Source organism: Myodes glareolus, chromosome X (genome assembly GCF_982192425.1).
Source record: "Myodes glareolus chromosome X, mMyoGla1.1, whole genome shotgun sequence".
NCBI classification, from domain to species: Eukaryota; Metazoa; Chordata; class Mammalia; order Rodentia; family Cricetidae; genus Myodes; species Myodes glareolus.
This window is the reverse complement of record NC_142053.1, coordinates 28,258,251-28,329,981: the sequence shown is the minus strand read 5'-3', so window position 1 is coordinate 28,329,981 and position 71,731 is coordinate 28,258,251. Positions and strand designations below refer to the sequence as shown.

The 71,731-nt window shown below is 41.8% G+C and overlaps 2 protein-coding genes across 8 annotated transcripts; one reads left to right on the top strand and one right to left on the bottom strand.

Annotated features, from left to right (window-relative positions):
- Nucleotides 1-17,847: 17,847 nt before the first annotated feature.
- Nucleotides 17,848-66,870, top strand: LOC125410709 (A-kinase anchor protein 17B-like). 7 transcript variants are annotated; one of them, XR_015736902.1, is made up of 9 exons: nt 17,848-18,236; nt 23,970-24,040; nt 26,432-26,533; nt 38,402-39,170; nt 43,780-43,910; nt 47,295-47,529; nt 47,911-47,979; nt 49,384-51,448; nt 66,703-66,870. XR_015736902.1 is itself a non-coding variant. In XM_048450398.3 (8 exons), the coding sequence occupies exons 4-8, from the start codon at nt 38,418-38,420 to the stop codon at nt 51,019-51,021; spliced, it is 2,826 nt and encodes a 941-aa protein (XP_048306355.3). In that variant the 5' UTR covers nt 17,848-18,212; nt 23,970-24,040; nt 26,432-26,533; nt 38,402-38,417; the 3' UTR covers nt 51,022-53,777. The 7 variants fall into 7 exon arrangements, 6 of the variants coding, with proteins under 6 accessions (XP_048306355.3, XP_048306354.3, XP_048306356.3 ...); XM_048450398.3 differs by lacking the exon at nt 66,703-66,870 and having other exon boundaries at nt 17,848-18,212; nt 49,384-53,777; XM_048450397.3 differs by lacking the exon at nt 66,703-66,870 and having other exon boundaries at nt 49,384-53,777.
- Pgrmc1 (progesterone receptor membrane component 1) lies at nt 55,959-63,378 on the bottom strand. The gene is made up of 3 exons (XM_087902492.1): nt 62,963-63,378; nt 59,478-59,633; nt 55,959-57,258 (listed from the first exon to the last, which is right to left on the bottom strand). Exons 1-3 carry the CDS (start codon nt 63,285-63,287, stop codon nt 57,155-57,157), a joined length of 585 nt encoding a protein of 194 aa, XP_087758618.1. The 5' UTR covers nt 63,288-63,378; the 3' UTR covers nt 55,959-57,154.
- Nucleotides 66,871-71,731: the final 4,861 nt, after the last annotated feature.

The following is a 71,731-nucleotide window of genomic DNA, read 5'->3' as shown; positions in this document are numbered from 1 at the left end:
CAAAGCCACAGCTCCTAATCGTTTCAAATCATCCCACTCCGTAAGCATTTGAATATATGAGTCTATGGGGGCCATTCTTATTCTAGCCACTACAGTGCTACTAGAAGGGATTGCAGCATATACTTCAGGATGTCCCCATATCATTTGACAAATCATATTCATCAAGGAAGTATATCTTCATAAAAAAGAAAAATGATATATAAGAAGATGGATTCACTGGGGTTTCTCTTTCAGATTTTCTACCTTGGATTTCCCTCTGGGCAGGCAAGTTGATCTCAGCTGCATGCCTTTACCCACAGTGGGAGCAATACACCTACTGTAGCAAAGAGGCATACCGTTCCAATATGGCAGGGAGAAGGGCAGGCATATTGGGATTGCCTCCATGGTTTACTTCCAGCTGCACATCTTATCACCACCAGCAGAAATGGTGTAACTTCCTCCAAACTCGGCTTTGGTTCTGCTTTGTTCCTATTTGGAAACTGAATGTTGCATGACTTTTCCTGGGGTTAGATGAAAAGCTCTCAAGAATGATATACCAGAAGATTGCTGCCCCACCCCCTAAATTGAGGGGTTTCCAGGTATTCTAACTTGAAAGTTATCCTTTGTGTTGGTTTAAGGGCTAAATGGACCCACATAGAAAGTTGGCAGCTGTGTGTACAACTCTGAGGCCAAGTTTCCTCTCTGTGAGTGAGACATGTAATCATAGGGTTGGTAGAACCAAAAGCAGGAATGCATTTCTTATGCCAAGCTCAGTTACTTGTTTGAAGATGGTATCAAACAATATGCATTGTTTTATAACTTACTATTTGGGCAAAAATCAGTTTTGTACACATAATCTTAGACAACTGGTCCCTTATATTCTATAACATAGATTCATTCCCCTTTTCACTTACAAAGTTGAGCATCTTTCCCCATGTATATTGTCTTAGTTAGGATTCCTATTGCTGTGGAGAGACACCATGACCACAGCAACTCTTATAAAGGAAAACATTTAATTGTGGTGGCTTGCTTACAGTACAGAGGTTTAGTCCATTATCATCATGGCAGGCAGCAAGGCAGCTTGCAGGCAGACACTGTGCTAGAGAAGGAGCTGAGAGCTCTTACATCTTCACTCACGGGCAGCAGGAAGTGGTCTGTCTCACTGGGTGTGGCTTGAACATACATGAGACCTCAAAACCCACCTCCACAGTGGCACAGTTTCTCTAACAAGGACATACCCACTCTGCCATGCCCTTTGGAGGCCATTTTCTTTCAAAGTACCCCATCTACTAATTCGTATGTCTTCTTTGTGAGTTGCTTTCCCTTTTTCTAATCTTTTGAGTCTTTCTTTTTTTTTTTTTTTAAAAAAAATGAATCTGTTACTTTTGATCATGAGGAGTGACCATTATCAGGCTCAGCTGGGTTCAAATTCTCTTTTGGGAGACTGAGAGTGTTTTTAGATTGGATTATAATGTGTTTGAGTGTTCGTGTGTAAGACGTATGGTTAGTTGGTGATGTGCAAGGTGTAGAATCTTTAAGAGGCCAGGCTTGGTGGGAGGTTCTTTCCGGATTTTATTTTTATTATATTTAATTATGAGAGGATGTACATGTGTGCCCATGGAAGTTAGAGGCATTGGATTACCCTGGTACTAGAGTCACATACAGTTGCAGCCTGCCCATTGGGTGCTAGGAAATGAACTCCTGTTTCCTGGCAAAGCAGAAAGTCCTCTTAACCACTGAGCCATCCCTCCACCTCCCTTGTAGGAGATTATTGGATCAAGGTCGTTCTTTTGAGATCCTGAGTTAGTTGTTACCATAGGCTTGTTATATAAGCAGTAAGCCTGATTCCATCCAGGTTCTTGTTTTCCCGTTTAAAGATATGGTCTCCTCCATACATGTGGTCTCCTCCATACATGTACACATACATGTACACATTGTGATATGGTTCTTTGTTAGGTCCTCTCCCGGTTCCAAATCAATGGTGCTGTCTACTTTTGGACATTTAGCCTCCAAATCCTTTTGAGCTACAAAATACACTTTTTGTCACAAGAAGCCTGCCTCATTACAGTGCAAAATTGACCAACATGTCAGGATAGTTTTCTGATGCTGAAAATGCATGAAAAATCTTTTGGAGTTTTCCAGCTTAAAAACAAACTTTATGGGATTTAAGTAAGTCATATCCCAGGGAACCCCCAAATACAAAACAGCAGCAACAACAAAAACAAACAAATAAAACTCTTGTAAAGTGATTCTTCATGTCTATATAAAATTCCCTTTTGTGGACTGTCATATTTTTTGTAATCCTCCCAATTGTTTCTAATTATTACCAATTTTTTTTTCTCTTTGAAAAACGGGACAAATAGGGCCTGGGGATATAGCTCAGTGGCTAAGAGCACTGACTGCTCTTCCAGGGGTGCCAGGTTTGATTCCCAGCCACCACATGGCAGCTCACAACTGTCTGTAAGTCCAGTTCCATGGATCTGACTCCCTCTTCTGGCTTCTGTGGACACCAGGTACACATGTGTACCAGGCAATACACATTTAGACATAAAAAAATAATAGTAAATGACTATTTCCTGGGTGGTGGTGGCACATGCCTTTAATCCCAGCTCAGGGAGGCAGAGGCAGATGGATCTGTGAGTTCAAGGCCAGCCTGGTCTACAGAGTGAGTTCCAGGACAGCCAGGGCTATATAGAGAGCCCCTGTGTCCAAAAAAGTGACAAATTGTTTGGCCATGATTTTCTGTCTTTTTAGAGGAAGTTTTCTTACACGGAAAATGACTGAAAAATACCTAGCATTTTAAAGTTAGGTGGTATAATAGCTAATAAAAATATGAAAATAGTTGACAGAGATTCCACATCATTCTGAATATTTGGGGATTTTTATATTTAGTTCAGAATATCATGCTTAGCACTGAAAAACTCTCTCTGACCTGCTCCTTCTGCCTCTGATGACACCAAGTGCCACTATAGGTGATGGCAGAGACCACTTTTTGGTATCATCACAGAGACACATAAAGTGCTTTCTCTTTGTCATCAACTGTTTAATGGTTACATACTGATTGCTAGAAAAACAAGATGAGAACTTAAATTGCTTTTGCTGGCTCAAATCCTTGGGGAACAGGGCTAATTTTAGTGCAATTTTTTTTTTGTCAAAAGCAGGAAGCAGTGCCTATATGGTTCCATCTGCTACAATTTGTGACACCTTCCCTTCTTGCTAACATACGCTAGAATAGTACAATAATAAAGGTAATGCTAATGATGTGCACTATTGACTGGTAACCTGAAGTCCTTCTAAGGATAGAGAGAAATCTATCTTCTTGGTTAATTGTACTAAAATCTAAGAAATAAATGTAGAGGAAAGAGTTCATGTTTCCTAGCTGACATCCAGACTCACTTTCATACCAAGGCCACATCCTGTTATCAGGTGTAGCTGGGTAAATTGGTTGATGGATGTTGATTGACTGATTTCCAGGACACCAGTAATACTTGAGAGCAGAGGCTCTGTGATTGTGTGTGTGTGTGTGTGTGTGTGTGTGTGTGTGTGTGTGTGTGTGTGTGTGTATGTGTGTTTGGTTTTAGACAGGTGTGGTGGCTCTTGTCTATACTCTCAGCATTCTGGGTGTCCAAGGCAGAAGAATTGCTATGAATTCTAGGCCAATCAACCTAGGCTATGGAATGAGAGCCCTTTTCAAAACAACAAGGAAAAAAGGAGAAGAAAACTTTCTTGCAAGTCTTAAAGGGGCTCTTAGAAGTCAGCTAGAGGTGAGGAACCAATTGAGCTAGGGCATACGACTTATACAATTTGTACAAGCTATGAAACAGGTGAATGGCAGAGGCAGAGGTAAAACCCAGGATTATTTATTTTTATTTATTTATTTATTTATTTTGTCCAGGATTATTTTATTTTTTTGTGGAAGGATCTCACTAACTAGTCTAGACTGGCCTTGAACTCCTGATCCTCCTGCTTACGCCTCCCAAATGCTAGATTACAGGTATGTGCCACCATCCCTGGCTCAGGCTATTATGGTTCTAGAGACTCTAGAATGCTTCCATTAGTGAGTAGAGTATGGAACACTTTGAAATTGAGATCAGAGGAGAGAAGCTGAGTGGAGTCAGAAATATATTATGATGTCAGATATTTGGACATTTTAAATTATGTTCTTAAGATCAACACAAGCACATACATTTGAGCTTGTATAACTTTTTATTTACTGTAAGTGACAGAACCATGCTTAGTAGATTTTGTGGTATGTAGAGTATACCTTGATAAAACCATTAAAATATACACCCAGCTATCATTCTGTCTCCAAATACTCCTAGTTTGACTACATAAAATTATGTGCATTGAGAATCTGATGGTGTATACTCACACATTAAGGTGAGAACAAATACACATGTTCACCATCTCGGGAGTTTTCTTGGCTCAGAGAAGCCACTGGGCTCTGGGGAGATTGACGGAGCTAAAATGTCATTGTCACAAGGGAGGCAACTATTGATTTCACTGACAAACCCTGTAATTATGGGAACACAATGCCTAGTTACATTAATTAGAAGGGAGAGAGAGTGGAGCTGGAGGCTCTGCTGCCAGGGAGAGAGAGAAAGAAGAGATTGATCTTCTGTAAGGTGTGGCTCGGGCTTGCAGGGAGTGGAGAGGCAGAGTGGGAGCCGAAAAGGAGATTGGCGGTTGGAAGCAGTTTGAAGATCTCCTTAAAACTGGCATAAGATGTACCACCTTGGGTTGCATGTGTGTTTCATAAATGCTTATGTGGCATGCATTTTCTAAAGACTGCCAAGCACTCTACAACTGAAATATTGTAACAGAAAATAGCAGCACATTGAAATTCAGAGGCTATCAAGAAATGATGAAAAAGAATAGTTGGTGGAAAGTAACTCTCCTCACCTTTGCCATCCACTTGCTCCACAGAAGCATCCACTATTTCCGTGTTTTGTGTATCCCCCCACAGAGATAGCCCACTACCCTATGCAATAAAACATTAATGCAATTGTGCATATATGTGTGCTTTTCACAAATGATAGATACTGCTCACAGCGCTCCTCAAATCTCTATTTGTATTTTTGTTGTTGTTTCTCAAGACAAGGTTTCTCTGTAGTTTTGGTGCCCGTCCTGGACTAGTTCTTGTAGACCAGGCTGGCCTCAAACTCACAGAAATCCACCTGCCTCTGCCTCCCTAGTGCTGGGATTAAAGGCGTGCGCCACCATCACCCGGCTTCTATTTGTGTGTGTTTTTTTAAATAATATTGCTTTGAAGATATTCATCAGCACGTATTGATTTGCTTCGTGTCTTTAAAAAGTGAACACATATTTTGTTTGCTAGTACTGCAATTTATTTAAGCAATCCTTTTTGAAGCGCATTTAATTTGTTTCCGTGGTATCTAGTTTATCTTTTTAGAGGTCAGCAAACAGGAAACTCATTAGTCAAAACAGTGCCACTGTAAAGATCACAGATATGATGTTTTCTTTCGATGAGCATGCCAGTTTATTTCCATTTTTATCCTAGTAAGCATGCCTGTCTTTGTATTTCCCCAGACATTTTTTTTAAAGACTGTATTTTGATGACACAATAAAGAGCTGTATGGAAATCCAAGTGCAAATCACTCTTAAAGGGCTGGTTTGGTCTGGACAAAGATAGCTTGCCAGGCAGACTGGGACAGAGGTTTCTCGGCATTACCCTAAGGGACTGAAACAAAAGGCCAGAGTGCCCAGAGCGGCAGGTGGAGTAAACACACTCTCAAGCACAGATTGTAACTTGCAAACTAGATGATGGGCTGAGAAACTGCGAACTCGTTCTAGGTCAGGTTGTTAGTCATCCAGACTGCCACACAGGGCAAGAGAACTCTTTTTGAAAAGAGTTCCTGTAGTTATACAATTCAAACATTCATCACTAACTCTATGATAGCACATTGATGATGGTCGTTTCTGAACAAATACCCCCTTTCCCTTTTAATAAACATTTATTTTTATTTATTTTATTTAATGTGCATTGGTATTTTGCCTGCATGTATGTCTGTGTGAGGATGCTGGATACCCTGGAACTGGATTTACAGGCAGTTGTGAGCTACCATATAGATGCTGGGAATTGAACCTGGGTCATCTGGAAGAGCAGCCAGTGCTCTTAACTGCTGAGCCATCTCTCCAGTCCCTGCCCCTTTCCTTTTTATACTTCTCTATATTACAATTTCCAGAGCAAGAATATAAACTCTCTGACTATCAGTGAATATGTAAGATATTTGCATTTTAAGGGAGGGAATGTTCCTTATTTAGATATACTAATAAAGCTCAGACGGTATGTTTTAGAAAGGTATGACATTTCCTTTGGAATAGACCTAGGAACAATACTAGAAAGGAAAATCCATCAGTTCCCTAGAGAGAAGACAATGGGAGGGTGAGAGTCACGAGTGTTAACAGATGTTAAAGTCCTCAGAGAGTCTTACATATCACATATACCAAAGCTCTAAGCACACCCACCCTGCCAATGTCCCATTCTTTCTTTCTTGGGTAATTCAGTCCTAAAGCCATTATGTGAGGGAGAGCAAGTAAGCCATCTGCAGTGGATGGTGGTGGGAGTAGGGAGAGGCGGCTGGATTAGAATGTCAGAGACCAAGCAGAGAGAAGGGTGTTTCTGTTGAGGGTGCTGTCAGGAGGAGTTAGAGTCAAGCTGGTGGACGAAGGCATCCCTGTGCAGTGACTGTCTAGTGAGGAGACTGGCAAAGACAGCCCATGGCCTGGGTTCTCAGAGTCGAAGGGGGATAGGGAAGGCATTCATATGTGGGAGTGGTGATGTTGGGGGTTAAAGTCCAAGTAGGCTACGGAGGGAGTCCATGTAGGGGAGCCGTTGTTAGACAGAATCGGAGACTTCAAACAGGATGAAGTGGTAATGGAGATGGAAGATTGACTGCTGCACTAGGTATTTATATCTCAAAATTCAGCATCTTTAAACAAGACATTATGTCACACGTATGTGTGTGTGTGCGCATGTGTATGTGTGCGCTTGCGCTTATGTGTGTGAAGAACCTGTGTACAGTTTATCAAAGGGTGTCATGAAGTTACAGTCTGAAAGTTCAACTGAGGGAGACTCTTTTTTTTTTAAGTGTGTTTCTACAGAAAGTAAGATTTAAATAAAGAGCTATTGATGGAAGACCTCAGTTCCTCAATGGCTATTGGCTAGAACCCTCATGCAGATCTTTACACATGGGTAGCGGAGGGGATGAGGAAGTGAGGAAATGTAGAGAGGGAAGAAGAAGAGGAAGAAAGAGTAGGAAGAGTAGAAGAAGGAGAGAGACCAACTAGATAAAGGTCAATTGTCTTACAACCTAATTTGGAAAGGAATGGCCCACATGATTTTCCTGCATCCTATGACTGAAATTGGGCCAATAGATTCTGCTCACACTTAGAAGGAGGTGATTATACTAATGGACAAATAGTAGGAAACAGATGTCACTGGAGGCCATCTTTTTAAAATTAGTTCTTTGAGAGTTTTGTACTATGCATATTGATATTTTTATTTTCACCTCTTCCCCACCTCTTCCCATATAAACCCCTTCCCTACCTATAGAAGTTTGTGTCTCTTAAAAAACTTTTCAGATCAATTAATTTTCTTGAATGTATAATTTTCTACTGGAGCATTGTTGATTTACCAGGGGCTATACTCTTAGAGAAATCTCTTTCTCTCTTGAGCAGCTAGGAACTGTTAATAGCTCCACAGTTAGGGATGGGTTATATACCCAACTTCCCCTCTCTATGCTGGAATTTGGTCTGGTTTGGGTTTGTAAAGGTTTTGTACGTGCTGCTGCAAATACTGTAAGATCATACGTGCAACTGCCCTAGCTGTGTCCAGGAGACACTGTTTCCTTGGAGTCATCCACCACTTCTGGCTCTTATACTCTTTCTTCCTCTCTTCCACAAGGATTCCTGAACCTTGGTGTGTGGGGTGTTATATACATAGTTCCTTTAGGGCTGAACATTCTGCAGTCTCTTTTTTTTAAACTTTATTTATTTACTTATTATGTATACAATATTCTGTCTGCAGACCAGAAGAGGGCACCAGACCTCATTACAGATGGTTGTGAGCCACCATGTGGTTGCTGGGAATTGAACTCAGGACCTTTGTAAGAACAGGCAATGCTCTTAACCGCTGAGCTATCTCTCCAGCCCCCTGCAGTCTCTTTTTTATACTCTGCACCTTGTTTAGTTACAGGTCTTTGTGCTCATCACTATCTACTGCAAATAGAAACTTTCTGATGAGAGTTGAGAGATGATAAGTTATTAGAAATCAGTTTAATATTATATTAATTTAGCAGCATAATAGTGGTAGGTTCTTCCCAAGGGCTTATGACTTGTTTAGCCATAATTACTTCACCCAATAATGGTGCTAGGTGTGGATTTTATCTTGTGGAGTGGGACTTAAACCCAATTAGAAATTGGATTTATAGTGGTTGGTTTCTTCCATGATGCTCATGCCATTATTGCACCAGTGGGCATTTATTGCCAGACTATCCTTTAGTGTTTCTTGAAGGGCTCACCGCTGGATATAACTGATAATTACTTTTCTCCTGCAGTTGCTTGCACTATAAAAGCTCACCAGTAGGGATGAAGCTTCCAGGTCTGTACCGCCTTTATTTCTGTATGTTCTATGACTCAGGTATGTGATGTCTTCAGCAATAGGGTCTTACTGTCATGTTCTAGAGTGTAACCAGAAGCAGTGGTAATAGTCAGTGATGATTGGGGACCACTCTACTTCATTTTCCTAAATACAAATACACATTTACTTAGTATTTTAAATAAAGATATATCAATATAAACATGATATATGTGTGTGCGTTCTGATTATTAAAATATGTCCATCACTTTTTGTTTTACTTATCTGGTTATTAGTGATAGGATCTTTTGGTTTTGCTCAGGCTGGCTTCAAATCCCTCTCCTCACTTGATTCTCCCATCTCAGCTTCTTGAGTAACTGGAACCATAGGTGCTCACTACTAGTTTCCATTAAAGTATTTCAAATACTAAAGTGAAAGGGGGAAGTCTACTACCTAGATACCAGCACTGTTGACATTTTAGTCTATAGTTATTCCATTTTTGGTATATTGTATTTTTAGCTTCCTTTAAATTGCATTTTTCTTTCTATCCTATATAATGTAATTTTCTTAAAAAAAAAACACCTTTCCAGTCTTCTTATAAATAGTCATAGTGTTTCTGTAGCTGGTAGTGAGGATTTCTGACCCATTTTAGGGAAGAGACATATTAATGATATCCCTGGAAAACAAAAGCACAGAAAAGATGGATGGGAAGGAGGAAGTGTGGACCTGCCCTGCAACAGGACCTTCTGTTTCCTTGGTGATGAACCTAAGTCTAGACACCATGCTTTGCCTTCTCTTTGTATCTTCACGACACTGAGTTCTGGTCTCTGTAATTTTTTGAGGGATGGGGATGAGAATAGTGTTATTATCTTTCTGACACTCATCCTTGCTGTGTAGTTCAAACTGGGATCAAACACTTGATCCTCTCGTCTCAGCCTCCTGAGTATTACCACCACACCCAACTTGTTGTTTGTACTCGGTTCTCAATTTGACAGTTTGGCTGAGGTCAGTATGTTCAACTGACTGTGTCTAGAGATGACAAGACATTTTGGAAAAATTTTCAGGAATCCCAGTTTGGGGCCCTAGAAAAGATTCTTGTAGTTTTCAGCTGCTGAAAAGTACACGATGATGGTGAGTTCCAGAGTATTAGAATGCTAGGCTCAAAAGTAAAGACCCAATTCTCCCTCATTTTAAAATTGGAGAAACCAAGCCCAGAGAAGTTAAATGAATCACTGTAGGTCACACAGTCTCTGTCGGCAGAACCTGGCTAAAACTTGACTCTCTAGGTTTCTAAGGCTACTGTTATAGAAGACTTGTGAAACCTTTAATATTAATTAAGCAATTCTTGTAAAAACTCAGTGAAGTAGGTTAGTGTTATTTGTTCTGACTTTAGCGCCATTTACTGCAAAGTGATTAAATGTGTATAAGCCAGAACTGATTCCACTATAATTAAACATGTTTTTAATCACTCTCAAAAGAACAGACTATTAAGTAGGGTTATTATTTTAGGAATTAGCTTTCAGTTTCTGGTCCAACCAGTTTGAAAATCACTTCTCACCTGGTATCATGGATTTCTTTTATATTCAGCATAAAGCCTGTATTTTCTTAGTAAGATTAAGTAGATATGTTGTGCTTATTTAGCTGCATCTTAAGGCTCCTACAACCTTCTTAGTAAATGAATGAATGTGAAGGAGGAAGTGCCTATCACCTGGTCACTTATATAAAATAACATTGACCTACTGATATTCCTTCCAAATGAAGACTTTAGGGAACAGTGTCAATATTTTTTTAACTTTTTCCTGTGTGTGTGTGTATGCGTGTGTGTGTGTGTGTGTGTGTGTGTGTGTGTGTGTGTGTGTGTGCATGCGCGCATGTAAGTCAAATGACAACTTGTGGAAGTCAATTCTGTCCTTCCACCCTTCCACCATGTGAGTCCTGTGATGGGACTCGGGTATTCAGGCTTGAGGCCACAGGCATCTTAACCCACTGAACCATCTCACCAGCCCCTTAGACTTTGATTTCTTATCTGTCCTCATTGCTACACAGAATAAGCAGGAGATGCTCAATAGATAGCTAAATATAATTTATTTTGATTACTAATGTCTGGAGAGGATCAGATAGTTTGCCAAAGCACTCTTTAATTCAAGTTTGTTTAGAAGCTTCTTAGGTCAGTAAAGCAAAGGAGTTATATTTTTGGATCAGATCTGAAGTGGGACAGGTGGGTTTTGAGTTCAGAGCTTCTTGTCTGAGATCCCTATTTCTCTTCTTCTGGTTTTCAATGCTTCTGTAATGTTTGTATTGGCATTCTACCAGTGCATGTCCTGTCTAGAAGTACCGCTGATACCAGAATGACTTCCTGTCCCATTGAAGTGTCTAATTATCCCCACATGACACTATCTCTAGCTTGGTAAGTGGGGGGGAACAGATTATAGACAAACCTGAAATGATTCTTGGAGAGACATTGAATCCTAAAATAGCATGGTCACGTTTCCCAAGGTTAATGACAGAACAATAGTTCAAATACTCTAAATAATGGTAGCGTTTTCCTCTATAAAATGAAAAGCAAGACATTTATCTAGGTTATTATGTAGATAAAATATGCTAAAAGAAGTGAAAACACCTTGAAAACTGTGATTTAGTACAAGTACCTTGAAAATTTTCCCATAAAGTCTTATTCCTTTCCGTATACAAATGTTAATAATTAGCTAATGTTACTATGTGATTCTTATAAGTGGCATTTGAATTTGGGAAATAGACATTCCAAGCTATGAAGAAGAAAAGAATGGGCAGAATAATGTAGATGGACGCTATAAAGTAGTCCCACAATAGCTCAGAATTGAGTATTATAAAAGGCTCTTTATTTAAGGGTAGACTCACAGATCACAATCATCTGCACAAGCGGGGAACAGGAACTGAATCCAGCAGTCGGAAGAGAGAGAGTCTATGCAAGCTTTCCATCTACATTTATAGTACAAGAGACCATGCCCAAGTGGGCTGGTATCTTAATACTATATTGGTTGAAGGATTTCCCACAGCTCCTTCCCCTTTTGTCTAAATAAGAGAGTTCTAAGCCTGATCTAAAACTATATGCAATAAGAACAAATATCAAGTATAAAAAATAGAATTACAACCTGTATAAACAATATCAAGCAAGAAACATATGCTAAATGTTTTAATAATTACCCTATCCTAAGGAGTTTAAGTCTTGTATTAGAAATGCCTTGGCTAAGTCATGAGAGGAACGTAACTATGACTATCTAGTCTTCATCCCCATCGAAGGCCTGAGAAAGGAAGTAATGTTACTGGAGTAAACAGGAAGTGCAATCAAGCAACTTCTAAAATATGCAACAAATAGTAGAGACAACTGGTTACCTGGGCAATCACCCAAAGTCTCATTTGCAATGTTGGAGCAACCAACTTTGGCTAAGGCCTAGAGTAACTGACAGACTATTCTCAGAGGCAGGAAAATTTTCAAAACCATCTTACCCTGTCTTGGTAAGGTTTGGTAGACTTTTTTTCTTGTATCCTGCTTGTCCTATCAGGACACCATGCATTTTGTCAGTGGTCGAGGCATAGGCTGTTCTTTGCCTAAAGGCCAGGTTTGCCAAGATGAAAACAAGCTCCAAGTGGAGTGTCTTTAGTGCCCAACATTGTTTAGGGAATAAATCAGTGCTGCCAGGAGCAGTTGTGTCTCACATCAACAGATCCCTAAGTTATTTAAATGCCATATTTTATAGTTCTTTGAAGTGGTTGAAGATTATCTATCTATGTGGAATACAATCTCTATGTATCTAAAGAACCTGATTAGTCTAACCTCTAAACTGTAAGCCACCCAATTAAATGTTTTCCTTTATAAGAAAAAAATAAGACTGCATATTAGAATATTAAACAATCTTTAAACAACTGTGCAACAAATGAGAACAATGACCTCAAAATGTAAACAATGCATGAGTATCTTGATCAGAGGTAGAAATGTATAGCACAATATGATAAATATATCCTAAAATTGTATCAATATACAAAATATTTTAAACAGAGGTAGAAGCACGCATCTATGTAATATGACAAAATAACTTTGCACAGGTGTACAAATATTGTAAACAGAAATAGGAGCATATTCAATATAATAAATGTAATTTGAATTTGTATCAATATACAAGAATCTATACCATGTAAATTGTCTATAAATAATAGCTCACAAGTATTCACGCTATTACTCACTATTAGTATTAGTGAGTATTAGCAAGCTCACACTAATCTACCTATTATCCCTTCCAATTTTTCTTTTTATTCAAAGAGATCCCTGAGCCTACATAATTTCCATCTCAATCCCCAACTCTATACCAGTTATAACTAACCTCTAATTGATGTCCCTAATCCTGAGGACAAACTTTGTTGGGTGAGGAGACATCATCTTCTAGAATTACTTCCAGCTGTTATGGGGGCAATGTTCTTTCTATGGGATCCTGTAAAACAAAAATGATGGTTAAGTTTCAAGATTATTGTCTAGTATAATTGCGAATTGTCTCTGAGTAGCCTATAGGGTTTTTCTGAAGTTCTTATTTGAAGTTCTGGCCAGAGCATTGTAGGAAGATGCTTCATTTCAGCTAACCAAGTTGGAATCATTTTGAGTAGCTGGTACCCAAAACCGATCTTAAAGTAGCACTATCAACATCATGATGTTGTATCAACCAGGTGGAATCATTGTTGTGGGGCCCCTTCTTCTTCCTGAAAACTTAAAAGATTACTGCAGTAAAATTTATTGATCATTGTGGAAAACTTAAAGATTATTCATATAGACATATATTCAATGAAAGGTATGATAGAGACAACAGAAAAGGTATGGAGAGAAGTAAAATTTTCCTATTTTTTTCTTCTTTCTGTCCTATACCAGATGGCTCCTGACATGAGACAGAAGCGCTGAATTTTTCTATAAACAACATTTTTGGATTTAGAGAAGAATAGTCATTGTCCAACTCCAAAGCCAGCTTTAATTTTTAAGTAAAGATATACACATGTTCAGGTAATGAAATTTTTACCCTGCAGATGACCTGTCCTCATAAGTCAGATTTCTGTTTGCTTGGTGATTCTTTCTGGATCTTTTTTATTTTAGGCATCTAGATACCAAGGTCTCTCGATATTTTTAAGATGTGTATTTTCCTGCAAAGACAAGAACATAACCCTGCCCAACCCTTATGAGGTTTCCTTACCACCTGTATGATTGTCATCTCCATGGATGAGCTGTCATTTCTATCTCAAGAGGTTTCTCCTTTTCAAACTTAATCTTTATTAATTTTGATGGTATCCATAGCATCTGGGGCAATCTACAAACTACCCCAGATGTGGTGAACTCAGCTGTGTAGACTCTATTTGTTTTAACAGTAACAATAAAGCATGCTTTTAGAGGCCAAAGAACTAAGAACTTTGTAAGGAACATGAAAATCTACCACACAATGGTAGTTCAAGCATCTGAGTTTTGATAAAATTAATGTTAAAATCCTATTTAATAGCAAAGCTCTGTAATTTCAAGATTGCAATTGGTTCATTTTGTCAACATACACTCCTGTTCATGTGCTTCTTATTTGGACTATTAACAGCTACAGCATGCTATCAATTTCTTATTTGATATGATACACAAAAAGAGAAAAAAAGCAACACACAGCCTTTTAATAAGTTGAGTTTTAAAATTTAAACTGAGAGAGAGAGAACCTTCATCCGGCGACGGATGGAGATAGAGACAGAGACCCACATCAGAACACTGGACTGAGCTCCCAAGGTCCAGTTGAAGAGCAGAAGGAGGGAAAAGATGAACAAAGAAGTCAGGACCGTGCGTGAGGGGTTTGTCCACCCACTGAGACAGTGTGCCTGAGCTAATGGGAGCTCACCAAGGCCAGCTGGACTGGGACTGAACGAGCATGGGATCAAACTGGACCCTGTGAATATGGCTGACATTTGGGGCAGACTGAGAAGCCAAGGATAATGGCACTGAGATTTGTCTGTACTGCATGTGCTGACTTTTTGGAATCCTGTTCATTTGGATGCATACCTTCCTAAGCCTGGATGGAGAGGGGAGGGCCTTGGACTTCCCACAGGGCAGGTTACCCTGCCCTCTCTTAGGACTGGAGGGGGAGGGAGGAGGGTGAGTTGGGGAGCAGGAGGGAAATGGGAGGAAGAGAGGAAGTGGAAATTTTGATTGGTATTATTTAAAAGTAATAAAAATAATAAAATAGCCATATCAGACAGAAAAAAAATAAAATTTAAACTGATTATAAAAGAAAAAGGTCATAATCTCCATCTAACCTTCGAACTGCCAAACTTAGTGAGATGAGTTTAAATATCATTCAGTGGCATTCAACAAGGGAGAAAGAAAAGTTGTTTCGCTTTACTCACCCTTTCACCCATTTGGTCACATCTGAAGTTCAAAGGAACTGGGCTGTGTGTGTGTGTGTGTGTGTGTGTGTGTGTGTGTGTGTGTGTGTGTGTTGTTGGGTGATTGGTGGACATATTGAAGTCCTGAGTAGTTTAATTTCCAGCCCCCAACAACCAAAGCCAATCAGCAGCCTTGATGTCTGCTTGCCAATGCTAAGGAAGCAGGGTTATTACTCACAGCCTACTCAGGAGCTCCCGGTGGAAGCCTCCACTCTTACACATTTGTATTTGTTTGTATGTTATAAGAAAAGCTACACACAAAATGTACTACATGCTTAACACAGGGGGATATTCAACTCTAGATCTTACATGTTATTTACACATTATCTTACACATTTTATACCCCTGAGTATTTGACACATGGTGAGTGTGCATGACATATTTACACAGTGAATAAGACATTAGATCCGTGAGTTGTAGGTCAGGCAGAGGAGGATGGGGATCAAGTTTGTCTAGATTTCGTATAAAAGACGAGAGAGAATATAGCTCACGAGAGACACAACAGGAATTTCGGTTTAGCTGAAGTATACAGTGTTCTGAGATAGTAGAATGGGTAGGGATGAGGCTGGGCACGTGAGCCCAGGTTACCCAGGCTTTTACTTGCAGCACAGTGGGGTGGGACCTCAGAGAAGCGGGGGCAAGAGGGGAGTGGGAAAACATTAGCAACTGTGGTGGGCTGTAATGATATTTTGGTTTGTTTGTTCATTTGTTTGTTTTGATTTTTTGAGAGACAGGGTTTCTCTCTGTAGCTTTGGATCCTGTCCCGGAACTCACTCTGTAGATCAGGCTGGCCTTGAACACACAGTGATCTGCTAGCTTCTTCCTCCCAGAGTGCTGGGATCAAGGTGTGCGCCACCACTGCCCAGCCTGATATTTTATTTATAATCTAACAAAGTTTACATGAAGATCAGAGTGTAGAGATAATGGTGTCACACACCTTTAATCCCAGCAACCAGGAGACAGAGGCAGATGGATCTCTGTGAGTTCAATGCCACTCTGGGCTACACAAGATTGAATCTGTCTAAAAGAGAAACAGTTCACACAAAGGCCATCCCAGAATTTAGGATTACATCCTTTTAATCCCAGCACTAGGGAGGTGGAGACAGGAGTGGTATGGCTGGGCAGAGAGAGGAATATAAGGCGGGAGGAGACAGGAGCTGAGATGCAGTCTGAGAATTCAGTCTGAGGTTTTGTAAAGACAGCATTCAGTCTGAGGATTCGTAGAGACAGGATCGCCCCTTTGGTCTGAGCATTGGAAGAGGTATGAACTCTTTAGAGCTGACTGCTTCTCTGATCCTTCAGCTTTCACCTCCTGATAGCTGACTCTGAGTTTTTATTATTAAGACCGATTAGAAATCATGCAACATTAGAATTGCCTTCCATCTGAGTAATTAGGATTGCATTACAGTGGGCCTTTAAGTTGGGATGCAGTGGGGGACCCTATTACAATTTAGAGTCATAGGTATGGCATCTTCTGTGAAACAGACAAGGAAAAGGAGGTGTTAGGAGCCTTCCCAGCTGAAAGCATACAAATTTAGAGGCAAATTGGCTAGTTCATGGGCTCTGTGGTAATTGTGTAGAGAGGAAGGGGTTCTAAACATCAAGCAGAGGTGAAAATTTATTTAGGACAGAATGAGCAGCAGGGGTCTTGACAGAAGAGAGTAAAATTAACATCACCCCCCCACACACACACACGCACACACAGCCACACACAAACCAGATAATCAAGTAGAAAACTGTCCGGTAACAGCTGCAGCAGCGAGAACCTCCCCCAGGGAAGGAGTTGACAGGAAATCTACTAAGTGTCAGCTTTGTGACTTGTCACTCATGAAAGTGAATGCCAACTTGGAGAACTTGAAGAAAGGCCCTCTAGGCAAGGGTTGTGACCACCCTGGCCTTCTCTGGGCATAGAGCTAAGGAGGGAGGGCACATCAGCTCTTGGTGTCTGCTCTCCAAAGATGTATAGCAATTGGCTTACATTCAGAGAAGACCCTTAATTTGTGCCTTTGAACAACAGAGCCTGGAAGAGTGGGCCAGGAGAGTAGTCTTCAAATTGTTAGATCACCGTGGAGAAGGCCATTATTTATTTTTAAGCCAGAAGGCCAGAGACCCAACTGGCCATCACAGAGCCACAGGCCGAGTCTTGGTCCTTGGAAGTTTCCCAGCTTATAAGGGATGGACTCCTGTACTAGGACAATGGGCAGCAAGAAGAAGACAAGCACACAACCAGCGCGTATTCTTTCAGGTCCTTGCTGACTTTTGGATGGGGACAATCTGGTCAAGTGAGTGGCTGGTTCTCAGCTATAATGGTGGGTAACACTCTCTCCAGGCTGTTTTCTCTGTCTCTGTCTCTCTTAAATTGTGTGTACGTGTGCAAGTGTGTGGAGGCCAGAAGTCAGTGTTGGGTGTCTTCCTCATTGCTTTGCACCTTATTTTGTGAGCCAAGGTCTCTTGCTGAACCTGAAAGTCACCAATTGGCTACACTGGCTGGCCAGCAAGGTCCAGGAAGTTACCTATCTCCACCTCCTGCCCTATTCCTATTTCCCGGGCGAAGGGCTCACGGGTTCACCTTGCCACATCCCAACTTTTACAACTGTGCCAGGGATCTGATGTGGTGGTGGTTATAGTCTCTAAATCTCGTCATGGAGGGAGGTGAGTAAACCTGGACAAAACCTTGGGCTGGTCAGACCCTCGCAATGGTATTAACTTTGTTTCCAGCTTCGCTGCCCCGGAGGGGCGGGGTTACTAGAATGTTTGCTTAGGAGAAGGCGATTGGCCCTGGGGAAATCCAAGGGGCGGATCTAGTCGGTGGTTGCTATTGGTTCTGCCGGCAAGTTGAGGGATGGCAGCGAAGGGGGCGGAGCGCACGAGGAGAGATTCTGTACAAGAGCCCACCGAGGGGAGCGAGCTGGCAGGCTTGTGAGCCCGCACCCCGGCAGCCCCCCGCCAGGATCCAGGAAGCATCCACCAGGAAGCTCCCGGGACTTGCAGCGGGGCGTTGGCACGGGCACGCGCACTTGCGTCGCCGGCTCGGATGCGGCGAGGACGCCTCGGTGTCGCGACCTGAGCCATTCAACAGCTGGCCTCGCCCGCAGCAGTCCCAGAGAGCAACCGGGAGCGTTGATGGTTAACACTGCGGCGGCTGGAGGGAGTCGGCGACCGGAGCTGTGGCGGTTCCGCTATCCCAGCGGAGCCGAGCGCGAAGGTAGAGCGGCTGCCCAGGCGTCCGGTAAATGCACCCAGCTCTGCTTATCGACTAAGCGGCCGCGTCCTTCTGCGTCCCGGTTGGCCGGCCGCCCTGGCTTACCAGGGTCGTGGGTGCCTGGCGGGCAGGGCCGCGCGGGACTCTGAATGAACTGTGGGGTCCCAGGGGCCACACCTGGGACCGGGTGGCCAGGCCAGCACTAGCCGGAGTCTGGTTTTCTAGAGACGCCCCTGGGCTTTCCCCCTTGGATCCGTCAAGCTGCTCGCTCGGGTCTCGGTGTCGCACTAGGGGGCGCTGTGGCCGTTGCTGCAGCCGAGGTCACTGGAAGCTTTCCCTTAGGGTGCACTAGATTGCTTAAGGAAAGCCAAAGGATGTCCTCCCCGATGGATGCCTGAGCCAAGGGCTCTGGTTCTCAACCCGTTCCCGTTAACGGGTTAACTAACCACTAGCAAGGGCCAGTGGCCTCTGCCCTCTGTTGACGACTTCAGGAGCCTGAATCTAAACTTGAGGTTCCTAGTGTGGGTGGAATTAAACTGCTTCTAATTTGATCAAGAAAGCAGGGTCACCCTCAAAGCCTTTGGAGTGCAGTCTTGAGCTTGGGTGGATGGGCAGGAGGGTCGGGGACACTCATGCTGTGGCTACTGGTAAGCCTGAGCGTGTTGGTCACTGGGACTGGGTGCCTCCTTTACATTTATCAGCCACTTGTGATTTTATTTGAAGCCAATTACTCCTTGAGCACTTTTGAATGCCACTAACTCTAAGGGGTGACTTGGGTTGATTGGAACCCTGGAATCCAGCATGGGGGCCACCTGGGACTTATTATTTGCCCCAGGGTCTCAAAGATGGTACCCATTTTGCCCTATGTTCCTCCTGCCTCAGCCCTGATTTTGAAACCTCATACTGTTGAAAGAATGTAAGGTTGTGCAGTATAATTGGTAGTGATGACCTTTTCATTTGTGAAAATGTAGTTGTGATCTCTCAAATTCGGTTCTTTTGAAAGAGGAAATTTTAAGCATGTGAGATGCTAGTAGCCACATTTTCTGTGCTCTGTTTTTTGTATTCCTATGTGTGGAATGTGTTCTCTCAAAAGGGTGTTCTCTTCAAAACTTGAAGCATGGGGTAACTTACATGAAAGTATTTCTTACTTCAGTTCTTATGAAGCACACAGAACGGTGGAATAAGCCTCCAGGCACCGGTGCCCAGGGAATGCCAGCTGCTACACGCATGAGAGATGCATGGGGCTGACTTGACGAGGAATCATAAGGTAGAGGATAGGGCATGCAGAGACCCTCTTCTGCAGTAGGTGGACACCAGGATCACACCTGGAGTGTGCCCCTTTTGTCTATTTTTTGCTATCACACATTCAGGTAAAGTGTAGCCTTTTACTGGCTTCGTGTGTCATCTCCAGCATTAGAAAAATGGCTAGACTCGGAGCTTAGGGAATGTGGATTTGAAGATCAGGCAATACAAAATGGTGGTGGTGGTGGTGGTGTGTGTGTGTGTGTGTGAGAGAGAGAGAGAGAGAGAGAGAGAGAGAGAGAGAGAGAGAGAGAGACTGAAGCAGCGTTCTGCTGAGACTAGCTATGCATTTGTTTTCCAAGTAACTACCCCTGCTTTTGCCAGAGAAAGGAACTTTTGATTTTCAGAATGGAAAAACAATCTTACTTTAATTATAATTATAGAATTCTTTAAAATAAACAACATTTTTGTTAATCCTTTGGGAATTTCATACATACATGCAAAGTGTTTTCATCTTATCTACCCCCGTTCTTCCCCCTAATTCTTCTCAGATCTTCCCAATATCAAGTCCTTTAAAAAAATACCCTATATAGTGTTGCCTGTATATTCACGGTGGGGAATCATCCACTGGAGCAGGGTAGGCCCTTATAGAAAATGGACACTTCCTCCCTCCGAAGCCATTAACTGTCAGCAGCTGAGAGAAGAGTCTTTGCTGACTTTTTTTCAAGGTAGTAGTTTAAGAATTCAGGTCGACAGAGTTTTTTGTTGTTGCTTCCAGCATATTCATGGCCTTTAAAGAGGCTTTGAAGCTCACTTGCAGATGGAGGCAGGCTAATACCTGGGCCACAGTGGGAGCCATCATGGACTGTGTGGAATTCAGGAGGTTATTTCTCAGAAGAGGCAGTGTAAGAACTGGGGCATATAAAGAAGGAAAGCCAGTGACTATTGAGTAGCTGTAATAATAATAAGGCTCACATTAATTGAGTGCTTGGGGTTAAGTACTTGATTTGCATCATTTCATGTGATTCTTCAAAACTCATATATATGTATGCGTGTGTGTATGTATGTATGTATATGAGGAAAAAGTGGGCATGGTGGCTCATGCCTATTATTCTAGCACTCAGAAGGTGGAAACAGAAGAATTAAGGTCATCCTTGACTAGATAGAGAGTTGGAGGCTACCCTGAGGCACGTGACAGCCTGCCTTATACACATGTAAAATATAAAAAGAAGGAAAATCCTTGTAAAGTAAGCGTTAGTCACTATTAGGGGTTTGAGTAACTAGAATCCGAAAATTGGAAGTTTCAAACACTCCAAAATCTGTAACGTTTTGAATATTGTCATGATCTACAAGTGGGAAAGTCCACATATGCCCTCATATGATAAGGCGGCTGTAGACTGAAGCTGCAGTAAAAATATTGCATAAAATTACCTTGAGGCTACACAGAAAACCTGCACGGGAAACATAATTGAGCTCTGTGTTTCCACCCTCAAGATCCTTGTGATCGCAAACATTTTGGATAAGGGATACTCCACAGGGATCTTCTACAGTTCACAGAATTTAGGTAACAACCCAAGAAAACCACCTAGCTATTTGGCGCCAGAGGTGGGATTTAAACTCAGGACTACTTACTCTTGAAGGTAGTTTTGGCTGTTGTTATTTTTTTTAATAATTTTTGTTTCTACTTCATAACTGTAATTTTTTTATATTTATTTATTATGTATACAACATTCTGCCTCGTATGCCCACACGCCAGAAGAGGACATCAGATCTCATTACAGATGGTTGTGAGCCATCATGTGGTTGCTGGGAATTGAACCCAGGACCTCTGAAAGAGCAACCAGTGCTCTTAACCACTGAGCCATCTCTCCAGCCCCCTGTTGTTATTTTTTTTTTCTGTCACAGTTTTGTGAAGAGGACTTTGAAGGCTGGGTAAAATTTGTATTGGGAGGGGATAATTGGTGAGAGGCTGTGCATCTTTTAAAGACCTCAGGGAAGACTGGCTCTACTAGAATGGGCAAGTGCAGCTAGGGGTAAGATGCAGGCTAGGGGTGCTGAGGTAGAGAGGGTCTTGTTTTTAGTGCCTTGAGGGGAGTTTGGAATTTGATACAGTAATAAATCGAGGATGCTGAGAAATTCTTTATCTTGTGTGTGAGCATGTGTACATGTCACAGCAAAAGTGTGGAGCTCAGAAGACAGCCTCAGTTACCTTCCCTCACCTCTACCTTGTTTCACAGAATCTTTTTGTTCAGCCCTGGGCATGGCAGGCTAGCTAGCCTGGGAGCTTCCAGGGATTTGCTCACTACAGGGACACCAGCACTACCGACATGTTGACCACACCTATCTTTAGTAGGTTCTGGAGATCTGAACACAGGCCCTCCACTCTTGCATGGTAAATGTTTTACCCACTCACTGAGACATCTCTCCTCAGCCTGGCATGTTGAGACTCTTTGAACAAGGAAAAATGTGACAAAAGTAGAGCCAGTCATGTGGTGTGACCTACCAGGGTCCCTCCTGAACCTAGTTCTCTCTCCTTTTTTTTTTGAGAGTCTTGTTCAGGTGTGTGAGTATACTTAATAATTGTCTTTGTTATATTCCTAAATTCTTAGGGAGTACCAAATGTGTACAGTTGAGCAAATTCTTGCCTTAATGTGTAGGCTCTAACCTATGCTACTTGATTTTTGTTTTGTTTCATTTTTGATACGGGGCATTAACTTGTAGTCCAGGGTGGACTTGAACTGACAAAGATCCACCTGCCTCTGCCTTCTAAGTGTTGGGATTAAGGGTGCGTGTGAGCCACCATGCCCACTAGCCTATACTGTTTGAAAAAGCAATTAAATTTGGGGAAAGCCCACATTGAAAAGCTGCAGATCTCAGTAGAAATCAAGATCTTTAGCTTATCTTGAAATTCTAGAAGGTCTGGGTTGTTTCACCCACAAAAGTCAGAGCTTTCCAGATTGGACTCCTGTAGCTGGGGGGAGCTGAGTGATGTTCTGTCCGGTCTTTGCATTTCATTCCTGGTAGCCCTGTAGTCCCTGGACTCCTGCCCAAGGGAAACAAGCCCCACCTAGGAAGATTCCAATTGAAGATTATCTTCTTGCCTTACCATGTAATCAGGAAATTGTCAGCCGACCTCCCACAGCACTGTCTATGTGAAATGAACATAATCGTAGCATACAGGGATGCTGCAGACATTGTTCTTAGGAACTGAGCATCATCCATGGGCAGCTTCTTTTCCTCAGGCCTGGTTTATATTATGATACATTTTGCTGAATCTTTATTTTCTATTCTTTTCTTAGACTCCGGTTTTCTTTCTATTGCATACCGAATGAATGTAGGATCTGGGTCAAAATGTTATTTAAAAAAACCAGTTCAGGGTAAAAACAGAAGAAAAACAATTAAAAATAGCATGCTAGTTTGGAGGGAGAAAAGGGAAGGAGAAATGATGTAATTATATTACCTCAGAAATCAAGAAGTATTTGAAAGACTAGCATGCTAAAATTATTAATCTAGATCTCTGAAAAATTTAAATCTTTTGTGTATATATTTGTATGATGTATGTGTTTGTTCATGTGTGAGAGGAGTGTACATGCATGCTACAACACATGTGTGGCGTTAAAAGGCAACCTTGGATATCAGTCCTTCACTTCTACCTTGTTTTTAAGACAGCGTCTCATGCTATTTCCTATTGCATTTGTCAGACTAGCTGCCCCTTGAGCTTCTGAGGAGTCTCTGGCCTCTATCCCTCATCTCACCAGAGGAACACTGGGGTTATAGACACATGGTACTTGCCCAGATATGCATGAATTATGGGCATCTGAACTCACATCCACACACTTGTGTGGTCGCTGCTTGTATACTTTACCCACTCAACTATCTTGCTAGCCCTGAAAGCACTCTATGTTCTAGAAAGGTATACGCCACTTTGTGTTTGCACTAGACAACACTATGCCACTCTGTCCGGGAACTGCAGAGCATTTAGCATTAGTGGCCCACTGCTTACCAAATAATGTTGATGCTCCTTCCTAGGACAATTGTTATGACAACTAAAATTGTTCTTTTTTAAAAAAAATTATTAGATTTTTAAAAAATATTTTTTAAGAGCCATGCATAGTGGTACACCTATTATTTTTTTTGTTTGTTTGTTTGTTTTGGTTTCTCGAGACAGGGTTTCTCTGTAGCTTTGGAGCCTGTCCTGGAAGTAGCTCTTGTAGACCAGGCTGGCCTCGAATGCACAGAGATCTACCTGCCTCTGCCTCCTGAGTCCTGGGATTAAAGGTGTGCGCCATCACCACCTGGCAATCTAAAATTGTTCTTATGCACATACCATTCCTCTTGAAGGGAGCAACTGTGGCACATTTAAAACCTACAAAGCACATTCTCGAGTCTGACATTCATTTCTTATGAACAAATGTTGATAGTATCCTTGCTATTCTGTGGCACGGAGTGTTCTAGCCCTCTTCTGGCATTTTCTGCATCACATTCGAGTCATTTGTCCTAATTTCTCTCTCTTTTTAGACTCAGGTCTTTGAGAGTGAACTCATTACGACTCATCACTCCAGCTCCCAGTGTGTCTGAGTAGGTGATTGGTAGGTACACCTCCATTACTCTCGGTGTCCATTAGTGGTAGCAGCTCTAGTCTAAAAGGGCATGCTAGCCCACATTACCATTGTACCCTTGGCTTCGAGATACTGGTATCCGTATTCTAAATCCAGAAGTAATACCTTTGAAAAGGAGTTGTCGGGCAAAGTTTCTGTTTAACTCGGCTTTAGCCTTATTGAGTTTCTCCTGTCTTCTAATTGTCCTAGGCTCTGAGGTGATACTGGGAAAGCAGACATGCAATTCTTGCTCTCACAAAACTTACAGTTGAGGGAAGAAAGGAAAGGAGATGCAAACCCAAACACATTATGATTGGGTAGCACTGATGTGAGATCAGCGCTCTTTTGGTTGTTCAGGGATAGCATCTCTGAGGAGACTAGACTTTTGAGTCAAATCCTCCTCCCCCCAAAAAGGAGTCAGGCATGAACAGATCTCGGTTGGGGCAAACATGTTCTATAGAAGAGACACAGTGCGAAAGCCTTAAGTGTTATAGCTAATGAATGTATGTCCAGTAAAGAGGCCAATAGAACTAAGATGGAGAATTCAGGAGGGGACAAGGAAGTGAAATGAATTGAAGGAAGCAGGCTGAGGCCATATTTCAAAGGTGAGAAGTTGAGATTTCCTTTAAAGCCACTAGAGGGTTTCGAGCAGATATCTGACATGATTTGGCATAGGGTGTTTTAAGTCAGGCATGGTGGCACATACACAAGACACATTACGGTGAGCAGGAGGATTGCTGTGAGGTCAGCCTGGGTTATATTTTGAAGTTTAGGCCAGTCTGGGCTACAGAGTGCATGCCTGGCCCCAAAAATATGCAAAAGTTTTGATTTTAAATCATGTCGGCACTTACCTAGGGATGGAAGCAGAGAGGCTAGTTAGGAAGGAAAATGATTCAGGTTAGGGCGATGAGGCACTAGACCTAGGAGGTAGCAGCAATGGGGAAATGGGTTTGGAATATGTATTAGTGGTAAAGGGATTGAAGTGGAGAGGAAGGGAGGATAACTGGAAGGTTTTCAGCCTGATCCTCTGGGTGGAGGTGCCTATACTCAGGAAAGTGATAATTACTGGGTGGGAAGGAGCTAGTGTGAAGTGGAGGGCAGGTTTGGGGTTGGGAATTAAGAGTTCGGGTGCACTTGTTTGGCTGAGATACCAAGGAAAAATTCCACTGGAGACAATGAATAGGCAGTTGAATATGAATCTCAGGTTGGCAGAGCTTCAGCCCACATAAAATTAAATGCAAATTAAAGGTGCTTCGGGGTGCCAAAATATACTAGCATAGGCATCATAGCTAAAATGATAATGATTCAGTGTGAGCAGGGCTGGAAAGGAATCAGGCTTAGTAATTCTGTTGATGGCCTGATTCCTTGGCTTGATGTTCCAGGAGAGCAATTTGACAATAGGTAATGAAGCTGTAGACGATTATTCCTGACCTTTGTCATAGTGTATTTTGAAGAAATAATTTTAAAAAGCTTTGTACAGAGCTTTTTATGCTAAGTGCTCATTCTTATAATAATAGTCTAGAGTAATGCTCTTTTTAAAAGGGTAGTGCTCTTTCAGGGGGAAAAAAAAGAAGCCAGGCATGATGACTCCGGCCTGTAATTCTAATAGTAAGAGGGTGAGGCAGGAAGATGGTGAGCTCAAAGCCAGCCTGGGCTGCACCATGAATTCCAGGCTAACCAGGGCTGCATCGGGAAACTCTATCAGGGGAAAAGGAAAACACAGATCCCTAAAGGGAAGGGAGAGCTAACTGTTCTGGTTTCATTCTGTGACTGTGATAAGACACTATGACAGAAAGCAATTTAAGGGAGGAAGGCGCTTATTTGGCTTCCTGCCAAGTCCCAGTCTATTCTTGAGAGACGTTAAGGTAGGATCCCAAGACCGGAATCGGAAGCAGAGACCATCAAGGAGGATCGCTTGCTAACTCACTCACAAGCTCGTGCTTAGCTAGCTGTCTTCCATAACCCAAGACCCATTGCCTAGGGATGGTGCTGCCTGTAGTGGGCTGGACCCTCCTACATTAATTGATAATCAAAACAAGTCCCCACAGACACACCCCATAGGTCGTTCTGATCTAGGAAACTCCTCAATTGAGGATTTCCTCTCAGGCAACTGTAGATTATAACAAGTGGGCAGTCAAAGCTAAGTAGGGCACTAACTAAAGCTCCGGTCACCCCATATAGAATCTCTCTGTATATGATTTTTGCATATCAATCTCTGGGATTGTTAGGCAGGCAGGTGCAAAGCTTGCAGAGTGGCAGTGTGTGGGTGCAACAGCGTAAACCTCACAAGCTGTCCGTGGTGAGCATGATAAACATTTGTGTTACTTAAATTTGTGAATTACTTTATTCACTTTTGACTTTGTACCTGTTTCTCTTTGACAGTGTCCCCGCCTTAGGATGCTACAGCACAGTGCTCATCATGAAGAGTTCCCATGAAGCGTGGCCTTTGTGATATTCCCTTCTTTGACACATTTCCCACATAAGGTATTGGGTAATATATCCTATTTCATGGGACTTGGATTCAAATAATTGCATCTTGGCATTTTAGAAAGGTTGGGAGCCATGCACTCAGAAACCCGAGTACACGCTGGTGTAAAGGTTACTTTCGGCCCCTAGGTGGCGACTGATGAGCAGGAATTTTGCCGGTAATTTCAGACTGAAGGTCGAAGCTGCAAAACACTGACAGTGTCGTGATAAGCATTTCCCACAAATATTACTCAGATTATTCAAGAAGTGAAGCAGGAGCCTGGCAGATATTCAGCCACATTCCTTTCAGTCCCCTCTGGCCTCCCCCGCCCGTGTGAATAAGAGAAAGCAGTTAGTCTGCAGGCAGCATCGTGGTAAATTAATCCAGGTAGAAAGCAGCTTTCTTGGCTGGAGGCGTTTGGGAAAAGGTGTTTCCCAATAAAGAAGGGGGAAAAAACTAAAGGACTTGTCAGACAGGTCTGCTAGCTGCCTTGTGCATATAGTTTTTTTTAACTAGCTTCCTCCTTTACTATCATGGGCTCACTCTTATATCACAGCAGGACACAGAATCATATAAATACAGAATTCATTTTTTCTTTGCTTACTTATTTATTTACGTATTTGTTGGTTGTTTTTTGAGACACGGTGTCGTATATCCCAGGCTGGCCTCAAATGGCCTCAGATTCCCTACATATTCAAGGATGTTCTTGAACTTCTGGACCCTCCTGTCTTTCTCTCCCGAGTGCTGGGATTACAGGCTTATGGCCACGATGCCTGGTATATGTGATGCTGGGAATGGGGCCCACGGCTTTGCGCATAAGGAAATCAGGAAATTAATTTGCATTGAAACAAATTAACGAGTCTGATTTTCTCCTTTCCTGGGTTCCCTCCCGTCTCCTTCACATCCCCTCCGGTTCCCTTTTGTTTGGGTTTTTGTTTTGAGACAGGATCCTCTTATATATCCTAGGCTGGTCTTGAACTAGAGATCCTTCTGTGTCTACCTCCAGATCACTGAGATGACAAGGCCTGTACCACCATGCCTGACCCGTTTTCTTTGTTCAAAGATTCTAATTCCCCACACTGAACTCTGCCTTGTAGCTGGATCAAAGTCATGGTAGAAGAGAAACGATTCTTTTTTAGAATTTCATTGTTGCAAATCTGTCATTCCTGAATGCTACAGGTCTCTAAAATCCCCTTCTTTTCTGTCCAGAAAGCCCCATTGTCTTATATGAGTTCTTTCAAGCCACCAGAATCTGGGCATTCCACAGAAGGACATAAATTGGCTATTATTGTAATACTGAGTGCTGCTAAGTTTAATGATGTGATTTTGACATTATTCAAAGATCAGAGCACATGGTCAGTCTCAGTTTTTGAAATGATGTTTAGGTTAATGATGTGCTGGATATGTGAGCATCTTGACTAAAGAGCTGTGGAATATTTATATTTGATCAAGGTTTACTGGGGATTCTGTATTTGCCAGAAGATTGGAGATGGAGTTAGGTTGACTTGACTCAAATAAGCGTTGGGTGTCCTGCTGATTTCCATAATGTGTTTATAGAATTTTGTATGTCTTAGTTGCCTTCAAAATGACATCCTTAAGGTTCAAATGCCTGGAGAATAAAGGCAACAAAGAACTACTTTGAGAGAGACTTTGAGTTGTGTAGATTGTCCCATTTTTTTCCTGCTGCTGCTTTTTGCATGTCCTTCATTCAAATGGCCTTGCTGATATTCTGACTGCAAATGACTGAGAATGGGAAAAAAACAAGGAGTGGCTTTTGACGTATATTTTTCCTATGACACAAGTGCTTTTAATCAAAGCCAACTTCACTAAAATTATATATATAAATATATATTTATACATGAAACTATATATATAAAGTTTATACATATATATAAAATTATTATATATACATACACACACATACATACATACATATATATTCCATGAAGTATCAGATAAATTTCTCTAATCTGTCCTGAAATAAAAGTACTGGAGTGGCTTTGGATGCTGACTCCAGAATTTGTGGAGTTGGCCTTGTGCTGTGAGCATCTCTAGTCTTGTACCCTCATCCCTAAACTCACAGTCGGCTGTTACCTAGCCAGCTTTGCTACTACATAGAAGCAGGGAAGAGCAGACGGTGGAGGATCAGATGGCTTGATGGGTAGAGAAAGCAGTCGTGTTTCCTGGAACTCTCCCAGAAATGTTCTGTTTTTGGAAGCATGCGTGTGAAATATTCTAATAAAGTTCTGGCTGCAAAATAATACTGGTAAAACTGGGTGTGGTGGCGCACACCTTTAATCCCAGTACTCAGGAGGCAGAGGCAGGCGGATCTCTGTGAGTTCCAGGACAGCCAAGGACACACAGAGAAACCCTGTCTTGAAAAGCCAAAGCAAACAAACAACAACAAAAAGATAGTGGTGTAAGCATTATTGCGCAATTGGAATGTTTTTATTTTAATGAATGAAGCCACTTCATTTTAACTAGCTTGCAAATGAAAACATCACACAGCTGGTTTAACTTTCTGCCCTGGCTTTGCTCAATGATGGATTGTGACCTGGAAGTGGAAGCTGGAAGGAAACCCTTTCCTCCACAAGTTGGTTTTAGTTTTTGGGCAGTGTTTCATCACAGCAACAAGAATGCAAACTAAACATACATTGGCACCAGGAGTGGTGTTGCGGCTGCTATGGACCTGACTGGCTGGCTTTTTTATGCCTTTGGACTATTTTGTTGGAGGATTGAGGAGGATTTTGGCACTTTAAACTGAAAAAAAAAAACATTGAGTGCTCAGAGCTTGGTCTAGTGGGAACTTGGAAGATAAGACCATGAGACAATGGAGGCTTGGATTGTGAAGTTTCAGAAAGAAGCAAATACTATTGAGGCCATTTGTGTGATATTTTGGATAAAGAATCTGGGATTGCTGGTCAGCTGGGGCTGAGGAATCAGTTGTGATTAACAAGAGACCAACATCACTAAGGTGAAACCTGTTTCACAGAGACAATGGCCGCTAGTCAGCTGGGGCTGAAGACTCAGTCGTGATTAATAAGAGATCAGCGTAATTGACGTGGAATCTTCTGGCAAGTATTTTCTCACAGTCAGAACACAAAAGCTGTGATTCAGGGGATCCAAGTTGGCATCTCAAGGTGACAGCTGAACTTGTCAGAGTGTAAAAGTTGCCTGTATGGTACTGGTTTGAAGGCATGAATGGGGCCTGTCGGGCAGCTGAGGCTTGGTGCCTTCTGGCAGGTTTGGAGTTACTCCAGGAAGGCTCTGAGAGGCCACTGGTGAAGGGTAAGCCGCAGATGCAGGGGAGACCCCAGAATGTTAAAGATTCCAGGATTCTGGACAGGCCACCAAGGGCAGTGGAAAGTGTGAAGTGGAACCTGGCTAAGCCTACCGGACAAGGTGTGCGTTCTACAGAGAACAGAGATTAAGCGGGTCTACCCACACCCTTTGAAGCTCAGGAGATCGTAAGTGAGTTCCAGATGTCAGACTTTGAGCTCTGCTGTGGATTTTGGTCTTGCTTAAGTGTGATTTCTCTTATGCTCTGGTTCTTCCTTTTTGGGATAAGTTTTTAAACTTGTTTTTTATTTTGTAAGAGCCCACGGAAAAGTGGCCTTGAATTTTTAAAGCACTGAAAACTTTAAAGACTAGAGGATTTTTAAAGTCCTACCGTATTTTCTATTATGATATTAACATGAGACCTTGGAGACAAGAAAGAAAATGTTATGATGTAACAGCGATGTGTTCATGTGCCAAGTCGATAAGGAATAGAGTGTCCTGGGTAATTATGATTGCCAAATCAACACAACCCAGAGTCACCCAGGAAGAATGGAACAGCCCATTAAGGAATTGGCTTGATCAGACTGGCTGTGGACATGTATGTGGGGCATTGTCTTGATGACTAATTAATGTAGGAGGGCCCAGCCATCTGTGCATCCTATCAATCCCCAGGCAGGTAGTCCTGAGCTTTGTAAAAAAAAAAAAATACTGGCTGGGTGTACGCAGTGAGCAGACCAGTGAGCAGCATTATTCCATGGTTTCTGCTTGAGTTTCCCCTACAGTTTCATGATGGACCATGACAGGGAAGTGGGGCCCAAACAAACCTTTCCACCTGGGCATCGTATTTTATCCTAACAACAGAAAAACAAATTAAGACAATGAGACAAGTTTAAGTTTTTTTTTTTTAATTTCAACCTTTTTAAATTTCATGGAGATGCTAATCACAACATTGTTTGCGTGAGGATGTGGTTTGTACTAGACTCTTAAACCTCGTATGAGTAACCGGTCTATGAGTATGACAGAGATTGAGGAAACCGATGAGAAGAGTTCATTAATTCTACTGTTACTGTCAATTGAAGTAAGGCTTCTTTTCTGTTCAACAAATTTATTTTTAAATTTCATTTTTCTGTCTTAAAAAAGTAAATCATCAAATTCACCCCATTCCTTTCCCCTCTGATTCCTTCCTCAAAGGCTCCCACCAATATTCCCTCCCAACTGAGTCTGCTTAGAGCTGTCAGTATGTGCGTGGACCATCTCCTGGGGCACGAGTAGCCTCTCAGGGGCCACACCCCTTAAGGAAATGGACTCACCATCTCCCAGCAGCTCTCAGTTGCTTTTAGCTCCTCAGCTAAGGGAGCTAATGATGGCTTGCTGACTGACTGCCTCTGCACTCCAAACTGGGAGTTTTGTCTGGCTTGATCTTGTGCAGATTTTATGTGTGTTGTCACGATGGCTGTGACTTCATGTATGTTTAAAAAATTATTTCACTGCAGATATCCACGATGTCTAGCTCTTACAATCTTTTCACTCCTTTTCTATGATGGTTCCTGAGTCGTGGGAGAAGAGGGCATAATACAGATATACCTTTTAGATCTGAGCACACCATTCTCTTCCCTGCATGTTAACTACTTGTATGTCTCTGCATTAATACCCATCTACTGCAATAAGAAGCTTCTCTGCTGAAGGTTGAGAAGTGAACTCATCTATGGGCATAAATATAAGAACTTAGGAGGCAGTTTATTGTTGTTGACTTAGCCAACAGTAGTAAGTTCTCCCCCAGCTACAGTTTCTTGGCCCAGTTAACAGTACCAAGCATGGATTTAATCTTACTGAGCTGACTTAAATGCAATTGGGAAGTGGTGGGTTAATCCTATCATGTTTAGAATCACAAGCTTCTTTAAACAAAAAGCTGGAATGCAAATTTTCCTTTTAGAGTCAGTTTTAGGTATTATAAAGTTTTAAGTAATGTAAGTAGCCTAATAACTTGATTAAAGACATTCCACTTGTCTCAGTATCTGTATTTTGATAAATATATAACCAACTCTCTCTCTCTCTCTCTGTGTACATATAAAGAACATTAAGATGGACGCTTACTGACATTTGATCTCAGCACTCAGGAGGCAAACAGAGGCAGATCTCTGTGTTCAAGGACAGCCTAGTCTACAGGGTGAGTTCCAGGATAGCCAGGGCTGCACAGAGAAACCCCGTCTAAACACACACACACACACACACACACACACACACACACCACACACACACACACACAGCTAGAGATCATTAAAAAAGACAGAGTATGTGGGAAGAAAATTAAAAAGTATTTTTAGACCAATTTTCAAGAATAAAGTAGGATTCTCTAACAGATTTAATTAAATAAGGATTGGCACATTGGCCTCGGAACTGAGAAAGTACTCTGATTTAGAGGAAAGCAGCTGCTAGCTTCTTAATATATAAGTATTTTAAAAGAAATATCTATTTTTGTTATTTTACAAATTAAATAGGTTGTGGACCAAATGCTTTGCAGGTAGATGAATGATTGCCAAAGACAGAAGGAGGGTTACTAAAAGGCACGAGAAAATTTGTGAAAATAATGGTTGTTTCTACTATCTTGACCATGGTGATAGTTATTCTGCAGGTGTGTATACATGTTTCAAAACTTAATAAAATGTGCACTGCTGACATTTGTTCAGTTTATGTTAAAAATGGGTTATTACGGATCAATTGTGTCTCATTAAAGCAGTCTTTGTGTGTTGATGGTACTGGGGATGGAATCCAGGGCTGCCTGCGTGCTAGGCAAGCTTTCTCCCGCTGTGCCACATTCCTAGCCCAAATCAATAAAGTAGTTTTCAAAAAAATGACCTCTGAAACCTATGATATAGCTAGCACCACAGTTGCTGAGTGATCCTTTTTTTCTTAGAATCCTACCCTAATCTCCTGGGCTTCAGTCATGACTTATATAACCTTCAGTGATGGAGTCAGATGCTAGTAAGAGCACACAGAGGACTGCATTGGTTTGGGAGGGGACTGTTATTGTATTAATTTCTTGTGGCCCTTTTCTAGGCAGAATATCTTTTCAGACTTTATGTATGTGTATGTTTGTAGGCATACATACTTTTTACATTGTTTTATGAGTTTATTATATTGCTCTTATGAGAACACTGTGAGTTATTCGGCAGCATTGTTTCCTCTAAAAGCTATCATTGGTACTCCATCTTCTCAGCAAGTATTCCTCCCTCCCATCTTTCTCTCTTACTTCCTTTTTATTCCGTCTTCCCCTTGTTCTCTTCCCCTCCTTGTTTATTTTTCCTTATTTTTAATTAAGAATCTTTCCCTGCAATATATTTTGATGATGTTTGCCCTCCCCTAACTCCTCCAAGATCCTCCCCTTGTCCCTGTGCACCCAACTTTTTGATTTCTCTCTCTCTCTCTCTCTCTCTCTCTCTCTCTGTGTGTGTGTGTGTGTGTGTGTGTGTGTATGTTCTTCTGTGTCTGTGTCTCTTTCTGTCTCTCTGCCTCTGTTTCTCTTTGTGTGCCTCTGCCTCTTTCTCCCTCTCTTTTTGCCCATCCCTTAAGGAACAGGCGCCACATTGGACTTGATTGTTTGTAGCTATGTGCCAGGTGTTACACTAATTGCCCACGGCGTTGCTATAGCACTGGAAACATGATATACGCAAATATCTGACTGCTTGGTATGCCCCAGGTCCTTGACAGCAATTGAGAATCAGCCCTCTCAGTCTGTAAAGTAATTTAAGATGAAATATCCACATGTATTTTATCTTAGAACTATCTAACTACCTGGAGAAGGTATAGGAACAACTGTTTTTGCTATAGCTGTCACAGGAAAATTGGAATTTCAGAATCTGAGTTGTGACAGTTTGAAAGGGGGGCCATTTAAAAGTTAAAAATTTTAATTGGCACATAGTTTTAAAACTCAAAAATAATTATATATATATTCATGGTACACAAATTGACATTGCAGCATATGTATGCAGTGCATAATGATCACATCAGGGTATTGATGATACCTCCATCTCCTCAGACATGCATCATGTCTTTGGGTGGAGAAGTTTTAAAACCTGACCTACTGGGTATTTTGAAATACACAATTATTTTTCTTATCTCTAGTTACCCTCCTGCTTTGTCGGACAGTAGCAATTACCTCGCCTAGCCAACTGTTCTGTATGCACACTAACCAGAGTCTCCAGTCCCTCTTCCTCCATTCTTCTCATCCTGTGCTAACTACTATCCTCCTCTCGATTTCTACGGAAAACAAGTATTTAGCTTCCTGGTGTAAGGTACTGCAATATTTGCCACTGCATTCCTGGCTTAATTAGCAAACTATTTCCTAGCTCTAGCCATGTTGTGAAGATGACAGGATTTCGTTCTTTTTAGGGGTTGGTAATATTCCATTGTGCTCATATAATACATCTTCTTTAGCCATCCACTCATGCATGAGCACCCAAGTTGATCCCATACCTTGACTATTGTGAATAAGGCTGCAGTAAGCATGGGGACGCTGATGCATTTTTGACATACTGACTTCATTTCCTTTGGAAGTATGCCCAGTTAGGAGGCTTCTGGGTCATATTCTAGTTCTGGTTCTGTTTCTAGTGTTTTGAGGAGCTTCCATGCTGTTTTGCCTAAGCCAGTACCCTGAAGTACTTTCCTCTATGATTGTCCCAGTAGGCTCATGTCTTACATGTAAGTATTTGTTCTATTTAAAGTTGATTTTTGTATGTGGTTTAGTTTCATACATAATAGATAAGATAATGTTAATATATCATACAGTGTGTGTGTGTGTGTGTGTGTGTGTGTGTAGTTCTCCAAGGATCATTTATTAAAGATACTTCTCCAAATGTATATTCTTGGTGCCTTTTAAAGAAAATAGTTATTTCTGAGTTCTTTATTCCATCGCGTTGGTCAAGCTGTCTAATTTCATGCTAGTACTGTGATGTTTGGGCCACAGCAGTTTCATATGGCATGTTTTGAAGTCAGATATTATTATGCCCCCGGCTTTGTTGTGTTAGCTCTTGTTCAGAATTACTTTGGCAGTTCAGGCTTTTTTTGCAGTCCATATAAGTTCTTTTTAAGAGTGTTTCCTTTTGTTTCTGTGATGGATGTCTCTAGTATTTTGAATGATGTTGCATTGAATCAATAGATTGCATTGAATAGTATATCTATGTCACAGTATGGATTCTTCCATCCCAGGATCATGAGGCATCATTCCAGGCTGTTGTCTGTCCTCTGTCCCTGTGTCTTCTTCTTCCACCCACTGTGTGTGTGTGTGTGTGTGTGTGTGTGTGTGTGTGTGTGTGTGTGTGTTTCAATTTCTTTTTATCAGTGCTTTATAGATTTTATTGTAGGGTTCTCTAACCTCTGTGGTTAAATTGATTTCTAGGTATCTCTATAGGTATTGCAAATGGCACCATCCTCTTGATTTCTTTTTTCAGTTAGTTCATCGTTGTATGGAAATGTAAGCTAGACGTATTGTTACACATCTTCAATCCCAGAACTCAGGAGGCAGGGGCAGGTGGATTTCTGTGAGTTCAAGGAATTCAAGGCCAGTCTGGTCTGCATGAGTTCTAGGCCAGTCTGACCTACATGGTGAGCCCTTATCTCAAAAATTATAAAGCAAAAAGGTTTATTTATTTTTATTTTATGTGCACAAATGTTTTGCATGCACATTGGTCTGTGCACCATGTGCGTGCCTGGTGTTTGTGGAGACCAGAAAGGTGCGCAAGAACCCGTTTCTGGAGTCGCAGATGGTTGTGAGCTGCCGTGTTGAGTGCTAAAAACCAAACTCCTGGTCCTCTATAAGAGCAGCCAGTGTGCTGAATTGCTGAGCCATCTCTCCAGCCCCCAGTACTAACTTTTGTATATGATTTTGTATTCTGTAACTTGTCTATCAGTTCTAACATATTTTTGGTTGAGTCTGATAGAATCTTTAGGCATTTGTATATGTAAAGTAATGTTATCTGCAAATGGGAGATTTGACTTCCTCCTTTCCTACTGGATATTTATCTCTTTCTCTTGCTTAATTGTTTTAACTGAGATTTTTAGAGGCCATATAAAAAGTGATCGCCAGTGGGAGCTCATGGACTCTGGGCTGACAGCTGGGGATCCTGCATGGAACCAAACTAAGCCCTCTGAATGTGGGTGGCAGTTATATGACTTGATCTGTTGAGAGGTCCCTGACAGTGGACATACCCTGGGTGCATTAAGTGACTTTTTGGAGCCTATTCCCTATGGTAGGATACCTTGCTTAGCCTTAATACAGAGGGGAAAGGCTTGGTCCTGCCTCAACTTGGTATACCAGACTTTATTGACTCCCTGGGTGGCCTCACCTCCTCTGAGGAGTGGATGGGGGATGGGATAGGGGAAGATGGGGAATGGTAGAAGGGGGCGAGGGGGAACTGGGGCTAACATGTAAAATTTTAAAAATTTTAAATAAAAAAGTGATTGGCAGAGCTGGAGAAATGATTCCAATTAAGAGGATTGGCTGCTCTTTCAGAGGACCCAGATTTGATTCCCAGGACCTACACGATGGCTCACAACTGTTTATAACCACAGTTCTGGGGGATCTGATTCTCTCCTGGGGTCCATGGGTACTAGACATACATGCAGGCAAACACCCATGCAAATAAAGTAATAAAATAAAATTTAAAATATTCATTGTCAGTAGGTCTTCTTGGGAAAATTAGGTTGTTCTTCATAGTCATTCATTTTTTTCCCAAAGCATTCTGGATTTGATTAAATCATGTTAATGATTTCTGAATATCAAAGTCAGGGGCTGGGATATAGTTCAGTGGTAGAGTACTAGTCTAGCATATGTAAGAAATTGGCTTGATTCCCAAGCACCACAAAAATGATCTCTATTAAAAGAATTTAGGAATTAATTTCCTTTAATGCTATCTAGAAGAATATAACCTAGACTTTGAAATTAATCTATGATAGTAACTATTTAAAATTCTTTTTGTCATCAGTATAATTTTGGGAGAGATGTCTGTTAAGGTATTTTGTCTATTTTTCTTTTGGTGTTGAGATCAAATTTAGGGCCATAAATATGGTAGGAAAATGCTTTATCTCTCAGCTACATCCCCAAACCTGTTCGGCTGGTCCATTTAAATTGTTTGTGTGTGTGTGTGTGTGTGTGTGTGTGTGTGTGTGTGTGTGTGTGTGTGTGTATGTATGGGGGGGGATACGTATACAGGAGTCCAGTTGCCTGTGGAGTCATATCCCCTGGCGTTGGAGTTACAGGCTATTTTTAGCCAACTGAACTGGGTGCTGGAAACAAAACCTGGGTCCTCTGCAAGAGCAGTGTGTACTCTTAACATCTGAACCCTCTTTCCAGGCCAGTTTGGCACATACTTACAGTGTTTGAATGTCTATTGTTCCAGCACTATTCATTGAAAGATTATTTCTTCATGCATCCATAGACATTGTCAATTTATTTCTGAGTTTTCTGTCCTGTTCCCTAAATATATTTATCTTTCCTTTGAGTGCCATTTTATCCTAATGGCTGTGGTATTATATAACTTTTGAAGTCGGTGGCCCTTGGACATTGCCCTACTATCCTTCAATACTGAGTTAGTTATTTTAGGTTCTGTATTTCCATATAAACTTTAGAAATTTATTGAAATTTTTGAAGTAGGGTCTCATTATGCAGCTCTAGCTGGCCTAGAACCCTTTGTGTGAGCCAGGCTGTCATTGAACTCACAGAGATCTGTCTGCTTTTGCCTCTAAGTGCTAGGATTAAAGGCACAACACACTACCATGTGCTGGCCTTAGAATTTATATTTAATCCAGAAAATAACTTGTTGAGATTTCTGTTGGGATTATGTTTAATATACAGATCTAGTTGGACACCCATGTTCTTTCGTTGTTGTTGCTGTTGTTTGCTTTTCTGAGACAAGGTTTCTCTGTAGCTTTGGAGCCTGCTGTGGAACTAACTCTGTAGACCAGGTTGACCTTGAACTCACAGTTATCCTCCTGCCTCTGCCTCTCACAGTGTGCGCCACCACCACCCTACAGATCTAGTTGGAAAGAACTGGCATATTGAGCCTTCTTACTGTCTTACTGCACATTCTTAGTTCTTGGATATTTTTCATCTGAGTTTTGTAGTTTCTTTTGTAAGATCTTATGCATATTTTTGTTAGATTGCTACCTAAGAATTTCCAGGATTTGATGCTAATGTAAACACATCTTGGTTTTTGTTGTTGTTGTTGTTGGGGAAAGGGGGTAGCTAAGACAGGGTCTCATTCTGCAGTTCAGGCTGATCTGGAATGATTTAGGTTAAGGTGGTGCCTCTGTTTCCCGAGTACTGGGGGTTGCAGTTGTGGGCCACCATACTTGGATTGGCATCACGTTTTACATCTCGAATTCAGCTTGTTTGTTGCTGCCCTATAGGCGTGCTATTGCCTGTTTTGGTTAACCTTCCATCCTCTAGCCCTACTTATTCGATTCAAGAGCTATAAGATACTATTTCAATTCTACTCATAGTCTATTTCCCTCTCTCAGTTGTCTCTTAAGTCTAGGAATACTAACACTATTTCACAGTCCACATCTGTTTCGCTCCATCTCTATTAAATTTTTCTCTTTTGTCCTCTAAGGTGGTGTGAGGACACCATGACAGTCACAGTGGTTTATGATAACTCTGAGGCAACAGAGCTCTGTGCTGCTCAGCACCTCTACCTCAAGCCTATAGCAAAATTAATGATCAACGTATTGCTCCCAGAATGTATAGAATCCGTGAGGCCCTTCTCTAACTGGGAAGTTCTTGACCAACTGAAAAGTTTGATTTGCCCCGACCAGTTCACCACAGTGCGACTCTCCAAGAGTACAAAAGACTTCATCCGATTTGAGGGTGAGGCTGAAACCCGAAGTTTGGTTCAGATCCTGAAAGCCAAGTTACATGGGAAGATCATCAAGCTAAATGGTTTGAAAACGGACTTAAAAGTAGTGGCTACAGATGCCCAGGGAGAGTGGGAACACTTCCCCAAAGAGAAAGAGGCCTCGGTGATTGCGGGAGCTGAAGAACAAGACCACGCTAAGGGTCCAGATTCCATCTATTTTGAAGGCTTGCCCTGTAAGTGGTTCGCACCTAAGGGTTCCAGCGGAGAGAAGCCCTGTGAAGAGATCCTTCGCATAGTCTTTGAGAGCTTTGGGAAGATCAAGAATGTGGATATCCCCATGCTTGACCCCTACAGAGAAGTCATGACAGGTGGGAGCTTTGGGGGTTTTAACTTTGGCTTGCAAACATTTGAGGCCTTTATCCAGTACCAGGAGTCAACTGACTTTATAAAAGCCATGGAATCCCTTCGAGGCATGAAGCTCATGCTTAAAGGAGACGACGGCAAGGCTCTGGCATGCAACATTAAGGTAAGAAGGATCCAGACTTCAGTTTCCATTGTTGAAGTGATCCTGAGCCTGAGCTCTGCCCAAGCTTTGGGAGGGCAGTAAAGGATTGGTTGTGCCCCCCACGGAACTGTTTCATATGAGTATTGTACTTGACCAGTTGCTGTGAGAGGGAGTCCTGAAGTCTGAAAGCGCAAGGAGAGCAGTTCTCTCCCTCGTTCCCTTGAATCAAACTTCTGAAGGTCTGTGTGCTTTGCTTTCAAAACCAGCCTGTCTGTCTAGGCATGTCACTTCATTGATGTCTGGAATTGCTTTGGTCATCTTCCTATTTTATTTGCATTCATCAAGATTTATTTCAAGATCTGGAAACATTTTGACCTATCAAAATGGAACTACTATATTTTTTATAATATATAAGCACAATATTAAAAACTTTAAAAATATGCACAATTAGCTAACACCTAAATAATATACTATATTTTTTTAGAAAGCAATGGCTATTTAGCAAAATATAAGGCGCCAAAATATAAAAGCTGGAGCTGGAGAAATGCCTCCCCATAATTAAAAGCACTGGATGCTCTTGCAGAGGATCCAGGACCCAGGTTTGGTCCCTAGGACTCACATGGTGGTTCACAAGCATCTGTAATAGAGTTCCAGGGGATCTGAAGTTTTCTTCTGGCCTCTATGATTACCAGGAATATAGGTGGTGCACAGAAATAGATGCAAGCAAAATACTCATGCACATAAAATAACAAAAGTGTCACACACTAAATGACAACATAGTTAGGAACAAACATACAGCTGCTTAATCCATTTTGGGTTGACTTTTAAATTTGTCACACAAAGCCACTAATAACTGAGCCTTCTTTTAGATAAGGGATTTATAGCATGAAACACTTTACTCTCAGCTAGATATGGAAGCATGTGACTTTTATCTTAGCACTTATGATATGGAAATAGAGGATCAAGAATTCAAAAGCAGCTTGAAGTCTGTGAGACTCAAGTCTCCAAGAAAACACTAGCTGGTGCTGGGGATGGAAGTGGGCTGCTGGATGCCCACCTAGCATTCACAAAGCCCTAGGTTCCATGGAGGAATTTGGGCAGATTGCTAAACTTTTTGGTGTGTGAACTTATGATAATGTAGTTCACTGCTTTTTCCACTTCTTTTATATTTAAAATACATAGACCAAATGTATTTAAAATACAAAACCAAACATGTACATATATATACATAGTCCAAGTTTATATTGTGTTTATGTATATATTATGTATATAAATGCACCAAGATTTCTCCATGACTTCATTCTTATTCTCTGAGTTGTAATGTTCTTCTATAGATTTTATAAATGCTTACTTTCATCAATAATTATATTCTATTTGTGTATATTAGAAATGATTTATAATGTGGTATCTTTAAAATTACCTTCTATATACTTCACTCTCTACACTTCCATTCTGCCTCTACACCATAAAAATCTGTTGCTGAAATGAACTAGAATATAGGGAACTATCTGATGTGACTCCTAAATATCCCAAGATTTCTGCCTATTTGTATAGCCAAAGAACCCAATGGGATAAATGTAATAGTACACAAGGTATTTTATATCTCAACTTTATATCTCAAGCTACAGAAAACTCTTTAGTCTAGTATTAAATTATATTGGGAATATACAACTAGGATAGTTTAGGGATGCTGGAACATATAATCATATTAAAATAAACAACTTTCTAATTGTTTCAGGGTTTAATTGGTTATTAATATTTCAGGGAGAGAAAGAACTAATTTGCATTAATAAACTGGCACATATAAATGGATGGCTGTTTTCACTTGTGCATTTATTTAATTTGTTTTGGGACGAGCAGGCCTGAAACCAACACTGGTGCAGGTCAAGTCTAGCTTCAAGCTTGCAGCCCTCCTGCTACAGTCTCCTGAATGTGGAGTTTTCAGGCACGCGTCACCACACCTGGCCTGTGTGTTCATTTAAATCCTACAGACCCACGTGAGTGCAGTGCAGGCCCACACTTAATCACGATTCATACTGTGATAGAACAGAACAGTATAGATGTATTCTCTTAAATGTACAATTGCAGGCTATTCCTAATGGGAAAAACTGACAATCTTTTCAAACTAGAAAGAACCAAAGAGAACAGCATTGAAGGAAAAGAATATCTACTGTTTTGAAAAGAAGAAAGATGTATTACAAAACACAAAACAAGATCTGCAGAACAGAAAAACACCTGTCTTTAACAAACAAACAAAACCCTCTGATGGGCAGGGAATCTAGGCCACTTGGAATAGAGGATGCACCACACAGACATGGAGACAGTACAGTGAACTACCCTCACAAGGGAAATCACTCAAACAAAATCCACAAAAGTCCTCTTGCCCGTAGTTATGTACCAATGCATAAGATAGCAAAACTTCCAGTCTTGGTTTTCCTTCTTAGGCTTAGAGTGAATTATCAAGTGCCTGTTAATTTCCAAGCTCCTTCTGTTTCGCAGCATATGCTATACAAGTACATCCATGCTGGGATTTCACCATCAGAATTTTGGTTCTTGTCTCAAATCATTGACTCGCTTTTTGTAAACATCATCTTCTTTTCATTATAATGCACTTACTTATTTCTAGTGATTCATTTTGATCAACTTACTGCATTAAAAGCATCTTAATTTGAAATGAGATTTTAGTACTGTAGTAGGATGCGTTAGACCGAGCAACTGAAGCATAGTGGAGTAACTACATCATATTGTTTAATTCACAGCTATAGAAAAATGTTTGCCTTTTAAAATACTATCAAGATGAGACTACATAGTTTATCAACAGTAAAATACTAGGAAGCAGTGCATGAAGAAATAAGGTCACTTTTCATCCACGGCCATTCATGATTTTATTTTTAGAAACCTGGAAGAAATGTTCATCTTTGAATTGTAAATATTCTGGTAAACCTAGTCATATATACTTGTTTCTTCAATCTCAAAGTTCTTTTCTGGGCTGAGGTAGGCAACAGTTGAGGCCACATTAAGGATTTCCTCCTAAAAGTCCTCTTTGAAGGGATGCCCGATATGTGGTTCTATGGACTTTGTCACATTCTTGCGCTATGGGTTGCGCAAGTCTTGTATTCACCACCATCTTATGGGCATTTCCACTTCCAACATCAGAGAAACAATAATAAGTGTCAGTGGACCAGATAAACTGGAAAAATTTTGGTTCCGGAAAAATTAGCTGTGGCAACATCCAGCTGCTCGGAGCTGCAGCAGAAGCCTTGCCGCACTTGGCCTAGGCAGAAGCATCTTTTAGGCACTCAGCAGGTTTCCAGCAGGTTTATTGTGAACCATCCGCTGGGAGCAAGGACTGTGGCCTGATCCATACATCCCATGGAACCACTAACCTCAGTCCCTGGACCAGCTGGGGCACTCAAACAAGAACTCTGCATTTCCAGGTTGGTTGTATCCTAGCCGGATTGCACCAGCAGCACAGGCGTGAGCACACGCTGACCCGAATAGCTCTCTCTAGGAGGCCATCGATTATCACCCTGAAGTTGTAACCCAGCAATGGAAAAGACGCAGCTAAATTCTTCTCCTCTAAACCAGTTTTTGGCATGAATTTGCACTTTCAGTTTCTAGTGCCTGTTTGTACATCTGTGTGTGTGTGCATGTGCTGTCACTTGTGTTAAAAGAAACCATGGCTGTGAATATATTGTTTTCATGTATACTTACTTATTTATTTTTTGCAATACTGGGCATACAATCCAGGATTTTGCTAATGCCAAGCAAGTACTCTATCACTGGGCTACATCTCCAGTCCCCTTGTGTATGTTTCAATGACTAGCTCTCCTCTTTATTTTTTTTATTATTCGTGGTGGACATCAAACTGGAGACCTCCTATATCTTGATGAGCTAACACAGCATCTGCTTCTGTGCTAGTCTATAAGCATATCTATTTATCCCACTTATTATATTTCAAGATATGAAATACAGTTTGATAATCTGATCGCATTAGGTTAGTTTTTTTGTCTCTTTCCTGCTTATCCCATTCCTTGCCATACTCATTACTTTTATCTCTGCTAACTTAAAAACAACCACAGCAAATCGATCCAGTTGATGTTTTGGGTTTACTAGAGGTAATATATTTCTGACCTGTCCCTAGACTGCCCTCTGATGCTGCCCGTGGTCATATGTGAAGGAAGTTGCTACATAAAAAATTTAAGACATGAAAGTAGGAGGGGACTAGTTGGGAAGGAGGTGGTATTTGTTGAAGTAGGATGGTAATAAGAGAGGGCAAGGAGGTGACAATGATCACAATGCAGTACAACTGTGTATGACATTGTCAGACATTAAATTAAAAAATAACCAAAAATATTGCTATACAGTTAAGTCTAATTGAATAAAGTTATGATGGTAATTTGATATACTCTTTCAAAGGTTTGCCAAAGGACATCCTAGTGCCTCCAAGCACTACTCTTTAGCTCTTGGCCCATGAGCAGTAGTACAGCATGGCTGGGCTTCAAAGGGCATATTGAATTCTTTGGTTTTGAATTGCTGTGTGCCATCTTAGCTTCCTCTCCCTCATCTTGGATCCATCCAGTCCAGTGGCAAGACTTTCTAAGAAATCTTTCATCTGTTTTTGGAGCAGGTTATGTTTGATACAACCCAGCATTTCAGTGAAGGAGCTATCCAGAGGAGAAATCAGGAAAGGCTAAAATTGCAAGAGCTTGAGGAAGAGAGGAAAAAAGAAAAGAAGAGAGAAGAGGAAGTAGCTGAAAGGTAAGTAGACTGATTTTTAACAATGAAGAGGTTTTTCCTTTAGAATTTTGGATTAATTCATTTGGGCGAACAGATTCGTTAGATAGCACGGAGGTGAGGGCAGACTTTGGCCCAAGTGGAAGACTCCATCACAGACAGTCTTAGAAAGTGCAGATGGTAGAGTAGATGAAAACAAGAAACCGGAAAGGCGTGCCCGGAAGCAAGAACAAGTAATGAGGGAGACTAGCGAGGTTAAGAAGTTGGGGGAAAGAGATTTTAAGAGAGAATGAGGAACTTCAGCGTTGGGGTTTGAACCCAGGCTTGTGGGCTATAGTCAGGATCTGAAAGTTTGTAGTGACAATCCTAAACCTATTGAGTTAGAAATTTTATTACTTTACCAATATTATCTAACCTACCAATTTAAAATAAAAAAAAAAACATAGTTCTTGGAAAGCTTCTTTCTCTAAAATGATCAAGAATCAAAGTAACCCAGGCTAATGAATTTGTTGGAACCATGTTTCTCATTGAGCAGAATTCTCACTGTGAATTTGAGGCACTTCCGTTTTCTTTCTTCAATCTTAACATTAGTTACCCATCTTAGAGCTCAAGACTCGCTGAATATTTGCCTAGCTAGACCATTGCCAAACTCTGCTAAGGAAAGAGAGATACCAACTTTATAGGGCTCTGATAACCCATCTCTTAACCTTCTGGCCCCTTCTGTTCTATGTCAATCATATCATTTTTAAAAATATCAAGGACACCATTGTACATGTCTCTCACATTTTTGATTGTCACATCCAGGAAATTTGACCAGAGCTTCAGTCGCTTCAAGATACTTATTCTTTCTCACATTCCAGGCCACAGATCCCCTTTAGATAAATAATCCTTTGTTCTTTGGCTAAATCCTGATGCAGGTAATTGATCTTGATTTCCTCCCACAGTTTCACGAGAGTCTCACTTTAATTTTAGGGTTCCTTTAGCCCCTATATCCTCTCTAGCATCTGTGATTTGTTTTCTGTATAGCACCCATTCTGACAGAGATGAAATAGCATCTTAGTGTAGTTTTAAGATGCATTTGAAATTTTTTATGTGTGTGTTTGACTACATGTATGTATATATCCTATGTGTGTGCGTAGTATCTGTGGAGGCCAAAAAGGACGTAAGGACCTTTTGAGCTCCAGTTACAGACCCTTGTGAGCTGCCATGTGGGTGTGGGGAACTGAACCTGGATCCGTTGTTAGAGCAGCCAGTGCTCTTATCTGCTGAGCCATCTCTTTATCCCCTTCTTAGTGTGGTTTTGATTTTCATGATGATGGCTATTAGATGTTGTTTCATATATCTGTTTTCCATTTATCCTCTTTTTGGGAATTGTCTGTTCATTCATTTGTTCACGTATGAACTGGATAATTTGATTTTTGATGGTTAATTTTTAAAGTTCTTTATATATTCTGTATGATAACTCCTTTGGATGCATGCCTGGAAAAGCTTTTCTTCTATCGGCTCTCTTTTCTGTGAGAAGAAATATATATGTAAAATCTTAGAGTAAAAATGGCAAAAAGTTAACTTTAAAATGAGGAGACTGGAGAGATGGCTCAGTGGTTTAAAGCACTGGCTGCTGTTCCAGATGTTCTGGGTTTAATTCCCAGGACCCATGCGTTAGCTCCTAACTGTCTGTAACTCCAGTCCCAGGGAAGACGACACCCTCTTCTGGCCTTCAAGGGCACCAGGCACACACATACATGCCGCCAAAACATCCATACACACTAAATGAATGAGTAGATAATGGTGACCTACTGGAGTAGCTTCCTTCTGGGTGCTCTTATATCAAAGTTGAAGTCTCCTATCATCATACTCTACAAGCAGGGGTTGAATCCAAACCTGTCAAGGCCAGTTGTTAATTGGATCTACATTCACTTTAGGGGTTTTCCCTTTTTGTATTGTCACAAAGGGAGGGCCCACCCACGACTATGTTCTTCCCAGTCTGAGCCTTGTCCTGCGTGAACTTCTCAGCATGGCATGTTAATCGCAAATGGTAGGCCTCTGCGCACGATGACACCTGGCTATAGCCTTCCAAGGTTACACTCAATCCTCCACCTGGACTCAAGGCTCGTGAGAGCTGTTGCCTTCTCTTGTGGCTGTGACTACCATGCCTGTTTGTAACATGAGTGGGCCTGTTTATTGGGGGTTTTCGTCCTGCCCTGTTCCCCCAGCTGTTTAGGCCCAGAGAAAAATCACACAAGAGATCTCTATAAGTTATAAAGCTGATTGGCCCATTAAGTCACTTATTAGCTAACTTTCACATCTTGATTAACCCATTTTTCTGATCTATTTTAGCCATGTGGCTCAGTACCTTTTTCAGTGGGGCAGCTTACATCCTGCTGCTTTGGTGGTCTGGGCAGGAGTGGGAGGAATCAACTTCCTCCTCCCCAGAATTCTCCTGCTCTCCTTGCATCATTTCCACTTCCTGTCTGGTTTTCCGCCTATACCTCCTGCCTGGCCAATCAGCGTTTATTTAAAACATGAATGACAGAATACAGACAATTCTCCCTCGCCTGTTTTATCAGGGCTTACTGTATTTGAGACTCCAGGCTCCCTCCCATGCCAGAGAACTGGGTGAATTGGTTTCATACACTGTTTTTCTGAGCTTTTCTGCTGTCCTAGTTTTGTGGTTTTAGACCATATCCCCCTTTTCTGCCTTCAGAATAGAACCTGCTGTTCATTTTTTTGGCCTGTTATCTATCCTTCCTGGCATTACATAAAAGTGCCAAAGCTCTTTTTCCTTTCCTTTCCTTCCTTCCTCCCTCCTTCCCTCCCTCTCTGCCTGTCTCCCTCCCCACTTCCTTCCTTCCCTATTCAAAAGGTATCTTTTACACATTTGTATTTTGCCAAAAATATTGCATTTTTCCCTTGATGTTTTGTGGATTTTAGGGGGCAAGTGTGTTTTATTTCTTTTGTATATATGTGCTTGTACAGAAGCATGCAAACAACATGTGCATGCATGTGTGTGTGGGCCAGAAGACCTCAGGTGTCATTCCTCTGATGTTTTCCACCTGTTTCTTTGAGAAAGGATTTTTGCTGACCTGTAACTTGCCAAATATGTTAGACTATCTGGTCATTGCATCCAAGGGATCTACTTGTCTGGACCTCCCCAGCTCTGGGATTAAAGGAGTACCCGCTGTGCTAACTCAGGTTCTTGTATATAAAGGCAATCACATTACTGATTGAGCTATCTCCCCAGCCTCTGGCTGTTATCATTTTACCATGAACTGTCAATTCTTGGTTCTGAGGTTACCAGTGATAGGTTTCTGGAAGTCTTAATGATTAGTTCTTCTGGGTAGGGGGATGGAAGTGAGACCCAGTGGCTAATAATTATTGTTCAAATGATGAATCTTAATTGTCATCCAGAAAAAGAAAAGATGAAGTAAGGAAAGCCCAAGAGAAGAGAAGGAAGGTCAGGGACAGGAGGCGATCTCTGAAGGAAAGAGACAGACACCGGCAAAGGAAGGAAAAGGTGAAAGCCAAGGCTGAGACTTACCAGGAGCTGGACTCTTCGGAGGAGTGGGAGGAGAGGAAGTACTTGCTGGCTCAGCGGCGGGTTGAGGCCCTTCGTTTGCTCCGGGTACTCCTGAAGAAAATTGCGGTAAGGCTGTTTCCCAATTACTCTCTTTAGTGTTGGTAGGTACTGGTCTTTCTGAGCCATGACCTTTGGCTTTAAGTACTGTCCCACTAAAGTGAACTGTGTGGCAGACTTGTGGCTTTCCTCGAAATCAATTGCTCTCACATAAGCTCAACCACAGATTTCCAAAACCTGTCTCTAAAACAGTCCTGTCTTAGCTCTGCCCTCACTTCATGTTTCTGATCTTCAGGATGGTATTCAGAACACTTAAGCTACTTCATCTTCTTTTCCAAGTTCCTAGTAGATATGATGGGGGAAATGCCAGGGGAACCAAAGGGTGGGTGTGGTGTGGGCATTAGATCCGTAGGCGTCTATTAACTTTATCCGTCCATCCATCTGTAACAGGTTTGGATGAGAAGGGAGAAGAAGCTTGAGTCTTGTCAGGCTCATATTAGCCTTGTCCTGAACTATCTGGTAAGGAATTTTTTAACTCACAGATTAGTTATCTTCTTCACAGATTTTCGCTTCTCTAAGATCCTTCTCTCCCTTTATGGGCTCGAGGGCTAGCCAGAATCACAGATATCTTGGACTGGAAGCCAGCGATGTTTTGGAAGTATCCATGTAGCAGTCCACATGCAGTGTTTTTAAATAGGAAGGGTGACAGCTGCTGCTGTGCTTTCGAGTGAACTCCATGTCATATTTGCCATGTTCATTTCTGGCTCGTTATTATAGAGAGCTAAACTTGGTGAAAGCGGGACCAGGAACAAGAAATCTCACGCTTGGATTATTGATAACAAGCCCAGCTGGATTGGATTTTAGTTTACCTTAATGATGGCTAAGTGGGACTCTTTTTGTAGAACCCACCTCTCTAAATGGGCATGGAACCTAATTCTGGAACCCGTTAATACTTACACTGATTACAAATTGATAGTGGGGCGCGGGGCCCTGGTGTGTGACAGACATCAGGGGGACCATGCAGCAAAACCTTCCTGGGGATGGGGTTGCAGGCATCTTTGTTCCCCTACTCCTCAGCGCTGCGGAACAGATATCATCGGACTTGACCACAGGCAAATCGGTGGGCACGGCTATATTGTCTACTTGGTGTTTGGCTCTTCTTTTCTTTGTAAGGTGCAAGTGTTACATCACTGAGCTGTGTCTCTGGTCCCCCATCTTCCATCTTTGTGAGGCAGGCCGGGCGGCTCAACTCTGAGATATCCTCAACTTGTAGTCCACGGGCAAAAGATTGCAATACAAATCAGAGAGGCATTCATTAGTTCAGTTGACCTTGTTGGACATGTTTCACCCACGTGTCGTTTCCTGTGCTAGGCTTTCTGTGAGGGCAACAGAGCGTTCCTTATTCCTCTTTGTTTCTCTAGCACCTATTGTAAAACCTAAAACAGAAGACTTGTCGATTTGTGAGCAAATAAAAAGAGCAAGGTACTTTAAATGCCATGTCATAAGAATGGTCACAGGTTTAGTAAAAACATTTCATATTAGATCAAGACATTTAATGTACTACTGTTTCCTCAGTACAATAGTGTTCCTAATTTGGACCTAGTCTGGGTTTCTTCAGAGCAACACCAGCTCAGTTTTTGGAAGATTTCAGTCTCTTTGTGTTTTGTTTATGTTTATTTACTTATTTTGTGTATGAGCGGGGAGGGGTAGAATGCCACAGTGTGTGTGTGTGTGTGTGTGTGTGTGTGTGTGTGTATGGAGGTCAGAGGACAACTTCAGAGAGTTTTCTCCCCTTTCACATGTGGGTTCCTGGGTTGGGACTCAGGCCATCAGCCTTAGCAACAGGCACCTTTATCTGCTGAGTCATCTTGCTGGTCCTCTTTGGGTTTTCATGAGAGATCATTAAATCTTTTTTCTTTAAAGGGATCCACGCAGTGTAACCCTCAGGAGGTCGATGTTCCAAAGCCTGAAGTGCAACACGCCCCAGGGACTGCATTGAAACCTCCAGAGGAAGAAGAATTAAGCACTCTGCAGGAAGAAATGCCAAGCTATCAGGTTCCCAAGTCTGACAGTAAACAAAAACAAAAAGTGAAGAAAAGAAGTAAGGCCCAGTTACAGAAATCTTCATATAGCCCTGGAGTGAAACAACTAAGATACTCAGCCAGAAAAGAGGAAGCTAGAAAAGTGTTACCTGATGGCTACGATTACAGTTTGGTCTCTGACCAGAATTCCTTGCAGAGTACAGCAAATCCAGACCAGTCCCTTGAAAAAGAAGGCTACGACTACGGAAGTTCTAATGAGTCATTTTCTTCTAGACAAGTTGTGATAAACCATGGCAGGAAGCAGAAGATCTATGAAACTGATGAATTTATTGACTATCTATTGAACTATTATCAGACTCCAGAATATGCCCGATTCTGCCTCGAAGCGAGTCACCTAACAAGTACATGTCAGTGGCAGAGAGACGTCTACACTAAGGGGGATGGATTTCAGATCAATCTGAGAAAGCATATGTGCCGCTCGACCAGTCTGAGTGAAGAGGAGAGCCTGGAAGGAAAAGACCAGCATCAAGACGGGGGCTGGCCAAAGGAGTATATGAAGGATCCCGAGACCGAGCCAGAAAAGACAGGGAAGACCAATTATGCCAAAGAATTTTCTAAGAAATTAAAAAGCCATTGCAATGACACAGCAAGTGAAACTGAAGATCACCTGTCCCCAAGTGATGGAGAAAGCGACCCTGTGGAAAAGATTCACAACCACAGGGTCAAAGATTCTCACCATGCAAGAAAAAGTCCGGTTTCTTCATCGTTAAGGTCAGCAGACGTAGGTTTGCCATTGGCAGACTTCTTGGAGGAAATCAGTAGTGATTCTGAGTGCTTCAGTGAAACCCTTAGCATGAACGAAGAGGAGGAAGAAAGATCCGTGGCTGTCTATGATAGCTCCCCTGAACGAAGGCCTCTCGACACTGACAAAATCATGACTTGCCAACAGAAAACTAGGTCAAGTCAGCAGGCCTTGAATTCAGAGTGGAAACTCAACAGTGAGGAAAAGCACTCTAGGTACAAAGTCAGGGCGCCAGGTAAAAAGTCCAAGTATGAACTGCGATATTCGTGGCTTGAGGGTGAATGTGATTCCATTCGAGTTGACAAGAACACAGGCAAAACTAGAGAAAAAATAGATCCCAAACCCGTGTTTGACGAGGGCTACTACCACGAATCCAGTTCCAGTGATGAATTAGAGAGCATCACAAGAAAGAGGAGGAGAGTTACTGGCAGTATGTTTGGCCAGAATGTGAAATACAGACCCCTTTATATGCCATTAATGCCACCAAAGCGTGCTAGAGCTTTCTATTTGGGATACTTCTCCAGAAAAAGGCAGAACTCCTGGAAGTCAGAATATAACCAGGATGTAAGAAGGTTTAAAAGATATGACAGTTCTGAAGATTACATGCTTGATGCTGGCCATTATCATGTCGGTCATGACGACAACCAGGAGCACATTGAGTATGGCGGCTGCTTAGGAGACAGCTGCTCTGGCTCTTTGTATTTTAAAATGTTCTGATGGCCACTCTGATCAGGAACACCCTTATTTACAGGAAACAACTGATGCAAACAAAAACTTCAAACCAAATATAGCTGTGTTGTTAGCAACCACAGAACAAGAACTAGAAGAGGGTCAAGTGCACATACTTGTTCCTCTTGCCAAAGTTTCAAGTGGGAATCGAAATGCCTCAAGCTTTGGGAATGGGGAACCTGTAGGTTCTGAAGCTTGGTGAAGCGATGTCATTGCAAAACTTCATGATCCAAGGACAGATTTTATTTGAAGCTTTAATTTGGTGCAGTAAAGGAGTAGACTGGCATTAAGAAGGCCACTTTAGCCTTCTCTAGCTCTTTTGCTGTCAGAATGTCATGCATCATCTATCTTCAAAGAGGACAGCGGTGGACAAGGAGAAATGTGTTCTGAGATTTGGTCAGAAGCAGTCTGTACGGTAACAAACGTTCCTGAATTTTCCTTCACAGTAATTCTAGATAAAGGAGAGATCCAGAGGCTAGAACCTGTAATAGATTTCATGGCTTAGAGTTTTGTGGAGACCCACCAGAAGGAAATGAATATATTCACAGTTCTCGAAGAAGAAGAATCTAAAGGGGACTGATTGCCCTTTGATGGTTAAATAGATGGGACTGTTAGAATTTTTCTTGTTTGTTTTATGAACCCCATAGCTTTCCATACAAAAGCAAAGCACCAGGATTGAATTTATAAAATCAGGGGGATTCGCAAAAGGAAATATCAAAAAATCCTGGAGCATCAATAACGGCACTTGGGAAGAAAAATTGTGACAGTATTCTATTTCAGGCTATGTAATCCTTTCACTCAGGGTTGGGTGACATCAGTTTGTAAAAAGTCACTGAACATCCCCCAAACTGACTTTTATAAAAACAATAGCAAGTGCCTCCTCTGCCCCTAACAATGCCATGGAGTTGGGAAAAATTAAAAGAGAAGTCCATAGTTTTATAGCTGTGGAAGAATTGTATGTGTGCAGAATTTGTAAACGATGTGAAATAAGCAATTGATCTTTTTTGCTGACTCATTTTGGAATTCTTAAATATGTTTTTAAATTGAGACATTTGTAGATTTCCCCTTAGTGTGGTGCGTGTTCTGTAGAAATCCTGGCCAACTCTTTCTGCCTTACTTTGGATTCAGGACCTCAGGGCAGTTAGTTGACCTTCATTTTCCCAACAAAGCTCTACCTGCCCTGGCAAGTGACTAGTGAATTAGAGACTGCCTGCAACAGGAATAGTTGTTTGGAATCCACAGAACCAGTGAAGGGCAGCAATTCATTTCAGTCTCAAGTGGACATTCAACAGGAAGGCATCTGCTAGCGGAGGTGGGTAGGGTGCCAGTGGATGGGGTTACTATCGTGTCTCACATTGTGTGCCCATCCACTGCCTCTTGAGCAACACGGTGTCTGAAATGGTTACAAAATTGTATGATTTGCCTGAAGTAAAAGCCGCAGGTTGTTTCATTGATCGAGCTGCGTATTCCTATTTGAAGAGAGATCTGTTCAACCGCTTCAAAACTGAGAAAGGAATGTAACAGATCCACATGTATTACCTACATAAAACCAGGTGAATAGTGTGCTGTCTCTCACGTTCAGTCTCACTTACAAGCCAGTGCTTGGTTTTACTGTTAAAGCTAGATTTGACTTGTCCAGTCCAAAAGATTGCTCATGGGTTAAGAGTGCCTTTTTTTTTGTTTGTGTCGTTTTATTTTTGAGGACTAGCAATGGCTATTCATGGCTATTCGTGGTCAAAGTACTGTTGCCCAAAGTAGCCTTCGAAATTACTAACAACTTAAATTTTGTCAGACTGTTTTCTGGCAACATAATATTTTCCTCCAAGAAAAATTGGCCAACCCCCGCCCCAACACATTTTATTCCATTGTATTTATGGGTTTGTACTAGAAAGCAGCTGACCGTTTTCAAACAAACAAACAAACAAACAAACAAACAAAAAAGCCACTCAATTTCTTCTCTTGTTTGATATTTTTTCTTGAGAGATTTTAGGCATCTTTGCTCAGTAACAAAGAAAAGAATCAGATTGCAGAGGTGAGCAGTTTGTCCTGTCCCAGGTGTGGTGCTAAGTCATTTCGATGCGGCACTTTTGTCTTGTTTGATTTGTTTGTTGACTGCTCTCCTGGGGCCTACAAGTACAAATACTGCTTTTGCTGAACCCTGGAGTTCTGTATCTGTCTGTGGTAATGCATTGTAGATTTGTGGAAACCCCTTTTTGGTATAGGCCTTACAAGAAATGTAATAGCTTACTTTGTGCTTGTCACTCGGTGACTTAGGAAAGAATGTAATGGAACAAACTGTTACGACTACTTTTCTTCTTGATATTGTTGTTATTTAAGTTGTGAAAAGTATTTTCTCATATCTTTTTTTTTTGTCTTTTCAAACAAGGGCCTGAGTTGTTTGAGTTAAATAGGGGTTTTCGTATGCTTTCCTTGTATGTGCTGCTAATCCAGTAAGGGAAAGTCTGTAAACGTGCTCTGTTCATTTGTATGAATTTCTCAGGTAGAAAGCCATGTAACCTAGGTAATTTGAAAACACAACCAAATCCACATGTTTTTTGTTGCAAAACTGTTTAATGTGTTGATTTTAAAATAAATGGTGATTGATTCCACTTTGGGGAGAAGTTTCTATCTGTAGTATGCTATGTTGCACTAATGCTGCTCTTTTTGCTTATTTGCATTGTTAGAGAAATGATGCATATTTAATTTTAATATATTTAAAAATAAAATTGTCAATAGTGACAGTAGTGACTATTGACTGATCATTGTGTTGCCTAGATCGATACACCCTAACATTTGCAAACCATTCCAGTATTTTTCTTCTACTCCTTTTCTATAGGAGCTGGCTCTGTCAGAGTTGATAGAACTAAAAGCCGGTTTGTTTTTCATTTTGGATGAACTTAAATCATACCCAGACTCGAAATCACCCTCCTCTAGGTACATCTAAGCTTATTTTTGAAAATTTCATACAGGTATACAATGAACTACGTTCTAATCCGAACCTCCCACTTTTCTCTTCCATCTCCCCTAATTTTCTTCCCTAATATACTCCCTGCCAATTTAATGTCTTTTTATTTATTTATTTATTTATTTATTTATTTATATAACCCGCTAAGTCTAGTTAGTGCTGTGCATATGTGCATGGGCCATCCACTGGAGCATGGGAAACTTACCAGAGGCCGCACCCTCAAAGAATGATTCCCCTCCACAAGCAACTGTCCACTGCTAATAGATCCTCAGTACAGGGTGGGGCCTAGAGGTCATATATACCATCTATACTGGGATTTTGACTGTCTTGACCTTGCCCAGGTAACCAGAGCTGCTTGAGTGCATGGGAGAGTGCTAGTCATGTCATGTCCAGAAGGTAGCATGTCACAGCATTCTTCTACGTCCTCTGACTCTTATCTTCTTTCTGCCTCCTAAGTGATGACCCCAGAACCTTAGTGGTGATGGTGGGTGTGGTTAGTATAGACGTCCTGTCTTAAAATAAACACACCATACATCTTTTCAAGACAGGGTCTCACTTGTAGCCCAGGCTGGTTTGGAACTTCTGATCCTTCTGCTTCAGCTTCCCAAATGCTGGGATTATAGGTGTATGCCACCATGTTTGACACAGTATGTTTTATCAGTGCTGTTAAATGGTACCAAAACTGACTCTATGGAATTTAATTTCATCTCATTCCCTCAGTTGTGTGTGAAACTTAAAATTTATGAATGTCCAAAAATAAATGTATGTGGAATGGGGAGTTTAGTCCAAGAAGCTTTAGGCCCATTTGTCTTTGATCATTCAAGAGTTAACTGTATTTGTACATAAAATAGCAAACTGCTTCAAAGTATTATATAATGAAGGTATAGACTGTACCTTTAACTCTGGGTACTTTAGGGCTGTTAATTTTCCCTGCTGGGTTTCGTCAGCTCTTTCTAAAACATTAAGGACTGTATGGATGCTTGTTCTGAATAATAAACAGGCAACCCATGTCCCCAGGCAGGCTCACCACAGGCTAGTTAATGGCTTCTCTCCTGTAGGCAGCATAAATTGAACTTGTTTATGAAAAAAGAGGCCATATTGTAGGGAAGGGATTGAAGTGAGTCTGGGAGGGTTAGGGGTAAAGTGGGGCTGTGTGTGGATATGATCAAAGCGCAGGGCATGTATGGAATTTTCAAATAATAAAAGCCAAGTACTCCTGCCACAAACCCCCAAACTTCCTTAACTCTTGGTAACCCCAGTGCCTTCAGTAGTAATAATTCTTAATAACATTGTTCTGAACTTCAGTTTAGAAAGCTGACTCAGAGGTAGAATTTGACAAGTCTCAATATTGTTCAGTCTTCCTGCCTCAGTTTCCTGGTGCTGGAATTACACGGTTCTTCTTAGTACACATAGAAGTCTAACACCCAAAAATTAAACTCAATTTTAAGCTAAAGTCAAATGATTATATCTGATGTAACTATTAAAATTTATCTTTTCGAGAATTTTACACATGACTACAATGTGTTATGACCATATCTAAACTTCAGCTCCCCTGGACCCTCCCAAATATGTCCCCTAGTCTTTAGACAAATATTCCACTACATCTAAATTAGTGCTGCCCATGTGTACCAGGAACTGGGGAATGAATCCTCTACTAGTGGCCACGCCTTCGAAGAAAATTGACTGTACCCACCTTATTTGTCATCAACTACAATAGCCCCTCAGATGGGGTGGGATTATGAACCCCTCAGATGGGGCGAGACTATGAACCCCTCAGATGGGGTGGGATTATGAGCTCTTCTTCAGTTGGTGCTTGAAGTTTGACTGGTGAGCAGGTAACCACAGTTGCTGAGAATTCCTGGGTGCAACAGCCATGTCATGCCCAGAAGACAGCCACTGCATAGCACTACCCCACCCCCCAGCTTAGGGTTAAAAATATTAAAATAAGCGAGTCACACTATACTGGGGTAAAACCTTTTTATTAACTGACCCAAACACTTCATTTTGTTTCTGATTTGAGGTAAAACCATTAAACAGAGCTCACAAGAAAATACAATGACTAACTACAATTACAAGAGTCTGAAACCTCACTAGTTGTTCATATAATACTTTTACAAATTTATACAACTGTAGAGTCTACTTAAGCTAGGTTTAGTATTAACCAAAGAGTATTATCCAAGACCTAGACACTTGACTACTACTTTCGAAGTGACTACGATTTTGTAACAACAAGGATTTAACTTGTTACCTTAGGAATGTATTTTCCTTTAATAATCACTCAGCTAATGCCATGTAGTGTTTTCTCATTCTTCAGAGATGACGGTGAAGGCTTTTTGAAAAGCAAACACCTGTTCCTGCCCTCTATGTTCCACTCAAATTTCACATTTGGTCAAATAACCACATAACCATTGCCTGCTACAAGCAACAAGACTGGGAAGCCAGACCCATGATCTTCATGTGTTTAGGTTTTTTTTTTTTTTTCCCAAAGTTCTACTTTGAATGTCAGATGCTGTTTTAGCCCCAACTGTCAATCACAGTGTGTGTGAGAGAGTTACTGTTTCTGTCGAGAGTGTCCACATGAGGACAAGGACAGTTAAATCAGTCCAGAAACACAGGAAATGTATTTGTGCCAACTAAGCCCAACATCGAGTTTTCATTTGTTCCTGAACTTCTCTCTTAAATTAATACCATAACCTTTGGAACACTGCAGATTTGCTTTAGAGGTAGATAAAACAGAAATCATGCAGTTAAGTCAATTGAATAAGATGGGCCTGTTTTCAGAGAACAGTGTGACTAGAAAGTTGATCCTTCTTCATCCCCAGCACATTTACCACTGTGACCAGTTCATGGAAACACCCAAGTCTTTGCTCGCTCTCAGAAAAATCAAATTGCATTTCCGCTTGTTCTAACTACAGATAGAAGAAAAACAGCATTAACATTTGCATGACAGCACCGCAGCTCACTTTCTGGATGTGTGACACAAACATCATGCATCCTAAGACAATTTGGTCAGTGTCACTAGTGATGGGAATTAAAAAAATTTACAGCAAGTTCAAAACTTTTCTAAATATTGAAATCACCATGTTTTAAAGACAGACTGGAATGTTACAAATGATTTTGCAAAATACAAAAATAGATATGCTTCCACTGAATGCTTCAATCATTCTTCTGAGCATTCTCATCTTTTGGTTCTTCATCATCTGAGTACACAGTAGGCTCCTCCCCTGCCTTCAGCAATTTGCCCACATGATGATACTTGACTGGAGGGGCAGAGAAGAAGACATAAATGGCCATTCTCATGCTTCACACACACAAAAAAACACACTACATTTAATTTTAAACGAGAGATCCAAACAATACACTCAGCAACGTGTTAGGTTTCTTGAAGGATATAAAAGGATTATATCATACTCCTTGCCAAAAATGGAATTAAGAGTTTTGTTCAGATTAGAGAACTATAAAGCAACAAGCAATGCCAGTGAACTGAGTACTCTGTAGGGAGTGTTTATAGTAAGACCTCACTATGAATTAGGGGGCTGTAGAGCACTTCATGAAAGAAAGATATGATTTGGAAAATGTATGGATGGACTATGAGTGAGAGTTATTTCCAGAAAAATGAAAACACATTCAAAGGTACACAGGCAAGACTGAGCATATCTGGAAAGCCAGTAAGAACATGTTGTCAGGAGTAGAACTGGCGTTTGGACATAGGAGGAGCTAAGTCTGGCTGATCAGCATGTGGGCTATTATGAAAGACCTGAAAAACCAGCCCGAGAAACCTGAACTTCACCTACTCGTGGCAAAGGTACTGAAAGTTTATAAGAAAAAGAATGACACAGCAAAACAGTACTCTGGCAACGTTATCACCAAGATATGAAGGGCGGATTTCAGTAAGAGCATTTGAACAGGGTGATCAGGAGGCTGATATGCAGAGGCAGATGGGAAGGAACCAGGGCAAGAAGTAAGATCCTTAGGAATTAAAGAGTATGAGAAAGCTTCCAAAAACCCCTGGAAGTATCCATTAGACAGCGCATGAACCAAATGACTGGGAGTTAGGTGTGAAGTCAGAATCAGCAAGCTCCATTATAACCAAGTGAATCCAGGGTTAATGCAAATTTCCTTTCTGAAATGGGGAGGGATGAGAGAAGTAAACAGCCCGCCTAAACAGGTAGCTAAAGCTGCTTCTGCGCCATTGGGAACAACTGAAACTTCCCTCTTCGAAGGCAGCATAAGGGGGTGGTGGTGGTGGCAGCACCCGGGAAACCTGCTTAAGGGGAATCCACAATGACTTTGAGTGTAGCTGAGGTGTCACAACAGGGTCTTGGGTTAGTCCTAGGTAAAAGGGGTGGTGGGCAAAAGAAAAATATCACCTGTTTCCCACTGATGCTAGAAGGCTCTAGAACACAGAGCTTTGTGGATTCTAAATTATAACTCATTAGCTTCATGATGACAAAGGCATCTGGGCTGCAAATGTTAATGACAAAGTTAGGCAGCTGGGCTGCTTTCAAAGTCCAAAGATTTGCGTCCTGAACTTAAAAGCTATACTAGGTCTGTTTGAGATCCAAACTCAAAAGGTAGTGTCACATCTGGCTAATTATTAACCAAGAACTCTCTCAGGTTATTCTGAAAAATATGGTCGGACAGAGCTAAAAGAGCACGGACTAGTTAACTGATTGTGGAGATAAGTAGATAAAAAGCTTCCCCTCCACGAAAAATCCTCTTCCTCCAACACTGGCTGTCATGGTCTTCACATACATTCCATAAAATCTGACAAAGATTAGTATAGTTCAAATCTTTGCCAGTGAAGTAATCTTAAAGTGATAATTTAACCCTTGGAACTTAGGTTCGACTGAAGCAAATCCCTGCATTGTCACGATTTGAATTTAACTCCTTTTTCCCCCTTAATTCTAAAGACTTTACCCCCCTCCCATACACAGCATAAGCCTGAAACAAAGTGCTGCCTTTTTCTTTAACAATGCAGGCACCATTGTTGCTGGGTAGATTATAAGCAGCATTTATAGATGAGGCCTAATTTATACTTAGGCTAAATTAGATTCAATGAGAAGCTGTTTGGAAGAATACAAGTCTCCCATTCTTACACAGAGCTGTGGGCTGCTTTTAAACAGTTAAGTGCTACAAGAGAGGGCTTGTGAAAATCTCTCTTCCTGGAGGCAAGCGGGCCATTGTCCTTTCCCCTACACACTCAGTATGGAATCTTAATACCTTTAGGCAAAAGCTTACACATCAAAATCAGAAGCCCAAGCTTCTGTAGAGGACAGGCTAAAAATTGGTATGTCATCACAGCAAATGACTCAGCACTGCCGCCATTACTCCATGCCACAAACTTGATCAATCCAAAACTTTAGGGGCCTGTCAAAATGCACTCAAGTTTCAGGATGCTTAGTAATAACTATTTTTGATTATGAATCTGCATTACTGGTAGAAATTTGATCCAGGCACAATATAAATAAATGCTTACAAGTGAACTGAGACTCCCAATCACTCAGGGTCTCCTGCTGGGAAGCAGTGAGGTCAGAAAGGTCATCATACTCATCCTTCAGTGCTTCTTTATCCAGGCAAAATGTGGCAAGGCCCCTGGATGCATCTCTTCCGGCAAAGACCCCATATGGTCCCTCTTTAAAAACAAAACAAAACAAAAGATAGATTCTTTACAAGATAATACATTTCTGGGTGGCTCAAATACAGAAGATGGCATCATTGTTCTTTGCACTGAATGCTTCCTTTGAATTTTCAAATTCCATTCTTAAGCTCCATGTATACGGACACTTTGTTCATTATACAAGGGACACTGGGAGATTTACTGTCACTTCCATAAGGAAAATTGAATAAAACTGTGTAGCATTTGAAATCTCCTATGACCTGCACATAGCTAACATAGCACAAGTGATTCTTTTGAGGGTGGCCTTGGATCGAGTATACAATCAATGAGTCAGAATTCAGCTTGAGGACTTTGAATCTACAGGTTGGCTCTGGTCTAGGCGTGAGCCAAGAGAAAGTTTCTTAACCACTAAAGTGTAAAGAAAACATTTCCTTGTCAATATATTCTGATATATTTGAAATGATCTTTGATTGCAAGACTCAAACCCTGAGGCATCTGCAGGAGAAATAACTTTACAAATATCAGTGGTTCAAAAATCTATCCACATGTTACATAACCTTCACTGTCAAAAATAAGAACTAAAAACAAAGGAGACCAGTTTTGGTACTGTTTTTAAGTATAAACAGAGTTGTGAAAACACTAAAATTTTCATTGAAAAAAAAAAGGCTGCCATCAGTGTCTCCAAATAATCCTATAAAACCTGAAAAATGCTCTTATGTATAACATCATACCAAGCTTTTGCCAGAAAGCAGTGGATCATTTTGTATTTACCTAAAGTGATTGTTTAGACTTAATTAAATAAGCAAAGGAAAAGAATTCAGTCTACTTTTAACAATGTCTTTTTTTTTTCAAAAGTAGGCTGGATAGTAGGTAACTCTGACATTAAAATCTTTATACCAAGTAGGAGAATTAATTGTATTTCATTACACTGTGGTCATCTGAACCCTTAATTGACCCAATGTTTTTCTTACATATTAGATAAATTTTATGAACTACTTTTTGGGTAGGATGGATTGGGGCTTTGCATATTCGAGGCAAGCACTCTACTGCTGAGATACACCGCAAGCCCTTATGGACAACTTGTAAGTGCAGTTGAGAGTCTCAAACATGGGCTGCTTTAGTCACCATTATATGCTGCCACTAGAGAAGGTTAAAAGAATTAACTTCCCATGTGTTTCGCAAATGTGTACTGTTAATGGAAATAGTAGCACCCAGTGTTTAAAAACAAATTATTTCGGTTTGGACTCCACCATTTTAGGAATTATGGTCCCTGGACTGGTTAATGCATAGTTAACCAAGATCTAAGGCAAATATTAAAAGTCTCTGAAGAATACATTTTGTTCACCACAAAATTACACATCTACATTAAGTAGATGCTTGGTGAGCAGAGGTGTGTGTTGCTTGCTAGCACCTACAACAGTGCTGTGCCTATAGTACCAGGCACTCATATGAATAATTTTTACTTCCACTATGATATACCTCATCACTCTTCCTGAACCCTGGAGAGCAGGGACTGGGAAACCCCACACTGGGTTGTGCTTACTTTTTTTTCTCCCCAAGGGAAAACAGGCCCTGAGACAATGCATTGTCCCAGGTCAAAGAGCTGGTCAGTGACATTCTAGAATGGAGAATGCAGGCGGACTGCTAGTTGTTATTCCTGTGCACACATCGAAGGTCCTCACGATGACTCTGCAAACTCCAACCTACCTGCTTTGGGATGGAGGCTGTTTGACTCCCAGCTGGGCTCTCTGAGAGAGCCGAGGCTCCTGGTGATGACTTGGCAAACTACAACCACAGGACCATGCCCCATGCGCTTGTTCTGACTACTTTATGGTTTAGCTCAATAATTACAGGTATTCACATGATGGTTTAGTGATAAGGTACTACCGTAGTGACAAATAGGATGTAGTGTTCATATCATTTTGCAGTTACATGCCCACAGGAAATGCATTTTCTACAATGTCTGAAACCAAAAATGAAGGGTGAGGGTTCGTGGAGAACCTTGTGCCCATGTGATTTTGATTGGCTGGACTCTGGAGACTAAGGAGTGGGTATGTCTGGTTTGGATTAGTGCTGGCTATTCTTCTCTTTCTCAGACCAATGAACATGTGAACACACCCCCTGAGTTCCCAGTGCTTAGAGAACTCCATATTGGAGTCTTCTTCCTCTTCAAATGTTCTACAAAGCAGGGCTTTTATAACCTGATTGATTCCAAATTTCGCTTACAGGAGAGTATTAAAATGGAGATTTTTGGCACCCCTCCCCCCAGATGTAAGTGTGGCCATGGCTGGTCAGGTCAGGGATCTGTATTTTTCACCAGCATCAGGTGATTCTGACAGGCAATCCGGTTTGGAAAAACCTCATCTCTAGGATCCTTTGCAACACTTCAGCGGCCGTCCAGCCCTTGTTTTCCCTCTGGTCGGCTTTTCCTGACATTCCCCAACCTATTGGCTTCACAACCTTACCCTATTGTTTTTCAGTACCCTCCCACTTCTCCCTCCCAACCCTGGTTTCATTTATCTTTATTTAAAGAAAGATTTTTTTTTTTTGCCTCCCAGTTCCTCCGCCCCACTATACACTAAATATGGTGTTTCTGATCAGCTTGTCACGTTCCTAAGGCCCACCACATTCTGCTCTTAATGCTTCCTTAACTAGTCTCCTCTCCATCAAGCTGGTTTGCTTGTTCATCTTCCAGCATCGTAGTCCACCCAACACAGCACGCGCACACACACATACCAAATACATGTCACATTCCAAGCGCCCCCCCCACCAGACAAACGGTGCACACAAAACAAGCACTCACCGCGCATGCACACAGTATACACACGCACACAATACACACACACACACACCATTCTCCGCCAGGAACAATGCTTCTACCTGACACTAATCCCCTTCTCCACTTTCTCTCTCTCTCCACACCCTTACATTCCACCATGGCTCCTCCGGCGTCATTGGCTCCATGTCTTCTCAAGAGTCTGGGCCTCTCTGGAGACACCTTCATTTCCTTTTCTCAAGTCCGAAGCCTCCTCCTCTTTTCAGGACCCCCCCCCCCCACCACCACCCGCCAAAGCCCGCTACCTTCAAAAACTTCCCCAACATCCCAGGCCTTCGAGCCTCGCTGTCCCTCCCACCCGCGGCTTCCAAGCCTCAGCCTCCACGGGCACCCCCCCCCCCCGCGTATGCACCGCCCCCTCCACCGCCTCGAGGCCCTGGTCCGCTCGGGGAGCCGCCCGCCTTCCCTCCAGGGCGTCCCACCTCCCTTCACCTCTTCCCTGCCCCACTCCCTGCCCGGGTCCCTTCTTTTGTCTCCGTTCCCCCATACCCCGGCCCTGTCTCCGTACCCGGCCCATAGAACTTGCGGCCTTTGGTCACGTCGAACACCTTGCCATTGATGGCCATAAGAATGCGCGGGTCCTGGACGCCATCGAAACGCCTCAGCTCAGCAGGGGTGAAGTCGCGCCGCTTGAGGCGGGGCAGCGGGGGCGGCTCGTCGTCGTCGTTGTCGCCACCGGCTCCGGGCTGGTCCCCGCGTACGATCTTGTAGAGCAGGAAGATGCAGAGGCCGAGCAGCAGCAGGTTGAGCGGCGAGGTGAAGATCTCGTGCAGCAGCCCGCCCTCCAGCTCGCTCGGGTCGGCGCCGGTCGCCACCACATCCTCGGCAGCCATGATCTCTGGAGCAAAGGTTGGGCCCGGCTAGGCAGAGCCCCGGAACACTCCTGTTTCTCCTCCCTCTCAGCCGAACAGTGGCGTCCGGCGTTCTGTGGCGGAGGAAGAAAAGCCTGGCGGGGGGCGGGGCCTCTAGGAGGCGGGGCCTCAAGCCACGCCCTTCCCAGCCACCTAAGCACCCCCCCCCCCCGCCCTGCACTGGTAGGCTGTGGCTTAGGCCCCCTACGTAGCCTTGGGGTCTTGGCTTCTCTCCTCCCATCCCCCCCCCTCCACTCCAAGGCCAGGCCACAAAGCCCAGCCCACCTCTCGGTCGTACCTACTAGGTCCCTGCCACAGTTTCAAGGCTCCCTCGGAGCGTGCTCCCTCACCGCCAAGCAGCACAGTCGCCTAGGTAACGTGGGTAGCTTCCAGCCGACCCTCTGGACGAGCCTTGCCTCTAAGGCTTATAAGGCCCGCTTCTTGCAAATGACGTCGGTTAAAATGGGGCCGCGTTTCTCTTACTTCTTGCTTCTCTCTCATTTTAAAGTCCCTCATAACCCTCCCCTGGCAGTACCCACAGGACCAGGAAGCTGTCTTAGCTGTCCGAAAAATCATGCCTTTAACTCCTTGTCCACCTTACACACCCCTCGTTTTCACTTGAGACTATCCATTTGGGGACGGTCCTCTAGTTCTTGACTAAAAGCTGCGGGGCTGACATCCAAAGGTCACAGGCCTGTCAACTCTTCAAAATCTGGTACTAAGATCGCCAGATTTTGCATTTGTTTTTACTTTTTCTCCCCTTTTGCAGCCATCGATTGTGCTTAGTCACACGGCATCAGCAAATGGCATTCTCTTGATGAGCCTTTTTTCCTTATAAAAATACCGGAATAACGTTCAAAGTTTCACTGCTTGGCAGCATTCTTCTATTTGAAGTCTGTTTGAAATACCCTGGGCAGCCATAGTAACCCTGAACATAACCCCTGACAAATGCCAGCTACCTAGATACCTAGGCCTCTGCTTGCTAACAGGATGCATGGGAGCAGGCCTCTGTGGAACAAGGGTTGTCCCTACTCGTCGGAGAACTAATCTGACTGCCCTTTTTAATGTTACTGGAAAGGGTAACAGAAGAAAAAGAGGAGAAGATAATTAAAACCAAGCCATGCACACATCTGCAGGCCAGAGCAGTACTTTTCCATAGAGTCTTGTTTGCTTGTACATAGTCACCGCCACCGCCGCCGCCACCACCATGCAAGAGATTTGTGCAGAGAATTGACTAAATTCTGAATATTTTTGGCAAAGACGGCTTTAATCCCTTCTGCACCGCACCCCATCTTCTCAAAGTGTAATAAAGGAAACAATCTTTATATCCAGCTCACACATTTTTTTTCCCTCAAAGCTAAATTTAGGATTAGCTAAACCGGCCCCTCCAGATCTTTTGTCAAAACTCTTCAACTTAATCATCATGAAATAAGCTCAAACTGCGAGCACTCAGCTATGGTTAGAATCCAATTATCCCTTTTTAAAAAGAACTATGAGCAGCAAAGACATAAAAAAAAAACCCAAACCTGTAAAAAAGATTTTTATTTGAAACTAATATGGCAAAAAATTCCATCTTTAAGTGCTCATTTTAATTGATAAAATCTTTAAGGGAGTGAGGAAATGGCTTAGTGGGCAAAACACTTGGCTCGCAAGTGCGAGGAGCAGATTTCTAATTCTCAGCACCCATATAAGAGCCAGGATGGGAGGTCTGGCAACTGTCCTTCAATCCCAGGGCTGGGGAATAGGAAACAGGTTAGCTAGACTGTCCTTTGTCTCAATATTTAAGGTGTGGAGTAATTGAGGAAGACACTACACTTCAACTTCTGGCATCCAAACAAACGCACCCCCACATACATACACACTTGTACACACACTACACGTGTATACATATGGCATACAAAGAAAAGAAAATGCTTAGTCAAATTCTCTAGGCAAAATGAAAGCATGTCAGTGGGGAAGGAGCACATGAAAAATTTTCGGAATTGCTAGTAATTAAAGCAAACATGGAGATAACATTATTACCTACCACCTTTTTATAGGAGGGGTGTACAGAGCAGAAAAGGATAACATTTTTGTAAGAAAGTGGGGATACTCCCATACATCACTGACAGAGTAGACATGTTATCCATAAGTGTTTTCTATTAGTGAAATCTACTTCTAGAAATACAAGTTTTGTCCTAGTAATCCCATTTTTAGGAATGCACTCTGTTCAGAATGACAGCAGAGATTTCATTAGGAAGATGCTCATCACACATTCATTTTTAATACTGAAACTCTGGAAACGACCCAAATGTCCAAGTTCAAATAAAGTGGCCAATTAATTCACTTTGTATTGTGGTAAAATCATAGTTGGACCATACAAACACCACTACATCATGGGAAAATATTCATGTTTCAGTCTTAGGAGAGAAAATAGCCTACAAAACTATGTACATCGTGAATTTTATGATATCCTTAAAATGCATAAAGGGGAGCTTGAGAACAAACATAATGGTATTCTTAATTTTTCACAAGCTGCACATGTCACCTCCCTCTCTCCCTCCCTTCCTCCCTCCCTCCCTCCCTCCCTCCCTCCCGATCTCCCTTCATTTTGTTCCTAACATTTTATAAAGACAGTAACTTCTAGAGATTTTCCCTAGGGACATGTTCAGAAATCTAGACACAGATTGATGTGGGAAAATCTCAAGGCATGATATATGGTACAGAAAACATGGAAACTATGCAAACATCCCCAAATGTTTATTCATCTCATAGAAAAATGTCCTAGCAGTATCCAGCAAGGCTCAGGAGAATCTGCTCTACCCCACCACTGTTACCTGTAGAGCTTTAGGCCCTCACTTACCACTGCCTTCCCCTGATGCTTGTGCACCAGCTACAGAGGCCTTCCCCATACCCATTAAACAACTAGACGTAGTTTAAGTCAGAGATCCTACTTACGATTCCTATTGCCTGGAATGCTTTTCTTCAGATTCCATCACAGCTCCCATCTCACTTTCCACTCTTGAAATATTCCCTTCCAGTCTTCATCTCTTTTCTCTATTCACTCACTCACTCACTCACTCACTCACTCACTCACCCACTCACTCACTCATTCATTTTGGGACGGAGTTCCAAAGCTTACTATGTAGTTTACTATGTAGTCAAGGCTGACCTGGAATTCATTAAGCTACCCAGACTGATCTTGTACTCTTTATCCTTCTGTCACAGCCTGAGTGCTGGAATCAGAAATCTCCTCCATTAGCCCTGGCTTCCGTTTTACTTTACCTCATCACATTTACTGCTTACTACTAATAGAAGTATCATTTCTTATTTTTGTTAATTTCTTTGACTTTAATATATGTTAAACAAGAGCAAATATTATGTCTATTTTCTTTACTGCTGTCTCTCTTGTATTTAGAACAACAGTACTTGGGGACAGAAGAGATGGCTCAGTGGTTAAGACCACTGGTCGTTCTTCCAGACAACCCAGGTTGGATTCCCAGAGCACACATGATGCCTCACAACCAGAGTATCTTATGCCCTCATCTGACCCTCTCCAGCACCAGGATACAAGTGGTACACAGACATACAGGTAAGCAATACACCCATATGCATAACATAAAATTATTAAAATTTAAAAACTAGAACAGTACCAGAAATATAGAAGGTACTCAGGAAATATTTGTGAAATTGAATTTATCTGACTATGGAACTGTATTATGTCAAATATGCACACATAAGGGGAAAAGCTGAAAGAGATACACCTAAAAGCTAATAATAGTTGTCTTGGAGCATGAGATTATGATAATTTTTGCTTTATTCTTTATGAGTGGGTATAAATTATTTTTATTATTGTAAAAAAAAGACAGAAGAAATGTTTAAAATATAAAGAACAGAAAACAAAATGGTACAACTTCCAAGTAGGTATTGATTCTTTAGATAGGGGCAGTAATTGCTGTGTCTATAATGTCTATAATGGAGACCCAAAAAGATCTGCACAGCTCTTTCCACTTGGCTTGTCTCTGTTCAGTTCCAGCTCCTTGGCAGACTCTGTGTCCTGGCTAGGGATGCAAAGTCCTTATTTTTCAAAGAAAGAACTCATGGCAGAGACATGTTAGAGACATAGTAAGGGAGAGGTGGACATGTAGTTGAGAAAAGTGTGGCCTATGGGGATTTTATACAGAAAAATGCATTTGGGTAGACAATTTTTAACAGGTGGATAAAGATGGAGTCTTTAGGAAATGGTGTTTCAAACTTTAGTGAGGATCAACTGAATCTTCAGAAATGGAGACATATTAAAATACCTATTCCCTCCAAAGTTTGGGTCCAATAGATATTGTATAAAGCTTATGTGCTGATTAGGGATGTATGTGTGTGTATGTTTGTATGTATGTAAGAATGTATGTATGTATGTATGTATGTATGTATGTATGTATGTATGTGCATTTGTTTAAACAGCCACCTGAGAAGAAAGAACCTCAACTGAGGAAATATCTCCATCAAATTGACCTGTAGGGAAGTTTGTGGTACAGTTTCTTGACTGGTGATTGATATGGGTGGGTGCAACCTAATGTGGGTGATGCTGCCCCTGGCAGGTGGTCCTGGCTTGTATAAAAAAGCAGGCTGAATAAGCTATGCAGAACAAGCAAGAAAGCATTGTTCCTCCATGGCCTCAACTTCAGCTCCTGCTGCCAGATTCATGCTTTGAGTTCTTGCCCCGACTTTCCATTGGGAAGTTGTAAGATGAAATAAACCCTTTCCTCAAGTTGATTTGAAAAGTGTTTTTATCGCAGCAACAGAAAGGCAAACTATGACGACCTGGGAATTGTGCATACTTCATAATAGCTAACATTGTCCGACCGTAAATTATGTCCCATTTAATATTCTAAGTACATCGTGGATTAACCCCTGTACTAGGCACAAAACACCATATGGATATTGGTTATATTATTCCCATTTCACAACCAAGGAAAACTTGGGTCGAGAGAAAGGGGACGACTTCCCTAATGCCACTCAGCTAGTAAGTCAGAACTCACGATGCAATCTACTTGAATCCAAATGGTAACTGTTTACCATTAGTAAGCTATTGTATCTCCATTCTAACAACTGCACAGAAATCCCCAAATGATTCCAAATCATCTCCAAAGAAATTAGATAGAAGAAGTTATTTGGGCAAAGGCATAGAGATATGACATATTTTGCTCCATTCTGAAAAACCAAACCAAACCAAACCTTGTAATTCCTCCCTGTTGACAGGGAAAGTAAGTCCAAAGTCTGAAGCAAAGTTTACCTAACTGGTGCACTATTCGGATTTCACCTTCAACCTCCAGTCAGGATCTAAGCACTCTGTCTCTGCTTGCTCAACTGCTCCAAGTGTTGGCAGCCAAAGGTTTGGAAGCTGATCCTCTGAGACTGCATTGGCTTGAAGAGACCTTCCTACCCGCGACATGTCCTTTTCAGTGCAGCCCATAAGGGAATGGATAGTTAACTCAGGGATAGGAAGCTTCCTTCTCTTGCCCCACTCCCTGAGAGATGGAAGCACTCCATGGAGGCACGGCAGGCTAGCTTCTTCACCTGCCTAGTGTGCTCATTCTTTCCTCGGCAGGTCTAGACGCCCAGAGCACTTATCAGTAAGCTTCCTGTGTGCCACTTTCCATCATTTCCCCAGGAAAGTCAGGCTTTCCTGATCGGTCTGTTCGCTCCTCTCTTCTACTTCCTCTCGACACTCAACACCCCAACCGTACTGCAACCAGCAAAGACCCAACATCCCACAGAATGCATAGCTATTGGGTACTATGAACACTATTTCTCTAACCCCCTCTCATGAGTTAGGGTACATTACCATCTTGGTTTTTTATAAGTGAGAAAATCATACATGGAGGACTTTCTTGCCCCAAATCATACAGTTAGTGGGAGGTAGGAGTATAATTTAACTTTCTCTGTGAGATCATGTTCCCTTTTGGGAACTACCATGCCGGCAGGAGCTAAGGCTGCAATCAGAGAGGTGGATACTGAACAATGGCATTAGTGAGGAGCCTTACCACAGGAGGAAATGAGGGCTCACATCCAGATTGTGAGAGTGAGGGTCTATATTCCAAGATAGCTAAGGCACATGCCACAAAGCTGGGCAGACAGGACTTAGAAAGTACCCAAGGGGAAGAGCAAAACTGCAGAAAAGACTTTGTAATTAAATGGAGCTGTAGCTCAAAGCTTGGTTCCTGGGTGACCAATGGCATTGGCTTTATTTGTGTACTCACTAGAGATGCAAGATGGCAGTGTAGTAAATCTACCATACTGAAGGAGAAGGATCATTTTAATCAGGTGTTGAGATGGATCACATAGGAGCCTGTGCTGTGCAAGCACAGACAGCAGGCACGGCCTGGGGAAGGTATCCGATAACATTCCCAGACAGGTATTTGGGTTGTGTCTCAGACACGGGTCTGGTTTGGAGAAACAGAGATAGGTGATAGGAGCTTGTGTAGGTGGTAGCTGAAATCAGTGGTGTTGAACTGGAGGGACTAAGAGAGCACAGGGCAGAGGTCTTTCCAAGGCTCATTGCACTCTGTGCTAAGTCAAGGGTGAAAACTGTTGGCCTTGGTGGCTAGGGCTGAATCAACAAGTGTTTATTTGCCTTTGAAGTCCTTTGAATTTAAAAAAAGATTCCATTTAAAAGCAGGGGACAGAAAGATCCTCTGATTCCTTTCTTAGTTCTTTTATGGGCTTTTTAAAAGCTATATCTAGAAAAAACTAATTAATATAATAACTGATCAAAAAGGAAAAAGTATAAAACTTCCATCTTTAAACTTTTGGACTTATTTTATTTTTTTAATGTGTGTGTGTGTGTGTGTGTGAGAGAGAGAGAGAGAGAGAGAGACAGAGACAGAGACAGACAGAGACAGAGAGAGACAGAGAGAGAGAGACTCCCATGTGTATGAAGGTGACCATAGGGACTAGAGAGGGTGCCAATCCTCAGGTGCCGGTGGTTGTGATTTGCCCAGTGTGGGTTCTGGGAACTGAACTCGGGTTCTCTGGAAGAGCAGCAAGCACTCTTAATCTCCAAGCCACCTTTCCTGCCCAATAATGGTTCTCTCTCTCTCTCTCTCTCTCTCTCTCTCTCTCTCTCTCTCGATAGTGTTTCTCTGTATAACAGCCCAAGCTGTCCTCGAACTCACAGAGATCTGCCTGCTTCTGCCTCATGAGTGCTGTGATTAAAGATGTGTGCCATCACCGCCCAGCCCTATTTTTAAGGTTATAATTTAACTATATTTCTTTCTTTCCTTTCCTCCCTTCAAACCCTCATATATATATATATATATATATATATATATATATATATTTCAAATTCATTGGCTGTTTAGTCACTAATTGTTATTGAATGTGTTTTATAGACACACATATTCCTATATACACATACCATCATGAGTGTGATACCTAAAGACTGTATTTTCACACCAAAAAGAATAAATGGAATAAACGAGTGACAGAATGGCAGGACAAATGGCTAGGACAATAAATTCTAGGGTTGTTGCTGCAGCTAGATGGGACATGAAAGGTAAGGGTTACTTAAAAAAAATCATTCTGAATTACTGCAGCCCCAGGGACCAGTCTCTTGCAATTAAGGCTATTTTCCAGCCATTATATGGGAAGGACATCATTCTGCAAAGATTTGGTCTTGGTCTTTTTTGCTTTTAAGCATTATTTTATTTTATGTTTATGGGTGTTTTGCCTGCATTTCTGTCCATGCATGGCTTGCATGTGTGGTGCCTGCAGCAGAAGACAGTGTCAGATCCCAGGAAGTGGGTTTACAAGCTGTTGTTAGTCACCATGTGGGTGCTAGGACTTGAACTTGGGACCTCTGGAAGAGCAGCTGGTGCTCTTAACTACTAAGCAATCTCTTGAGCCCCCTGCTTTTGTTTTTCTGAGACAGAATTTTATTCTAGCCTGAGGTGGCCTTGAACTCTGTATGCAGAACAAATTGATTTTGAACTTGCCACCATCCTCCTGCCTCTGCCTTCCGAGTGCTGGGATCACTGGTGTGTACCACCATGCACAACATCCTCAAAGAGTACTTACGGCTTGCAACATGAAGGAAAGCAAGTGGTCAAAAGACCTTTTCTGAAGTTACAGTTCTCAAGTAATTTCTTCTTCAAATACGACACCAGTGTTGCATTTTGGGTGGTAGCATATCTTTACATAAACATGTAAACAGGATCTTTTCAGAAAACCTGTATTTCTAACATGTCTTAAACATGGAGCTGGGCCACACCTATAATTTCAGCCTTTGGGGAGCTGAGGCTGAAGGATTATTTAGGGCTAGCCTGGGCTACAACCCAGCAGAATCCTGTCTCAGCAGAATAAAATGGCGGTGGGGGACGGAGGACCTGCTGTTCCGTTAATGTATGGCAATGACAAGGTGATTAGCAGTTGCTTTCTTTCCCAGGCACACC

What these genes read in the sequence shown, in the direction of transcription:
- LOC125410709 (XM_048450398.3), top strand. Translation starts at nt 38,418, where the DNA reads ATGACAGTCACAGTGGTTTATGATAACTCTGAGGCAACAGAGCTCTGT. An exon ending in GAAGAGGAAGTAGCTGAAAG is followed by an intron (nt 43,911 to 47,294) that starts GTAAGTAGACTG and finishes ATTGTCATCCAG; the next exon opens with AAAAAGAAAAGATGAAGTAA. An exon ending in TACTCCTGAAGAAAATTGCG is followed by an intron (nt 47,530 to 47,910) that starts GTAAGGCTGTTT and finishes CATCTGTAACAG; the next exon opens with GTTTGGATGAGAAGGGAGAA.
- Pgrmc1 (XM_087902492.1), bottom strand. Translation starts at nt 63,287, where the DNA reads ATGGCTGCCGAGGATGTGGTGGCGACCGGCGCCGACCCGAGCGAGCTG. An exon ending in CCGCAAGTTCTATGGGCCGG is followed by an intron (nt 59,634 to 62,962) that starts GTACGGAGACAG and finishes TTGTTTTTAAAG; the next exon opens with AGGGACCATATGGGGTCTTT. An exon ending in TTGGGAGTCTCAGTTCACTT is followed by an intron (nt 57,259 to 59,477) that starts GTAAGCATTTAT and finishes CTGCCCCTCCAG; the next exon opens with TCAAGTATCATCATGTGGGC.